Below are 66373 nucleotides of genomic sequence, written 5' to 3'. Positions count from 1 at the left end.
CACCCTTACCCTTTATGTTGGTGTCCCAGGAGGTGTGTTCTCAACCGTCTCTTTGGCACTGTCCATGTCGGGGATGGCATTTACTCCCGCACTTCCCCGCACCACTAACAGAGCTGACCAACCTGCCCCTTTGGTCAGCTCTGCTGACTCACACCCCTTGTCCCCAGCTGCCTGTGCGGCTCCATTTGGATGTCGACAACAGCAATTCTCAGACCATATTCCCCACAAAAGTCTCCCTTAAGAAATTTTAAAACGTATTTCAACACCAAACACATTTACATAATAATTATGCAATCATTTATTGCATTTAATAAGGCTCTTTTGGTTAGAAGCAATAAAAACCAATTCTGGCTAACTTAATTTTTTAAAAATATATTTTATTGATTTTTTACAGAGAGGAAGGAAGAGAGCTAGAGAGCTAGAAACGTCGATGAGAGAGAAACATCGACCAGCTGCCTCTTGCACACCCGCCACTGGGGATGTGCCTGCAACCAAGGTACATGCCCTTGACTGGAATCGAACCTGGTACCTTTCAGTCCGCAGACCGATGCTCTACCACTGAGCCAAACCAGTTTCGGCCTAACTTAAATTTTTTTAAATATGTTTTTATTGATCTCAAAGAGGAAGGGAGGGAGAGCTAGAAACATCAACGATGAGAGAGAATCATTGATTGGCTGCCTCTTGCACACCCCACGCTAGGGGCTGAGCCTGCAACCCAGGCATGTGCACTGACCAGAATCCTACCATGACCTCCTGGTTCACAAGTTGATGCTCAACCACTGAGCCATGCTGGCCAGGCCTAACTTAATTTTTTTTAAATAAGAGAATTGTATATTTTATATATTTTTAAATTTTGTTTTAATTGATTTTTTAGAGAGAAAGGGAGAGGGATAGTTAGAAACATCAATGATGAGAATCATTGATTGGCTGTAGTCCGCAGGCCGATGTTCTATCCACTGAACCAAACTAGCTAGGGCCTAACTTAGATTAAATTTATAAGTGGCAATTTATTAGAAGGACATTGAGTGAGCTCAGGAAATCAAGAGTGGAATAAGCTAGCCCCAGAGAGGGAGCCCTGGGCCAGCAGCAGGGTACTTGCCATGAAGATGCCTCACCTTCAAAGGCCTCCAGACTCCAGCTTTCAAGTTGCACACCGCTGGGCGAGACAACAGACTGGGCCAGCCTGTACAGGTGGTGCCTCCAGATCAGTGAGCTGTGGGCACAGCGCCTCCGTGCAGCAGAGCCATCTCCAAAGCAGGAGAGATCAGCACGAACCAAACAAGCACCCAACACCACTCTCTTGAACGTACAGCACCCCAGTGGCACAAACGGGGTGCCAGGAGCTGCTGGGGAGAGATGGCTTCTACTGGGGCTCTAGTCTGTCACCAGCCTTGTCACAAACTCAAAATGTACTTATGATTCTATATTGATTAATAAAATATTTATATTCCACTAACAGACTTCCTTTGGATCTATAACTAAAACGCTTTTTTTTAAATTCTACTAGAAAAAAATTCAAACATACACAAGAGAATCTAATAAACTCCTATGTACTCTCATAAGTTTCAACGATCTTCAGCATTCTGAGTCTTCCATTCATGCTTAATTTATTGTCCTGTTCTACACACTTTTCCCCTGTATTTTACAGAAATTCTGTCATTATAGTCCATGAGGAATATTTCTAAGGGAATCTAAAATAGATGATAATTTTCTTTACAATAACTATAATACTCTCACCAAAAACATTAAAAACACTTAATTCATTTAACGTAATGTGTTCTCACCGCCCCCCTCCATTATCTAAAAAATGCCTAAAAGATGTTTTAAATGAAAAGCAGTGTCTTATGGTTTTTAAATTGTGCTTTCATTTTTTAAAAAATGGGTGAGTTTTCTATTTTCTATTGTCTCATAAACCCATATGGCTCAATAATGAATTCTAATAGACAAATTAAGTTGAATAATTACTACTCTGAATGCATCTCCATCTCAAAATTTACAAAACCAAATTCATCACCTTCTCTTCTCAATAAGTTCCCACTTTTATATTCAAGACCTGAATAGCTTAACTATCCAGCCAATTATCTGAGCTACAATGTGAGCCAACCTCATTTTCCTCACATCTTCTCAGCCGGTTGTTTGCCAAGTCCTATCCCCTCTTCCACAGCTCTTAAACCTGCCCTCCCTTCTCTTCCCATTCCCACTGGCTCAGGCCACCACTGGTTTGATCCCTGGATTACGACAACTTGCTTATAATTGGTTTCTGTCTCCAATCTCACTGTTATTTCCCAATACTACTAAAGGGATATTTTATTATGCATATTCAGTCACATCATACTTGTGATCTGGACCCTACTGAACCTACTTCTGCATCCCTACGGGATGAAACCTCAGGAAGTCTTTGGAGCACTGAACAGAGATCAGTGCACAGCGTCTTCGGTGTGCTCCCAGCACCCTGCGCCTGCCATCGCTTTTATTACTGTATTCTCTTCTATTCTTGTCTGCTGCACCTGACCCCACTGCAAGGTCCTTAAAGCAGTGGTGGGCAAACTCATTCAACAGAGCCAAATACAATAGTACGATTGAAATTTCTTTTGAGAGCCAAATTTTTTCTAACGCCACTTCTTCAAAATAGACTCGCCCAGGCTATGGTATTTTGTGGAAGAGCCACACTCAAGGAGCCAAAGAGCCGCATGTGGCTCGAGAGCTGCAGTTTGCCGACCACAGCCTTAAGGGATCATGTCATATTCTTTTTTACCTTCTCAGCATCTACCAAGAAGGCCCACCAAGTGACTGCTCATTGGAGGAATAAATAGGCTGCTAGTGCCTGGCTGGTGTGACTCAGTGATTGAGTGCCATCCTATGCACTAAAGGGTCCCGGATTTGACTCCCAACCAGGGCACAGGCCCACGTTGCTGGCTTGATCTCCGGTAGACATGTATGTGGAAGGCAGCCAGTCAATGCTTCCCTCCCACATCGATGTTTCTTTTGCTCTCTAAAATCAATTTAAAATTTTTTTAAAATAAATTCAAATGGGCTGCTAGTTTGTTACTGAAGATGTTGAATCTGAGACTGGAATCCTTCTAACTTTAAAATAGATCGTCCCTTCTAACAGAGATCTCAACCAGCAATGTCTCTACTCTATGAGCACCTTCACCCCCCACTGCCTTCCCTATGCACCCACCACTCTTCCCAACGGCCACTTTCTTCCTGGTCCCCGCCACCTCCTACTTCAAAGATCAAACCTAGCTCCCACTTTCCCTTCATGTCTAGCTCTGTGTCTCTTCACATCCATACTCATCCTCTCCTTTAGCTACATTACTAAAGGAGTAGTAACCCTCTCAACACTCTACAAGGTTGAGATTTACTATGCTCACTATATAAACAAGAACTGTGGCTCAAAGACCTCCATTCATTTATTTATTTAACAAATATCTATTGACCATCCTCTACGCACCTGGAAGTATGCTGGATACCAGACACCTACCATCTAATCCTATATAGTAAAAGGCTAATATGCAAATTGTTCACATGGGCGAGAGTTCGACCAACTGGGAGTTAGACGTGCACTGACCACCAGAAGGGCAGCACAAAACATGGTGTGTGCTGCCGGCCCCTATGGGCCCTGACAAGAGCAGGACCAGAGCTGGATGGTGGAGCAGATGAGAGGGCAGCACCAGGCCAAGATGGGTGCGAGTGGGGACCTCAATTGCCCCACCAGTTGCCCCAAAGATTGGCCCTGATCGCCAGCCAGGCCTGAGGACCCTACCTGTGCATGAATTTCATACACCAGTCCTCTAGTTATAATATAAAGGGACATTAAGTAAACAAATCTATAAGAGCAAATTGTAAACGATACTCTGAAGAAAAAGAATTCTGATTCCCTAAGAGAGACTAACTGGAGTGGGGGACCTCCTGATATTGAGATGGGATCTGAAGGTAAGAATTAGGTAGGTGGGAAGAGTGCACCGATGGAGGGAGCAGCATATGAAGGCCCAGAGGCAGGAAAGGGCTGGCTCCTTCTAGGAAGTGAGGAAGGACCCATGTGGCTGGAGCAGTCAGAGCCGGCAGATGAGGCCAGAGGCAGGCAGAGGCAAAGCCACGTGGGACCATGGGACCACAGAGTGTTAGTTCTAGTGCCACAACTACTTTACCCTCCTCATCTCATGAGTGAACATGCTAAGGTGGCTGACCCACCTCCAGTCTCTCCAAAGCTAATCACGGTGCACACTGTTGCCAAGTAAATCTTCCTACCAAGGTAGCTTTTATTCCCCCAATCAAAATAGCCCCTTCCTTTGCACTGCATTCGGTCTGCATCACGTGGCCTGGGTCCTCTGCACTCTTGAGTTCTAGGCCCGGATGACGGAAACTGCTCTCCAATATCAGCAGTGAGCCCCATACCAACTAGTGATTGTTTCCCTTTCTTTATCCTGTCACTTCCTCATCAGTCAGAACAGGGTGCTTAGCCTGCAGCCCACGTCATAAATTCCAGGGGTCCATGAACCTGGATGGAATAAATAAGTCACCTTATTTTCAGTAACCTCTAACTAAAATTTAGTTTTATGAATGTAGAAAATAAATATTTGTAATAATAGCAGTATGTTAATGTTGTCATCAATAGAAATCATCATCAATTAATATTTTCATACCACAAATACAGACATCTCAAAATCTCTCTACTTTATAATTATGGGAGTTGTTAGACCTGCCAATAAGTCATTTTATTTAATGTATGAGTGAAGAAACATATGTGTGTTATTAAGAAAACACATATTACCCTGATCAATGTGGCTCAGCTGGAGCATCATCCCGTGCACCGAAGGGTCACAGGTTCAATTCCACACACACCCAGGTTGTGGGTTCAATCCCTGGCCGATGTTTCTCACATCCATGTTTCTCTCTCCCCCTTTAAAATAATTTTTTTTTAATTTTACAAAACATACATATATTGCTAGACTACCACACATTTTAAAGATATCTTCATAATTGTTTATTTACATATTTACAAATATTATTGTTGGGTAAAGTCCAAAGGTGCCACCAAACTGCCAAAGAGGTCCACACCACAAACTTAAAAACTCATTTGAGCCCTAGCTGGTTTGGCTCAGCGGATAGAGCGTCGGCCTGCGGACTGAAGAGTCTGGGGTTCGTTTCTGGTCAAAGGCACATGCCCGGGTTGCAGGCTCGATCCCTAGTTGGGGGCATGCAAGAGGCAGCCAGTCAATGATTCTATCTCTCCCTCTCCCTTCCTCTCTAAAATAAATAAAAATATACTTTTAGAGAACTCATTTGAGAAACATAGTGTCCTCACTGGAGGACATCTTACTCAGAGGGCAGCACAAAACATTCCCTTGTTCTGCTTTTCCTCCCTTTTTGATGCCCTTCCCTTGGTTCCATTTCCTACTCTTTCTCCCTAAGGAGGGAACCCAAAGCTCAATCCTTGTCCATAACTAAATTCTGTTTCCTACTTCCTCATAAACCTCACCTACCTTATAAATCAAACCCTGCCTCAAAGATGATTCCCAAATCTACCTCTCCTAATGTTTTTCTCCAACTCCAATCCTGGATCTTAAACTTCCTGCTATGCTTAGCAACCAGAATAACATACCATCCAGGGGCAAAACGCCTGTGTTCAAATCCCAGCTTTGGTCACTTACTAAGTGTGACCATGGGCAAATTATTTAATATCTCTTTCCTCAGTTACTTCACATGAAAAATGAGACTGATGTCTACAGTATCTACGTTATCTATATATATACTGAGTGGTCAGATTATTATGATCTCTGAATGCATAATAATCTGGCCACTTGGTGTATATATATTAGAGGCCCATTGAATGAATTCATCTATGGGTGGGGTCTGGCCAGCCTGGCCAGGGAGAGGGGATATGGGCGGCTGGTCAGCCTGCCTGCTGGTTGAACTCCTGGTTGAGGGGTTAATTTGCATATTAGCCTTTTATTATATAGGCTATACACTGAGTTGCCATATTATTATGCATTCAGAGATTATACTAATCTGGCCACTCAGTGTGTAAAAGCCTAATATGCAAAGTGTCCCCTTGGGAATTAGACCTCCCGGGAGTTTGATCACTTGGCAGCTGGAGAAGGGAAGCCCTTGCCAGCAGCCGGCAGCCACGACGGACCCTACCCACGCACAAATTTTGTGCACTGGGCCTCTAGTAGGATTATAATGATTAAGAGCGTTAATACATGTAAAGGACTTTTAACAGGGCCTGATATGTGTCAGGTACTCAGTAAATGTTAGCTATCACCAGTCTCATCTCATTCCAACCTGATAATTTCATTTTGTAGGTTTTAAAATTTTTTATTGAATTTATTGCTGACATTAGTCAATAGAAGTACAATTCCATAATACATTATCTGTGTATTGTATTGTGTTTACCACCCAAAATCAAGCCTTTTTCCATCACCACTTATCCTCTCCTTTACCCTCTTCATTTTGTGTTTATTAACAAGTATTGCATTAGCTACTAGGGATATGAAGATAGAGTTCCTATCCTATTACATAACCCTGATCAAGTCACTGCTCAAAAACTTCCAGCGGCTCCCAGCTGAGTTCAAACCTAGCAGCACTAGAAACCCTTCACAACATCCCCTCAAATTAATGTACCTTCGGGGCCTCCCTCCTACCGCTTCACTGCTTGTAGTTTATACTCTTCTGGCCAGGCTGGACTGCCCTGCTGTATAAAGATGACGGATGCCACAATGCTCTGTCTTCCCTCACACCACCCCATGTCTCAAATGTGTACATGGCGGCAATGACTGTGTCTTACTATGATTATTTTCCAATACTATGCATGGTACCCCATAAACAAATACATTACATTCTTACCTAAGTTGTATACTTACTTAAGCATTCATTTTCTTCATTTGCTCTCTTTGTGAGCACCTCATACTAGCCAGGTACACCAGAAGCTGGGGATTTATACCGGGGGGTTAGAATACAACATGGCCCTGTTCTCAAGATCAAAGTCTACTGAGGGAGAGGCACATGTAATCATGCAAATGCCATTCACTGTGAAAGGTGCAATCATCAGGACACCAAGGACTGTGCAGCCAGCCAGCTGAATTTGGGAGGCAAGTATAGGCTTTTCAGATGCTCTGGGGACTCAAATGGATTGGAGAAAAGCCTATTGCATGTTAGACTGCAATATGTGTAAAACACAAAAGCATAAAACAATGGTGTGTCCTGGGAATAGTTCATTATGGCTGGAGTACAGGGCACAAGAGCAAGTGGCTAGACACAGGCCAAAGAGGAAGGCAGGCCTTTCTGTCAATGCAGGAATGTGGGTTTTACCTCCCAGGCCATGAGGAACTAACACAGGGTTTGCGCATGGCCAGAGTTGTACTCATTCCTCACAGGGCAGAGGCAGAGAGAAAAATCTAGAGCAACATTGTCAACAGAGCTTCCTGCAATGTGGAAATGTCCCATAATCTGTGCTGTCCAGTAGTCAGCCATTAGCCACCTAATGAGACCTTGATATGTGGCCAGTGTAACTGAGTCACTAAATTTAAAATTGTATTTAATGTTAACTTAAATAGCCACAGGTAGCTAGTGGTTTCTGTACTGAACAGTGCAGCTTTAGTGATAAGAAAAATCAGTTAGGAAGCTACTGATGTAGTTCAGGTGATAGAAGGACAGTGTGATTCGATAGATATTTTAGAGGCAAAATGGTAAGGATAGTGGGTAGAAAGTTGTGAGTAAAAGTAATCAAGAATGCACTCCCAGATTCCAGGCTTTGTGACAGGATAGCGACCATCAGCCAGGATAACACAGGAGCAGGGCTCCCGGGTGTACAGATGGAATCCATTCTGGCCAGGCTGAAACATCTGGAGGTTATCCAGGCGGTAATATTTAGTAGCAGGTTAAGCTCCGGAGGGTACAGATCTGAGCTTTGTGTCATTGAGTGAAATTATTTGGAGAAGATGAACAGAACTATAATAGAAGCAAACTGAAGCAAAATCCTGACAAACATCAGCTGGCAGGAATAAGAATTCATGAGGAGACTGGAGAGGAACCGCTGGACAAGTAGGGAGAGAAACCAGCAAGGCTGGTCACAGAAATCAAGGGTGAGAATTTCAGGAAGGAAGCATGATCAAGTGTCAAATGCTTCAGAGAGGTCACTTAAGGCAAGAACTGAAAAGTGCTTCCTGCCTTTGCCAACGAGGAGGGCCTTGGTGCCCTCTGCCAGCAGTCCCAGTAGTGGGAGAGAGGGGCAGAGAGAACTTAGGTAATTTCAGGTCCTGACTGTGCAGGGGAGATGAGGTAAGAGTCTAAAGGGGTACAATAGTGATAAGGTTATTTTCTTTCCTTTTTGGGAGCTTGTAGAATGGAGATTTTAAAATGCCAATTTGTAGAAAACAGAGGCTAGCTTCAGAGTGATAAGGTCAACCAGGTCAAAAGAAAACGCATTTTCTTCAGCAGAAGAGAGGACTTCGAGCACAGTGGTGAGTCACGTGTGCAGCCGGCGAGGGAAAGCTGCGCCTTCTCTGAGGGCCTGTTCTTGGTGGGAGAATGGGGTATGGACTACAGAGCGAACATTCAACCATACTGAGGGGCAAGGAAGAGAGTATTGTGAACGAGTAAAAGGTCTGCTTTAGGTGGCAGCTCAATCTCTGTATTTTTATGGGATTGACTCAAGATTTAAAGAGTAGGGGGCAGAGCCTTAAGAAAGAACTATCCGTTTTAATTTCAGTGGTCCAGCATGAGGTGAGTAAAAAGGTGAAAGTGAGCAGAAGGCCGGTAAGTTCTGCAGAAGGCGGGGAGCCCAGGACCAGCAGGTCTCCATTACCAAGTTTTGTTAGGCCCTGACCGGTGTGGCTCAGTGGACGGAGCCTTCGAGGGTCCCAGGTTCCATTCCGGTCAAGGGCAGGTACCTTGGTGGTGGGCACATCCCCAAAGGGGGTGTGAGGGAGGCAGCTGATCAGTGTTTCTGACTCTGTCCTTATCCCTTCCTCTCTGTAAAAAAATCAAAAAAGTATATATATTTTTTTTAAACGCAGAAGTTTAGTTAGGTTCAGGGCAAGCGAGAGGCTGCAAAACTGCCTAAGACATCTCATGCCCCCGCGGCAGACACCACGGGTGACCGTGTCCTTGTCCCGAGGCCCAAGCACACCGCTAGCGGGGAAGAACCCCGCCCCCCTCCCACAGCCCGGGGGGACCGGGGCCCGCTCTCCTCCCAGGACTTCCGAGGCGCCTTTCCGGGGGCTCCGCTCAGGGCGGCCGAGCTGCACCCTCAGCCGCGGGAGAGGAAGCGAGTGCGGCCGCCCGCGGGGCGCGGGGCAGGGCGGGGCAGGGCGGGGCAGGGCGGGGGAGGGCCGGGGAGGGGGCAGGGGAGCCGGAGGCCGCGCGGCCGCTCCCGCCCCCGCCCCCGCCCCACCCACCGCGCGCCCCGCCGCGCCGCCGCGGGCGCCTGCGCTGTGCCGCGGCCCGCGCCCCGGGCCTGCCCCTCCCCCGCCCGGGCGCCCCTTGCGCCGGCGCAGTGCCACGTTCCCGGCTGCGGCGGCCATGCTGGACCCGTGAGGAGAGGCGTGGGGGGGACAGGCCGGCGACAGCGGCCGGGAAGCCGGGTCTAGAGGAGCGGCGGCGTTGGGGCGCGCGGAGACGCTAGACGTAGGCCTGGGCCGGGCACTGCCCCAGGCCCCTCGTGCGACCCCCGGAACCTTCGGGAAGCTGGCCCCGGGAGGGGGGCGGGCACGTGACTCGGGCCAGCCAATCCGGGCGTTGCTGACGTGTCCGCGCGGCCCCGATGATCTCCCCACCCCCCTACTTGACCGGGAAGGGAGGGGCGGGGGGCTACGCCCCCTCCCCCCACACAGCTTCAGTTTCCGGGGTGGGGGGTGACACCCCGGATTGCATCTTCCCCCCACTCCAAGCCGAGGGGAACACTGGATCCCCCCTGGAAGGTTCCAGGATCCAGGTAAGAAGGGGCCCTGGAGCGGGGTTGTTGCCAGTCATATACGTGCTTAACCAGAGTTGGGGAGTCCGGGAGGGAGATTCTTGGGGTTCAGAGCACCATCCTGAGGGTGGGTTTGCCCTTCAGCTATTTCACAGCCAATGGGAGTGAGAAGGGGGGCCGGCAGGAGAGGCCACCTCGGGTGGGGGAGGGGAATGGCCAACCTCATGCCTCCATACCTACGGTATTGGAGGGCGGAGGGGAGTGCGCCCCCATTCCCCTCGTCCCCTGGGGGTACACAGCCCGGAGGCCTTGGGCGGGCGGGGTGGGGGAAGGCTTAGAGGCCAGTCCGCGTGAGCCAGGCGGCCCGCTCCCCGCAGACCCGAGCGCGCCCTGCGCCTTTGTGTGGCGCGCCGCTCGCGTGGTCACATGGCGCCATCCGGTGTGCGCTTCGAGCTCTTATCGAGGCTGCGCTCACGTGGGCACGGCCTGGGGAGCCTCCTGCACAGACTGCTGTGCGCCGCTGGTCTTACTGAGCATGTGCTTACCCCCGGCCGGAGGCCCGGGCCTGTGGGGAGCAGAGAGCAGGCCCAGGGTGGCTGCAGGGAGGCGGGCGGCGGCGTGGCCCGGAGCGGGGGAGGGAGGCTGGGGACCGCCGAGATGTCACCGCTCCCAGGTCTCAGGTTTCTCCAGGGTGGCGTCTTCCGCCTCCCTCCTCTCCCCCTCCCGAACAGTTCGCTCCCTGTGCTGCGGGGGAGGGAGCGGAAAGGAGGGAAGAGCTGCTTTTCCAAATCACTGAGGAGCTGTGGCCTCCGGGGTGACTCACGGGGGGAAGGGAGGCTTGAGGGGGAGGGGAGCGGTGATGTTGCGGAATGCAGCCGCAGTAATGCCTGGCTGCCCTTTCGCTTTCCAAGCCCCAGCACTTCCCCGCCTGAACGTTCCTCTCCGGGCCGCCTCCGCAGGCCTGCCAGGCCGGCGGCGAGCACGGGGGCTGGGCCCCGGGGGCGGGGGGGCGGCTCCGCAAAGTTGCTGTGTCATTGCCCTCCCGCCGCCGCGGCGGCCCGCGTGCTCTTTGGGGGCCGAGGCCCGGCCTCCGGCGGAAGGGGGGCCGGCAGGTCTTCCTCCCCGGGGCGCACTCCCCCGCAGGGTCTGCCCGCCGGGGAGGTGGTGAAGACAGGAGATGGACGGCCATTTTAGACGCAGTAACGAGGTCAAGGCTCAGAACTGCTGCCGAGGACGGGCGACGGGGTTGGAATTCAGGGATCTAGGCCCTCGGGAGCCCTTCCGATGGGAGGGGGCCCATGTACTCGTGGGCTTGCATTAATTTCCTTCCTGATATGCAGTCTTTTTCTTGGGTGTCCAGAAAAGGGGAAACGGGAGGGGCGGGATTTCCTCTCCCGTAAGGGGACGGGGAGCCCAGGAGATCTTGGCTTCAGAGAGCCTGACCTTGCTGTGCTCTTCATTCAGTCCATCCGTTGCCCAGCCCTATTCAGACAACCAGATTGTGGGAAGACTTAAATGCGTGGATTGGGGGAGGGGGCGAGACTGAGCTCCCAAAATGGCTCCTGCCCCTCCTCGGAGGCGGACGGCCCGGGGGGAGGGGGAAGGGGAGAGGAGGAGGGGGAGGGCTGCTGAGCCGCAGCGGCCGCCGCCTCCGCGCGCCCTCCTCCCTGGCGCTGACCGAAGGACCGCCGCTCCGTGGGGAGGACTGCGGACCCCGGTGGGGGATGGGGCCGTTCCGCCCGCTCGGCGGAGGGGCCCTGACGGGGTGCGGCTTTCCCTGGGCGGGGGCAGTCCGAGCGCTCGGCCCGGGAAAGGTGTTCTCCGAGACTCGCCCCTCGCAGGACTGGTTTTTTCCGCTCTGAGCCAGACGTCGGAATGAAGTTTGGGGAGGAGGTGGGTTTCATGTATAGGTGTGTTTCCAGATTTTGGCCCCACTTTGGGGCTGCTGAGATTTGGTCGAGCCCGCAGGTATTTGTATTCATAAAGTATGAGTGGGTAGTGATCGGAGATGTGCTTGGGGTGCAAGTTTTTGGAACGAATTCTAGGTTTTACCTTGTTGGTAGAAGCGTGGGGGCGTTTTTTGCCTTTGTCTTTATGTTGCTTGACCTGGGGGAGGGCAGGGACTATTTTAAGACTCTGATATGCCTGTGTTTGTTTTTTATTGTGGGACATGCGAGACTTTGGATCCCGTCTCCGCTACTTTGGGGACCCTTAGCAGTTTGCCAGAGCACCAGGCCGTGGCTTTAAGATGGCGTCTTCTTCCTCATTTCAGATTCTCCACTGCCGCGGCCTCCCTGTCGAGAACAATCAGCGGGCGGCGCCCTGCGGCCACACCCAGCCGCCGAGGTTGGCTACGCCCCCGCGGCCCCCCCAGTCCTGCGGCTCTGGCCTATGGAGGAGCTACGAATGGCCCGGCCCGCCCGAGCTTGGCAGTCGCCGGTCGCACCGGGCCCGGAGGCCTGGGAAGACTTCGTTGGAGAGGGAGGTGGGGAGGGGCTGCTGCACCCCGCCATCGTCCTTCCCCCTGGAGTCGCCGACCCTCAGCGCAGCCAATTGGCTCAGCGACATGACCGCCGCTTCCCTGAGGGCGTATGCGGCACTCTTCTGCCCGGTGACCGGCGCGCTGGGAATCAGGTTTATGACGTAACCGCTCCGGCGGGCCAATAGAAGATGCTCCCGCGGAGAGGCGTTCCTCCCCCTGCGCCTGGACTGCTTCCCGGGCGTGCGCGCGCGCCGGGGGTGGGGGAAGTCTCGAGCGCGGTGGCGCGCATGAGCGGCGAAGCTCCGCCCCCCCGCCTATATATAAAGGGCTGGCGCGGGGCTCGGCGGCGCCATTTCGCGCTGGAGTGGAGCAACCTCTAGAACGAGCTGGAGGATTCTGCCTACCGATACAGAGCTTTCCAGTCGTCGGGGCCCGCCATTGCAATCCACATCCATCCGCTTGGAAATGGCCTTCGTCTCGGCCTATGACCGTTCCCGGCGGACAGTGCAGACCCCATAGAAGCCCCCGGAGCTCCCCTTTTTCGGGCCCCGCCCAGTCCTCGGAATCTGTCCACCCCCTCTACTCCGCCCTCAAGAGGATTTCAAAGATGGAGGCGGCGGCTCCTTAAACCACTTTCTGTGTTCATCCGCCTCCATCGAGATTGAAACGGGACCTCGTCCGGCCCGGACAGTCCCCGCAGGAAGAGGGGATTCTTGCAGACCAACAGCGGGCAATATTGACGACGGTGTCTGGGACCGGGGGCCTTCCTAGGGTTGGAAGAGTCTCCCCCCTCGCTCGCCTGCCTCTGCTGAGGCCGCCGCCATTTTCTCGCTGTCCGCCTCCTGCAGAGCGCGCCAAGCTACCGGGAGCTTTCGTTGAAACAGCGGAGGAGATTTTCTCACCTGCCCGGTGGGGGGGTTGTCGCCTGGAAGGCAAGGGCAGCGGCCCCCCCTACTTGCCGGGTTATGCTGGACCGGGCGGCGAGGGGAAGCGAGGCCACCCGGACTTGCCGCGGCTGAGTGCAGCGCCGGTTCCCCGCGGTCAAGATGCTGCAAAACGTAACTCCCCACAAGTACGTGGTCGCGAGCGGGACGGGCGTTGGGGGGCTGCGGCACGGGGTGAGGGATCGGGAACACGGAACTGACTTGGGCGCGTTGCTCTTCCTTGGCGCGACTGTTGACTCGGGGCGCGCGGAGGGGCTTGAGCGACGGTTTTGGAACTGGTCGTGCCCCGGCCGCTGCGTATGGAGGGAGGACAGGTTGTCAATGTCTCTGCCACTTTCTCGGCGGTGGACCAGTCTTAACCGAGTCGGTTCCAGCTAGGTTGGCGGCGGAATGTAATGGGGAAGGACCACATTGATGGGGCTGCGGGCAGTGGGCCTTGTGTTTAGCGACGGTTTTTCCGTCCTTTTGAGGTGTTCCCGGCCACAGCGAGTGCCTTACAGGGTTGCCATGGTGACAGCTTCAGGCACTGGCTACGGGAATTCCCAGAGTGGGGTAGAGGGATTATTGTTTAGCCTGTGGGTTTTTGTATCTGGGCTAGGTCATTAAACCCCTGCTTGTCTTACAGTGACTGGGTCGGTTTTGTGTGGGGGTGTGGAGGAGTGTTTTGTTCGGTGGAGGGGACGTTTTGAATATCCTTGAGTTTCATTCAAGGTGGGAGGTGGAACTAAGGACTCCTGTCTTCGGGTGTCAATAAGATCTCAGGGTAGTGATCTAATCTTGGGCCTGAAACACCTGGTCCAGAGGAGCACCAAGGAGAATGTAAAGCTGAACCGCTGTTGGCCTTGAGTCTCCAGAGTTGATGCTTCAGTAGGAACTGTTGGAATCTTGTTTTTTGGCAAGGTGGGGGCGATGGTCTAACCCTCTCGTGACCTTGACTGGACAGCTCTATTTTTTGAGGCCCTTGGAGCGAGGAAACTTGATTTGCCAAAAATTCTGGGGGCTGGCAGATGGATTATTCCCCTCTGTGAAGTCCGACAAATAACGTTCCTTGTCCAGTTTTCTTTTTTAAGTTGGTATGGTTTTCCGTTAGATTTCCGGGGTCTGTTTTCTACTTTGAAGTTAACTATGCAGAGCATGTGAAAGATGCTGATCTCTTCTGCCCTCATGGATTCTTAGCTGTCTCATCAGCATTTATGAAATTCTCCCTTTTTCATTCCCTTCCTCTTTTCACCTGCTTTCCCCCAGGCTCGACCACCATGGCAACCATTAGGCCCCTAGTGGATGAGGTCCTCAGGCTTGGAGCTTGAGTTTCTAGGCTCCACCCATTTTACTTAGGTCTCTTCCCCATAAGCCTGTGGTTCTCAAGTTATGTCCTAAAAGAAACAATTTGTTTGTGTGTTTTTCCTGAGTAATTTTTAAAAACCAGATGATAGAACCTATCAGACTCCAGAAGGTAGAATCTAAGTACGTGTGCTAGAAAAACGGAAACAAAAACATGGGGATGGGGGACGAGAACAAAATCTCTGAGGATGTTTGAGGTACTGGTTGTAGTTAAGCTTGCCTACCTCTCACTAGTTCCCAAGCCTGGATTTATTGGGCGTGTAGTGTAAATGACACTCTTCCCTGGTTTCTATAGCTTGCCACATCTAATTTTGTTTCCCATTTTCACAGGCTCCCTGGGGAGGGGAATGCAGGGTTACTGGGGCTGGGCCCAGAAGCTGCAGCGCCTGGGAAAAGGATTCGGAAGCCCTCCCTGTTGTATGAGGGGTTCGAAAGCCCCACAATGGCTTCAGTGCCAGCTTTACAACTGACCCCTGCCAACCCACCGCCCCCGGAGGTATCCAATCCCAAAAAGCCGGGCCGAGTTACCAACCAGCTGCAGTACCTGCACAAGGTGGTGATGAAGGCTCTGTGGAAACACCAGTTTGCGTGGCCCTTTCGGCAGCCTGTGGATGCTGTCAAACTGGGTCTGCCGGTGAGTTGAGGAGTTGAAGCGGGGAGGTGTGGGGATGGACAAGGATGTGTGTGAGTGGGGGTGGGCTGTCTAGTATAGTTACTGCGGCCCCTAGGGATTTCCCGTCTCCCCCCATTGAGCAGATAGCCACCAAATTTCTGAATTTTTGGTCCTTTGCCATTGATCCAACAGTTTGCTCTCTTGGCATTTATCTTTGTGCCCTCCGTGTGTCCTTCCTTAACTTTTGTGCCCTGGCTCCATTTTACAGATTCCCACCCCTGGTTGGGAGAGGACCACGGTGGCCAAAATTCTTAGCTTCTTCCTCTCCCTCATGCAGCCCATGGATAGCCAGCCCCAGAGGTAATGTCACAGGATGGGAAACCTTGCCGAGTGGGTGGGAGGTATGGGTGGTTAGAGAAAGACAGTAGGGGCCTCCTGCTGGGTGTTAATCCTATTCATTTTTTTTTTTTTTTTTCCTGTCCTGTAGTTTAAACCGGGGCCGCAGTTTAGGGGACCCTGTACTCCTATGACACAGGGTATGCGCGTATGTGTGTGTGTTGGAGGATCAGTAATTTGCTTAAGAGAACGGGGTGTGCATTTTTTGATGGCTCTGACCTTTTTGTTTTGGTTTTTTTTTTTTTGTTTTGGGTTTTTTTTTTAGGATTACCACAAAATTATAAAGCAGCCTATGGACATGGGTACTATTAAGAGGAGACTTGAAAACAATTATTATTGGGCTGCTTCAGAGTGTATGCAGGATTTTAATACCATGTTCACCAACTGTTACATCTACAACAAGGTGAGTTTTTCTTGTGTGTTCATTAATAGACAGGAGAGATGGTGTTTTCGTTGCTGGAGTTTTGTCTACACAATTCCATTACCATAGTAGTTAGTAGTCAGGATCTAGAGAATATGATTCCCTAGGGTACCACTACCCCGTGATGTGGCTTCCGAAATCCAGGGTTAAAGGTCAAGTAGAAGACACTCTTCATAGTTGGGGGTGGTGGCCCTGTTAGAAATTCCTAGAGATCTGAAAAGAGCAGGATCTGCTTTCCTTGTCAGATCTCCTTCCCTTATTTCTGAATTTTCTTTCTTGGTTGCATTTGAGGGACAGGGTTGAGAGAGAAATTGAGAATTAGTGTCCCGTGTAGGTGATTTTTAGTTCTTCGTGACAAACTTAATCTACAGGATCTACAGGTGATGATGCCTGAAGCTAGGAATTCCTTTGAGGAAAGTAATCTATTTTTCGCTAATATTTGAACCTTTTTGTCTGTTCTCTGTAGCCCACTGATGATATTGTCCTGATGGCACAAACGCTGGAAAAGATCTTCCTACAGAAAGTGGCATCGATGCCACAGGAGGAGCAAGAGCTTGTGGTGACTATCCCTAAGAACAGCCACAAGAAGGGGGCCAAGTTGGCAGGTAGGAAGAGTCGGAGTTTTGCTCATGGGGGACCAAAAGATGGGGAAGATGATCAAACTAACCTCTTTTTCTCTTTTAGCACTCCAGGGCAGTATCACCAGTGCCCACCAGGTGCCTGCTATCTCTTCTGTATCTCACACAGCCCTGTATACTCCACCTCCTGAGATACCTACCACTGTCCTCAACATTCCCCACCCGTCAGTCATCTCTTCTCCCCTTCTCAAGTCCTTGCACTCCGCCGGACCCCCGCTCCTTGCTGTCTCTGCAGCTCCCCCAGCCCAGCCCCTTGCCAAGGTATACACCCATGGGTTTCTTTCGGACAACCGGGAGGGAAAGCTTGATTGAGGTGGACTGAGGTAAAAGGCTCCTGTCTTGTTTTTCTTTGCAGAAAAAGGGGGTAAAACGGAAAGCAGATACTACTACCCCGACACCTACAGCCATCCTGGCTCCTGGTTCCCCAGCTAGTCCCCCTGGGGGTCTTGAGCCAAAGGCAGCACGGCTTCCCCCTATGCGCAGAGAGAGTGGCCGCCCCATCAAGCCCCCACGCAAAGACTTGCCGGACTCTCAGCAACAACACCAGAGCTCCAAGAAAGGAAAGCTGTCGGAACAGTTGAAACATTGCAATGGCATTTTGAAGGAGTTACTCTCGAAGAAGCATGCTGCCTATGCATGGCCTTTCTATAAGCCGGTGGATGCTTCTGCTCTTGGCCTGCATGATTACCATGACATCATTAAGCACCCCATGGACCTCAGCACTGTAAAGGTACCCACTGCATGGGGCAGATGGGACACGCAGGCAGTGATCGGAGCCAGGGAATCAATAAAAACTCAGTCACCTCCTATGGGAACAGCAATCTGTGTTTTTTAGGATTTTACTTTTACAAAATAGTAACGTGGCAATCAGTCAAGTGCTTGCTAAGAGTCCCTATTTTCTGGAGCTTGAAATTGTATGGTGGGTCTTCAGAGCACTATATACATTTAAGTCCTGCTTACTGGGGTATTGGGTTAGGGTAGTTACGGGGTGAAGGATAGCCAGGGGTCACCGACCCCTGTTACTTCAGAAGGATTTTTTCCCCCTAAACATGGATATTTCTTCAACCCACCCAAATTCCTTTGACTTCAAACTTGAACCCCAGGGCACAGGTCCTTATCACCCCCACTGTGCTCTCAAGAGGGCTGCTCTTGCGGTGTCGGGTTGGCAGGGAAAGGTGAGTCTCCCTGCCTGTGCAGCTTCTGATGCTGCCTCCTTCTGCAGCGGAAGATGGAGAATCGGGATTACCGGGATGCCCAGGAGTTTGCTGCTGATGTGCGGCTTATGTTCTCCAACTGCTATAAGTACAATCCCCCAGACCACGATGTTGTGGCCATGGCACGAAAGCTACAGGTGAGTGTCAAGATTGCAGTCGAGAAGGACTAGGTCTGGGGAGAGAATTTTGTCATCTGCATGGTCAGTCTTAACATGAGGGTCTCTTAATCCTTCCAGTTGTAAATTGGAGCCGTGTCACCAGGTGGCTGGGTGCAGTCAGGGCATTATCCCCAGCCTGATTTTGAGTCGGCCTCTCTTTCTAGGACGTATTTGAGTTCCGTTATGCCAAGATGCCAGATGAACCACTGGAGCCAGGGCCTCTGCCAATCTCTACTGCCTTGCCTGCCAGCCTGGCCAAATCATCTTCAGAATCCTCTAGTGAGGAGAGTAGCAGTGAGAGCTCTTCCGAGGAGGAGGAGGAGGAAGAGGAAGAAGAGAGTGAGAGCTCTGACTCCGAGGAGGAACGGGCTCATCGCCTGGCTGAGCTGCAGGAACAGGTACTTCTCTCTGTTCAGCTCATTAAGACGTTATTGCCTTTCTTTGCCCTTTTTTTCTTCGAATTGTTCTACTTGATGTATATTTCACATCTTGATTTTTTTTTTTTTTCCTTTCTAGCTTCGGGCAGTACATGAACAACTGGCTGCCCTGTCCCAAGGCCCAATATCCAAGCCCAAGCGGAAGAGAGAGAAAAAAGAGAAAAAGAAGAAACGCAAGGCAGAGAAGCATCGAGGCCGAGCTGGGGTAGATGAAGATGACAGGGTGTCTCGGGCACCCCGCCTCTCTCAGTCCAAAAAGTCCAAGAAGGCCAGCGGCAGTGGGGTTGGCAGCGTTGCTACACTAGGTCCCCCTGGCTTTGGACCTTCTGGAGGAAGTGGCACCAAGTGAGTTGTAACAGGAGGATGCATCCTTCATTCCTTAATGTTTTCTCCTGTGAGCGGCCAGGTGACAGACCGACTCTGAGGAGCACAGGGTCTCTCAAAGCTATTCAACTCTTGACAGTGCGAAAGTAGCCATAGGCAATAAAGATATGAACATGAATATATGTTCCAATAAAACTTTATTTACAAAAACAAATGGCACAGGCTATAGTTTGACTACCCCCTTCTCTAAACCAGTAAATGCATACTTTTTCTTGTTTTCCATGGTAAAGGTTGGTTAATAGTGATTTGGGGAAGAAAGATGTGCTTACACAAGCCAGCATACCTATATCTAGTTCACAAAGCCCAGAATAAAATGGTTGGCATTCCCTAATGCAGTGTCCCAGTAGCCCACCTCTGACTTGACTCATATGCCTTAATGGAAAACCAAGCTGCATCCTAGGCAGGAAATCTAAAGAGCATGGTGTCCAACAAGAGTAAGATACCAAAAAAAAACTTTGCGAGTATAAACATAATTTGTGACAAAACCATAAAAGGGAAGGCGGTAATGGTCTGAACGGGCAAAGGAGGAAGGAGATCAGATGTACTCAAGCCACTGTATATGCAGCTTCGGGTTTTTTTACAAATCTAATGGTAACCGTACACAAAAATCCCCAAACCAGGACACAAGCTTAAAAAACGAAACCTAACACAAAACAAAGAGACATTATTGGATTGAACAGTAGGAGCCTGATCAGAGGTTAAAGGATGCTTCTCTAATTGAGAATTTTCTTTTGCTTGTAGACTACCCAAAAAGGCCACAAAGACAGCCCCGCCTACCCTTCCTGCTGGCTATGATTCGGAGGAAGAGGAGGAAAGTCGGCCCATGAGTTACGATGAGAAGCGGCAGTTGAGCCTGGACATCAATAAATTACCTGGGGAGAAGCTGGGCCGAGTTGTGCACATAATCCAAGCCAGGGAGCCCTCGTTACGTGACTCAAACCCGGAAGAGATTGAGATTGATTTTGAAACTCTCAAGCCATCCACGCTTCGAGAGCTTGAGCGTTACGTCCTATCCTGCCTTAGAAAGAAACCACGGAAGCCCTACAGTGAGTATGGGCGGGCCCACTGTCTTTGTGCGAGTCCCAGGACGGTTTAGAAAGGCGATAGTGGAGTGCATACTTTGTGTACTCCTGTCAGCTATCAGGATGGAAGGCTCTTGGCAACACGAGGGTGCCGTGTCTTAGGCCTGATCTTCTCTTTTCCAGCCATTAAAAAGCCTGTGGGAAAGACAAAGGAGGAGCTGGCTTTGGAGAAGAAGCGGGAACTAGAAAAGCGGTTACAAGATGTTAGTGGGCAGCTCAATTCCACCAAAAAGCCCCCCAAGAAAGGTGAGTATCCCGTTCACCACTGCAAGCTCACTGTTCTGCTAACTTGACTGTCCCTTCTTCACAAACGGAGACCCGACTTACATATCTTTAACTTTGTCCTGCAGCGAGTGAGAAAACAGAGTCGTCATCTGCTCAGCAAGTAGCAGTGTCACGCCTCAGCGCTTCCAGCTCCAGCTCAGATTCCAGCTCCTCCTCTTCATCTTCCTCCTCTTCGGACACCAGTGATTCAGATTCAGGCTAAGGGCCCAGCCAGATGGGGCAGGAGGCTCCGCAGGACCGGACCCTTAGACCACCCTGCCCCCACCCCTTCCCCCGTGCTGTGACACTTGCTCATCTCACCCACTCCCCCCACTGTAGGAGAGCTGGCTCTGCAGGGGGGAGGGATGCAGGGACATTTGCCGAAGGAGGAGCATAATGGACAAAATAAGGTTGCGTTCCCAGCCCCATTGAAAGTGACCTCTTGGGCATAGGGCCCCATTCAAAACGATTGGGACCGGACGGTGGGAGTGGGCAAAGACCCCAATGGGGGTTGCCTTGAGGCCGTAGCGGCCCTGTTGTGAGGTTGGTTGTTCTAATTTATTTAAGCTAGGTAAGGCTCAGGCTCGTGGGGCCGTGGTCCCTTTGGCCTCCGTGGGGAAGGAAGAAGGGGGAGCTCATTTTTTACGTTGACATTTTTCTACTCTGTTTTCCCTTTTTTCTTCTGCTCCATTTGGGGGCCTTGGGGGTTTCTGTCATCTCCCCATTTGGTCCCCTGGATTGTCTTTGTCTGTTGATTCTAACTTGTAAATAAAGAAAGTATTATTCAAGTTCTGCACTATCTTAACATTTGTTTCTGGGGTGCTTCAAAAGGAACATGGTAAATTATCTTGAGAATTTTGAGAAAAGTGTGTTTGAGGTGAGAAGGTAGAAGTCATCCTGTGGTTGGATAGTGTCTTGGTTTTTATACAAACCTGTAGGCAGTTGCTGTCAGGCTAAAAGGAAGTGCCTCTGCCCATGGTAAAGTGAGTCCGAAAGAGTGACCTTCGGGCTCATGGCTCCTGCCAGGTTAGGAGAGCAAAGCAAGCCCTTTGGCTCCTGCAGCAGACGGGTTTTCCGCGGCGCCGTGTGGGAGGAATGGGAATTTGCTACCTTGGCTTCCGATTATAGATTGACAGGGCCTGGCGTAGTTTACTAACATGACAACTGAGCATTCCAGTCACGGAAGCACCTCCACAAGTCTAACCCCTTGTCTTGCTCTAAGGGGAGGGGCTGGTATAGTTCAGGAATCTGGGACTTAACAGACTAAAAGGAAGACTTCTAGCTTAATGTAATGGGCCATGTAAGAACCTAGATATTGTAATAAAAACTGAATTGGGAATTTAAAGCAAATGGCTTCCCCCATAAGTATGCTGGAAGAAAGAAGATGGAGATGGTAGTGAAGACTTTAAAAGCGATTTTTCAACCCTGCTTACGTATTTTAACTAAGCTTATTAAAACAATGCAATTTCTGTATTCTATGGTTATGAATTCTCAGCAAATTGGGTCCTGCGCAACACATTTCAAAAGCTTAGGAGATAGTGATGTGCAGCAGGATTGAAAACTACTTAGTAGTGTTGTTCAAAGTCCTTCACTTGGTTTTCATGGGGAGGAGACCCCCCGAGTGGCTTTTTGGCCAGCCTAAGGGGTGCTTTGAGTACCCTCAGCTAGCCCCCTTTGAGTTCTCGTGTTAGGAAAGATTTTGAGAACTCGAGGTACTTTACCAAGGTTTGTGTTAGTGGGCTAGGATTTAAAAGTCTTACAAATAAACGTGGAGGTGACAGGTTTATTTAGATTCTTGTCTAGGATTTCAGGCTGATGACAAGGCAAGGCTTTGGAAGAGAAGGCCGAGTTCTAGGAAGAATAAAACAGGAAAGGGCCCAGGTATGAGCTGGATTGACTCCAAGGAAGAAGCCATTGGCCTGAGTCCAGGAACTGAGCAGCTTTGTGGACAGGACAGTGGGTGTGGTTCACAGGTCACCAGGAGTCAGCTGACATTTCAGAAGGAATTTCATGTTTGAGTTGGACTAGTTTGGGGAGGAGACTAGTTACAAAATCTTAATGCAGACTGTAGTTCTATGCCTTGTGTTCATAAACTCAAGATGCTTTTTATTATAGTTTGGAAAAATAAAAAAATGTCAACTATCAAATGTTAGGTATGTTTCTAACATTGTACCTTTGGAGGCACCTTAGTCTGGGGTCCTGTAGACGGAGTTTCCTGAACCCGGACTTGAGGAACGCTGTAAGTGCTGTGAGAAGAGCCTGGCTTGTCCTCTAGAAAAGGCTGAGACGGGACCTGGCCTGGCCCTGTGGCTCACCCCCACCCTGCCACATGAGGCAGTTTCCATAGCATGTGGATTTCCTCACTAGCAGCCTATCTGTCCAGTCTGTCCTTGATTCACTTTCTCTGTTAGTCCAAGCCCCAGCTCTACTCTCTCCCACCATTTGGACACTGTAGTGGTTACAGGAGACAGACTGAGTGCTATACTGTTGGGATAAGGCCTCCTACAGTAGCTGGTCTGCCCAGCTGGCACTGGGGGCTGGGATTGGAGGGATCCTTCCCAGAGCAGCCCAGCTCTTGTGGTCCTGACCACTGCTGCTGCTTTTTATTTCTTCCTCTCATGCCATCTGCTCCCCTTAAATCCTATATAATAAAAGGCTAATATGCAAATAGACCGAACTGCCAAACAAATGAACAACCGGTCGCTATGACATGTGCTAACTACCAGGGGGGGGGTCATGCAGAACGTGGTCTTCAGCTGCAGCAGGACAATGGAGCAGGTGAGCAGGGGCACCAGACCAAGGCAAAGCACTGGTCACTGTCAATCGGGATGAACCTCTGGTGGTTACTGAAAGTTCTTTGCTCCCACATGCCGAGGTCCACCAGGCACTCGCACCTGCTGCCAGCATCGGAGCCGTCGCTTTCACCCACAGCCGGCACCAGCGTTGGCCTCAATTGGCCGGCAGGTGCAAGCTACAGCTGTGGTCCTAATCGCCCCTCAGGCCTCTCCGCCTCCCCCTCCTGAGGGGCATTAGCAGCAGCTGCCACTTAACTGGCGCTGGCTCTCATCCACTGCTGTCGCATGAGAAGGGTGGCGCTGTCAGTGCATGGGAGCAGAGGCAGTGGGAGGGGCCAGACGGTTGCGGAGGAGGAGCTGAGACCCGCCCCTGTGCCTACAGCAGCCTCCAGGCCCACAGTTCCTTTCAAGGTGCATGAACTCGTACACTGGGCCCCTAGTGTTTCCATAGAAAGTATTTATTCAGTTGACATCTTTTGTTGAGTTTCCTTGCCTGCTTTTTATTTCCCAAGAAGCTCTACTAAGTTGGGGGGTAGGGATGTAAATGGAAGACGGGGCCCTGTCTTTAAGAAGCTTGCTCTAAAAAAAAAAAAAAGAAGAAGCTTGCTCTATCATAGGGTTCGATTATTAATCATGGAAACTGGTTTTACTGGTTGGCTTCCATGTGTGACCCCAGTCCCGCCCTGCAAACCTTTCTCTTAAGTCCGTTCAGGACTGTCCTCATTGGGCTCCCAGGACGAGACCAAAGATTCGGGGGGTGAGGGGGTGTGTCCAAATAGCTAAGGGAGGTTTCCCTGAGCAACGAGAGGGACTGATAGCAAGCGGGAAGATGTTGGAATGGTAGGTGGGAACTGAGCTGACATTTCCATGATCTCACATCCTTACTGATTGCCTTTCCAGATCGCCTTGGTGCAAGCTCTTTCCAAATTCCCACTAGCTGGCCTCCAGTCCCGAATGAGACAGCTTTCTGCCCCATGGTTGGCGTGCTGGGAGTGAGGAAAGGGGCAACATCAGGTAGCTGCAGGGTGGTTTTGTGTGTTTTGTAATTATAAATGGTCTTAGCAGCACAGTATGCAAAGATCTAAGACGAATTCATAGGAGGGGGTTCTGATCTGAGAGATGGCTAATCAGAGATGAGAGCTCGCAGTTGACGTGTGAGTGATGGCGGCTGGGAGGAGGCGGGGCATAAACTGTCCGCAGAGGAAAGGAGATGGGAAATGGCCAGAACGCAGGTGGCACTGAAGCAGCAAGAATGAAGGGAGTGCTTTCAGAAAAGTGGGCGAGCCACAATAAGGACTTGAATTTTTATCCCAAAAATCTATGCCAAGCACACGACTTACGAAAAGATAGAAACTGTAAGCTCATTTCGTCCTCATTTTGACTCTGTGAGGTAAGTCATTCTCTCATTTAACAGATGAGGACATGAGGCACAGAGAGAGGGTACGGAACTTGCCCAACGTGGCCCCAGTGAGTGCTGGAGGGGGGACTTGAACCCCAATACCGTGGGCTGGTGGGCAGCGAGGAGACATACTTGGAAGCAACTGCTGTCAGGAGCCGTGGGTTTGTGGGTGGCGGGATGATGCAGAGTGCTCATTTAAAGCTGTCAGGCTTGGTCCACCAGTGAGGAGGTTTGGCATGGAGAGCAGCGATGGAGACGCAGGGACAGGCACAGGCCCGGAGCTTGCAGTGTGGGCATCTGACTGAGTGACTGAGGAGTGTTAGTGCCACCTGGACTCTGCAAGGCTGGCGGCTGGGAAGACACGTTGTAAAACAGACACAGGTCTCTGGCGCCACCTGGTGAGCATGACTTCCTCCTGAATCTAGTTATTTTGTGCCACCCTCCCCTCTGGGTTCTTTCCTTCCCTTTTCCTGTTACTTCAAGTTTGAAGCACGGGAGTTTCCATGAGTTTCCATGAGTTTCAGTCTCGTTTCCATGAGTTTCTCTGAAGTGCCTCCTGGGCTTCCCCGGCTCCTTTGACACCACTCCTCCCCTCACACGGCCCTCCTCCTCGGTGTGGCCACGGTCAGGCTCAGCCTCCCAGGAGATGCTGTGCTCCCTTTGGTTCTCCTCTCGCTCGCACCTTGTTGCTAAGCAATTTGACTCATTTGTCTGGAGGCAACGCCCATCCATGAGCTCCTCCAAAGTCGTAAGTCTGTTTCTCAGCTGCCTGATGGCGATGTCCCACGGGCGCCGGCACTCAGCACGTGTCCGGAAACAGCCCGATTTCCCCCCTCAATGTGTCCCTCTGTGACTTCTCCGTTCCTGCACAAGCACTCGGAGAGAACTTGCAGTGTGCCAGACACTTCTTTCTGTTGTTGTTCTTTTTACAAACCCTGTGTCGAGGGCTGACTTTCAATAGATCGCAGTGAGGGAGCTGCTCTGCCCACATACGAAGCCCAACCCCAAAGCAGGTCTTCTCGAACGGTTTAGCTCCAGGTTCTCCAGGAGCGTGCATTGCGTGAAGGGCGAGGGGGTGTCCCAGACACTTCTGACGCCTTTACAGTTCAAGTCCTCAGTAACACCATGAGGTAGTCACCACCCTCTACAGGTGAGGAAACGGAGGCTCAGAGCGGTTCAGTGACAGCTCTACCAGGAGGAGCAGAGCCAGGATTACTAATGTGCCGTATTCTAGGCACTTGAGCCAGAGCTTGGTACTCTGCCCGGACTTCTGCCCGTTGCTCTCTCGCCCCCCTCACACCTGCTGAGCTTTCCTCTGTCATTTCTGTCAGCGCCCATTGGGCTGGGCCATCGGGACTCTTCAGACCACTAGTCTGGTCTTGTATCCACAGTCTCGTTTCCATCTGATGAGTCCAGCCCTGACTCTGTAGCTGCCAGAGAGATGCTTTAGAGAACAAGTCTGACCATGTTGCTTATTACCCTTAAAGGGGAAAGCTCTCTGCAAGCCTCTCTATAGCCCTATTGCCTCTTCAAGAAACGACCCTCATTCGCCCTCCCTTGAACTCCATGCTCAACTCGGGGCAAAGATGAGCCTTCTCTTGTCTGGCTGGTGTGGCTCTGTGGTTGAGCATTGACCTAATCAAACCAGAACATCATGGTTTGATTCCCAGCCAGGGCACATCATTGATGTTTCTATCTCTCTCCCTCTCTGAAATTCATAAAAATAAATACATATTTATATAAAGACTAGAGGCCCAGTGCATGAAAATTCATGCACTGGAGAGGGAATCCCTCAGCCCGGCCTGCCCCCTCATAGTCCGGGAGGCGGGAGGCAACCTGGTCATCAGGGGAAGGCTTCGCCCCATCACACCTCTGCTGCTGCCACTGCTGGCAGCTCAAGCCTCAGCCAGCCCTGGTTACCTGAGCCTCAGGAGGCCCTGGGCAGCTGGGCAGCCACCATCCAAGGTTTGCCTGCGCCTCAGGCCGGCCCTGGGCAGCTGGGGGGGGCTGAGAGGACTGGGGGACTCCAGAGATGGGCGGGCCCAGCCTTGTCATGCGCCTGCCACCCCGGTGGGGCTGAGTGGACTGGGCACCGCCATCTTTGAGGGTGTGGCAGTCAATTAGCATATTCCCTCATTGGCTGTGGGCACCACCATCTTTGCGACAGCATGAGGGTCAATTAGCGTATTCCCTCTTTATTAGATAGGATGGGCCTGCTTGGGTTCTCCCACGCTGCTTATTGCCACTGGGCCTTGGCACATGCTGTTCTCTCTGCCCAGAATATCCTCTCCCATCAGCAAATCCTACAGAATTTCCAAGAACAACTTGCTTCCTCCACTGTAAAGACTTTTCTAACTATCCTATCTTCCATCACATGCACGTGCACACATACATGCATATGCGCACACACATGCACACACATGCACACACATGCACACACAGACAAGCCTACAAGGAACCTCACTGAGCACACGGGCCCTCTCCATTCAACCACTGCCTTGTCTCCTGACTCCAGCAGGAGTGCCCTGCATTGCGTTAACATGGCCTCTCCATCGTGGCTGTTCGCAGCCTTGGACGACTCTCCCAGCGAACAGACTGGTGACTTCCACTTTTAGTTCACACGTAAGACTTCCTTCCTCCTAAGCTTTGCCCCTTTGTGCGTTCATGGCTCCCACGGCTCCCTTGTGATGTGTGGGCTGTCTTTTCGTCACATGCTTACCCCGCCGGTGCCACTTAAACGTAAGCATCTACGATGGTTACACCACCTCCTGGCATTTGTGTTCATCCAGGGCCTCTGCACAGGAGCTCCCCAGCCCTGCCCAGGCCCTGCAGGCCCGGAGCTGAGGCTTGGACAGGTGTATCATCAAGGTGTGCTAAATGGAGGGCAACCAACTGCCTCTGGTTTGCCCCAGACACGGGACTTGCAGCAATAAAACTGGGGAAGTCCTGGGCAAATTGGGGTGAGTGTTCACCTCATGAAAGGGAGACATTACATCACCTTGGTGGTGGAGAGGGACAGTGAGCGCTAACATACACCAGGCATTTACCGTTTCCCAGACCCCGTGCTCACTACTTCCGTACCATCATCTTGTGCTTCTCAAGCCATCCAATTGCTGGTCATTAGATTCTATTGCCCCACTTAATGGAAGAGAAAACAAAGGCTCACAGAGATCTATTGACTTGGCCTAAATCACTGCTTCCAAACTCCACGCCTCTCTGCTGTGCCATGTGGTGGCAGGGCCATCAGCCGCCTTGCCCAGGCTCCGCCTTACTGCCCTTGCCAGGAGTCCTCCCTCCCTGAGGACCAGGCCTGCCCCCTCAATCTAAGGTGGTCACGATAAGAATCACTCCTTGCGCAAATAAGAGGGACCAATCTTCCTGCTAAGTTTGATGTATGTTTGTGTTCTTGTGTAACAAGTAAATATTTATACCTGATGTCTCGAGTGTGCTTGCCGAATGAGGGTATTGATAGTCTTGTCAGTGAAGCAAAAGTTTGATTTGAAGTTGGAGGAGAAAAGGGATTCTCCAGGGATAAGGATTTTTGTCAGGTGTTCATTTGAGAAAAAAGCAGTGGCATGTTTCTAAAGTGATCCTCAGCCCTGGCCAGGTAGAGTGTTGCCCCATATGCCAAGGTTGTCAGTTCCATCCCTGATCAGGGCACATATATGAATCAACCAGTGAATGCATAAATAAATGGAGCAACAAATCAATGTCTCTCTATCTCTCTCTCTCTTTCTCCTCTCTCCCAAATTTTTTTAATTTGTTAAAGGTTGGTTTAAAACACACACACACACACACACACACACACACACACACACTGAAACCTGTATAATTTTGATAACCAGTGGTCATGCCAATAAATTCATCTTTTAAACAATCTTACCAAATAATAAAGAAACATGCAAATTGGCCGTACCTTCACTATGCCCACAGCCAATTAGAGCGAGTATGCAAATTAACACAACAAAGATGGCAGTTAATTTGCATACATACTGGGTCCAGGGAACCTCCTTGGCACCCAGGTTACTCCAGGCCGGCCATCAGGCAGAGGCCTTAGGCTTGGGAAGGGGCCAAGCCTGTAATTGGAGGGGCGGGTGTCCCCTTCCCAAGCCTAACGCCTGAGGCGGAGTCTACAATCGGAGGTGTGGAGGGGGAGGAACCCCTTCCCAAGACTAAACCTGGGCAAAGGCTTTAGGCTTAGGTAGGGGTTGAGCCTGTGATCAGAGGGAAGGGGAGCAGGGGGAAGGGGGACCTCTTCCCAAGCCTAAACCTGGGGGGGGTGCCCTTCCCAAGCCTACAGCCTGGAACGGAGGCTTTAGGTTTGGGGAGGGGCCGAGCCTGCAATCTCGGAGGGAAGGGAAAAATATCAATGGAAACATATCCTCGGGAGAGAATAAAAAGAAAAATAAAGAAAGGAATGTCATATCCTATGAAAGACACATCTTAGAAAGTTGTCATTGTTTCATAGTAAAGGGACTGGACTCTGTTGATGAAAACACCTTGGCAGCTGTGGTGACTGGCAGTGGCTGCAGCAGTGGGGTGATGGGGCTGGCACCTTCCCCTGATCAGCCCAGTCGCCTCAAGCAAAGGGAGGCCAGACTGCGGCTTAGGTCCGCTCCCAATGGGGATCAGACTTACGCCATCATAGGACATCCCTGAGGGCTCCCAGTATAGGGGAAGGGGCAGGCTGGGCTGAGGGACCCCTCTTCAGTGCATGAATACTGTGCACCAGGACCTGATAAATTCAACTTTTAAACAATTTTAAAATAAAAAAATAAAGTGATCCTCAACGAACTGCAACTGTCAGGCCTCAGAGAGTCCGTGGCTGTTGCAATCCCTGCGACTAGAAGAACGTGTCAATCGAGAAATACTTCCTCTTCTGCTCCTGCAGCACAGACAGTATACTGGCACTGGCTTCCCTCAAAGGCAGGTGATAGAGACGCAGGATTCTTCCGGTGGTGACCACCGGTCCTGCCTTGTCTGTACCGCCCGCCAGAGCTGCTGCGAGGAGCCAGTTTCATGGTTTCCATCATCCTTTTTCCTCTCCAACAAACCATTTTTCCTGGTTGCTAGTCTGTTCTTACACATTTAACCCTAAGTAACCCCAGGGGAATGGAAGCTGGTGTTACTAACTGTGATGGTGAAAGGGCTGGCCCGCCCTGAGGCCCACAGTGCTTCTGGGCAGGAAGGGCAGTGATGGTGGTTCTGGACAAAGAGCAGAGTGGCCCCAGTCCCCTCGGGTTCCTGGGTTAGATTTCCCGTCGCACCACTGCCTTTCCTGGGGAGCACTCCTTACGAGGCCCCAGTTTCCCGGGGTGCTGGACTGGCATGCGTGGACTTCCCCTTAAACTCTGCATGGTTCCAAGCAGAGGGGGACCCAGACCACTTAGTCCCTCTCCTGCTCCAGCTGAGCCCCAGCATCCTGTCTTCCATCACGAGCTCTGACCTCAGAACTAGACTCCCCAGTGCCCTGGTGATTTAACCAGTGATTTGGCCAGGAAACAGCTGTGAGGAGCAGATGAGCCGGGAGCTGGGGGCCTAGAGGCCGGTTCAAAGAGCAGTCTGTGAGGGGGCTGTGGCGAAGGGCTCAGTCCAGAGCAAGGGGGGCATTTGTCACCTTCCCCCCACTTGTACAACATCACAGAGAGACGCTGTTTCCCCAAGCCCGGAGCTGGAGAGGAGCCAGGGAAGAGGACTGACACCGAGCTCTTGCTGACTGCCAGCTATTTTGATGGGCACTCTCTTAAAAAACACACACAGCAATTCAAACTTTTTGGGTTTCCTGAAGAAACCAAGATGGCGGCACAGGTAAACGCTTAACTACAGCCTCACACAACAATTTCAAAAAAGTACAACTAAAATACAAAATTGACATTATCCAGAACTACAGGAAAATTGACTGACTGGAAATTCTACACGGAGAAGGAAAGAGAAAACCAGAAGGAAAATCAGAGGAGCTGTAAAAGCCTAAGGTATGGAGGAGACAGTGTGCACGGGGAGAGGACAGAGCCAGAGAGGAAGGGCGGCTGAGTGCCTGGCTGGCGATCCCTAGTAGGAAGGAGATAAAAGCTCCGGACTGTGCTGAGCCTCAGTTCGGACTGCACTGAACCCCACTTCTAGGCCAGACCCTGGAGACCCAGGCTCAAATGGAGGGAGTCTGGGCTATAAAGCGGAAACTCAGGAGAGCAATGAAAGGAAGTCACGGAGGCGCGCACTTTGTGCACAGAGATTGGACTATTGACTGTGCTGCTGGATTGCCCTAGCGGGAAGGAGACAAAAGCTCCAGACACTCTGAACCCCACTTCCAACCCCACTTCCAACTGCACTTACCCCCAGTTCTGGGCTCATTGGGGGAGAGCCTAGACTGTTTGGTAGCAGGCGAAACTCGAGGGCACTTTTCTCTCAGAGGTGCTTGCAGTGAGTACTGAAGGACACTGAGGAACACTGAGACTCAGGAACCTCATAGGGCGGGGCTGACAGTAAGCCAAGGCTGTAAGCTCCACCCTGAAACTCCGCCCATCCAAGCTGAGGACAGAGGCTTTTGCAGTTTTCCAAGTTTAGTCGAATAAGGCTGTCTCCTGGCATAGACACAGCTGATCCTCACAGCCAATTGGCCTGGAGATCAGTTCCTCCCAGTGATACCAACAACAATCAAGACTTAACTACAAGGCTGTACACACAGTCCACAAAAGGGTGCACCAAGAGTGTCCACCTCAGGTAACTGGGAGGCTGACCCACTGAACCATATATGACACCTTAGCACACAAAGCCATCCTACCAACTCAGGGAAGCAGTGAAAATGCCGAGACAAAGAAACAGATCACAAACGAAAGAAATGGAGAACAAAAAGCAACTGGATAGAGTTCAAAACCACATATAAGGTTTTTCAATAATTTCCTAGAAAAGGCCGATAAAATAAACAAGACCTATGAGGATATGAAAAGGGATCAACTAGAAATAAAAAATACATTGTCTGAAATAAAAAATATTATACAGAGTCCTAAAAACAGAATGGAAAATCGCAAGAATCAAGTCAAAGATTTGGAACATAAAGAGCCAAAGGACACACCTCTGCAGGATTAAGAAGAAAAGAGAATTCAGAAAGTTGAAGATAATGTAAGAAGCCTCTGGGACAACTTCAAGTAAACCAACATCAGAATTATGGGAGTCCCAGAAGAAGAGAGTGAGCAAGATACCAAAAACATACTGGAAGAAATAGTGACAGAAAACTTCTCCCACCTGGTGAAAGAATTAGACTTACAAGTCCAGGAAGCGCACAGAACTCCAAACAAAAGGAATCTAAAGAGGACCACACCAAGACACATCATAATTAAAATTCCAAGAGCAAAAGACAAAGAGAGAATATTAAAAGCAGCAAGAGCAAAGCAGGTAGTTACCTATAAAGAAGCACCCATACGATTGTCAGCTGACTTCTCAACAGAAACCATGCAGGCCAGACGGGAATGGCAAGAAATATTCAAGGTGATGAATAGCAAGAACCTACAGCCAAAAATACTCTACTCAGCAAAGCTGTCACTCAGAATCGAAGGCCAGATAAAGAGCTTCACAAATAAAAAAAGCTAAAGGAGTTCATCACCACCAAACCAGAATTATATGAACTGCTGAAAGGGGTTCTTTAGGAAGAGGAAGAAAATAAAGATAAAAATTATGAACAACAAATACGTAACCATCAACAAGTGAATCTAAAAACCAAGGGAATTAAAAAATCTGATGAACAATATTAACTGGTGAATATAATAGAATCAGAGGTATGAAAGGGGAGTGAGCTGACGATTCTAGGGGAAAAGACTGAACAAAAACTGTGCACCTATGGATAAGGACAATGGGGGGTGGGGAAACGGCAGAGGGTGGGGTGGGAACCTGGTGGAGGGGAGCAATAGGGGGGGGAGGAACATTTGTAATAATATGAACAATAAAAATTTATTTAAAAAAAAAACAATTCAAACTTTTATTGCAGTCTCTTGAAAATTTTCAAATTTGAATTATATTTCTAACACCAAGAAAAATGATTTAAAAGTCTTTTAAACTATCTTTTTTCCCTAAAATCTCACACTAGAATTTCTTTTCTTTTTTTCCTTTTTATTGATTAAACTATTACATATGTGTCCTTTTTCTCCCATTGTTGACATCTCCCCGGCTGCTCCCACCCCTCAGCACATGCCCTCACCCCCCTAGTGTCTGTGTCCATTGGTTATGCTCATATGCATGCATAGAAGTCCTTTAGTTGATCTCTTACCATCGCCCCCCCACACCCCCTTACCCTCACCCCACACCCCCGCCTTCCCTCTAAAGTTTGACATTCAATGCTTCTCTGTCTCTGGATCTATTTTTGTTCATCAGTTTGTTGTTCATTATATCCCACAAATGAGTGAGGTCATGTGATATTTATCTTTCACAGACTTGCTTATTTCACTTAGCATAATGCTCTCCAGGTCCATCCATGCTATTGTGAATGATAAGAGTTCCTTCTTTTTTACAGCAGCGTAGTATTCCATTGTGTAGATGTGCCACAGTTTTTTATCCACTCATCTGCTGATGGGCACTTAGGCTGTTTCCAAATCTTAGCTATGGTGAATTGTGCTGCTATGAACAAAGGGGTGCATATATCCTTTCTGGTTGGTGTTTCTGGTTTCTTGGGGTATATTCCTAGAAGTGGGATTATTGGGTCAAATGGGAGTTCTATTTTCAGTTTTTTGAAACTGGTTGCACCAGTCTGCATTCCCCCCAGCAGTGCACAAGGGTTCCTTTTTCTCCGCATTCTGGACAGCACTTGTCATTTGTTGATTTATTGATGATTGCCATTCTGACAGGTGTGAGATGTTGCCTCATTGTTGTTTTGATCTCTCAGATGCTTAGTGACTTTGAGCATGTTTTCATATGTCTCTTGGCCTTCTTTCAAAAGGTGTCTATTTTAGGTTCTTTGCCCATTTTTTGATTGGATTGTTTACCTTCCTTTTGTTAAGTTGTATGAGTGCCCTGCAAATTTTGGAGACTAAACCCTTATCGGGTATAGCATTGGCAAATATGTTCTCCCGTGCAGTGGGCTTTCTTGTTGTTTGGTGGGCAGTCTTTACACTTATTTCTTTCAGTCCACACCACACCCCTATCACGTGTGCATTGCTATTTCTGTTGTAGAGAAGAGGAAACTAACTTGAGGTGCATATGATCACAGAGCTAGCGAGACAGGACAAGGCAAATTGCAGAGTTTATCTTTCTTCTTCTATACCGAAAGTTTTTGGCTGTGTTCTAGATAATAAGCAAGAAAAGAAATCAGAAATGAAACTTAGAAAAAACATCCAGATATGGTTGACTCCATCTACTTGAATCAAAGAATGAGACTACAAACACATACACTTTCTCTCTCTCTCTCTCTCTCTCTCTCTCTCTCTCTCTCTCTCTCTCTCTCTCTCCCTCTCCTTCTCCCTCTCCCTCTAGAGTAGGGGTGTTGAACTCAATCAGAGAAGGGGCCAAAATCTAAAATCCAGCCTAAATTGCGGGCCGAATGGTTTACTGAACAGTCATAAACTGTCATTGTGATGGAAACGCAGCGGAGTGCAGTGATGACAGCGCGTTGCGGGCCACATTGCAAGGCCTGGCGGGACTGATTTGGCCCTCGGGACTTGTGTTTGACACATGTGCTCTAGAGATAGAGATAGATAGAGATAGAGATAGAGATAGAGATGATAGAGATAGAGATAGAGATAGAGATAGAGATAGAGATAGAGATAGAGATAGATATAGATATATCCCTTTTTAAGTGTAGCTTGCTGCCCAAGATTCCTCCATGCTGTAGGAAATCGTATTTTCCCCACCAAGGCCAATTAACTGAGCTGAGCTGAAGAACTATTAGAAAGTGTGAAGAAATGAAGCAACCTCATTCCCCAAGTACAAGTCCAATAGTTCCCAGTGATTGCTTTTGCAGTGTGAGGAGGAAACAGGCTGAGTGGGAACTGTTCATACCCACCATCCTTCCTAACCCTCCTTCAGGCTTGGGCTTAGACATGGGACCTTTATGAGGGGCCAGGCCAGTGGGAACCAGGGTGTAGGAGGGGAAGGTGGACAAGACCATGAGAGGAAAGTGAGGTGAGGGCAATATCTGTGTTTGTATTGACCATGTGAGAGGACAGAAAAAGGATGACAAAAACTATAGATCAGGAATAAATAATAACTTTGCAAGATTTTGGAAACTATGTGTCTTCTGAATTTTGCTATTTTTTTATTAACCTTGTCTGTTTTCTGATTAGGGTTGACAAGAAAATTTCAAACATGGAGAAAAGTACAAAATCACAAACCATCTTAATATTTTTACAGTTGAATTTATTCTTTTATTTTTAATTTATTTTTTTGTTTTGTTTTGTTAATGCTCCCCAGAGATTTTTCCATTGACTTTTAGAGAGAGTGGAAGAAAGAGGGGAAGACAGAGAGAAACACATCGATTCGTTGCCTCCTGCAAGAGCCCTGACCAGGGCCCAGGCCAGAGAGGAGCCTGCAACCAGCTATGTGACCAAAGGGTCCCTAGAATCAAACCCGTGGCCCTTTGGTCCAAAAGCTAATGCTCTACCTACTGAGCCAAACTGGCTAGGCAGATTTATTCTTGATGTTCATGAGATGTATATAGACAGTATTTTAGTAATTTTTGACTGCAAAACATTTTTATCAAAGGATAAAATTTAATGAGGCAATTGTCTCCAAGATAAAATGAGACTGTGCTCTGAACCCATGGTTGAAAAAGTTCTAAAAGAAGTGGTTACATTTTATGTATATACTAGAGGCCCTGTGCACAAAATTCGTGCAAGAGTAGGCCGTCTTTCCCCTGGCTGCTGGCACTGACTTCTCTCTGGCACCCAGGACCCAGGCTTCCCTCACAGCCCTATATTCATCCAGAAGGTTGTCCAGAAGGACATCTGGTCTAATTAGCATATTATGCTTTTATTATTACAGATTTAATAACCAGGTAATTAACCAAAATGTTAAAGGCATTACATCATGCTTATTTATTTTAGTTAAAATAAAAGAACAAAATATTTAAAATATCTGTTATGGAGGAGCAATTCAATTATTCAATAGGAGGCACACATCAACTTATGGGTTCAGATTCCAGTAATCTCTCTTTTCAAGTATAGCTCAGCATCACACACTATGAAAATTCTAAACATGGAGGAAAGCTGGAAAAAGTGCAACTGTCAATATTTTGCCTGTTTTTTTCAACTGTGTGAATTTGTGTATCTGAATCCATTTCAAAATAAAGGCATCATGGAATTTTATCTCTAAACTAGAGGCCTGGTGCATGAAATGTGTGCATGGGAGGGGGCCCCTCAGCCCGGCCTGTGACCTCTCACAACCCAGGACCCTCGGATAGAGTCTCTAGGCCTGGCTGGCAATCAGGGCTTATTGAGGCTTTCCTTCCCCTGGCTGCCAGCAGATGGCCCCGCCCCCACTGCTGCCACTGTTTGCCATCTGTGCGGCGCAGTACCCCTCCCCACCACCAGTCGCCTCCCTCTGCAGGTGGCAGGCATAGGGTGTGATTGCTTGGCTGGCCTGGGCCTCACTCTGCAGGGTAATCGCTGGCAGGCCCTGCACACCCACTACAGTGCCGCTGGCTGGTGACCAGGGCCTCCCTCTGTGAGGTGATCCTGGGGGATGGCAGGGCCCCCTGACCAATCCCATAGTACCTGCCTTGGCTGGTCTGGCACCAGTGCATGTCATAGGTGGTTGTCCGGAAGGTTGTCCAGATGGTTGTTCTGCTGTTCAGTCATTTGGACGATTTGCATATTACTCTTTTATTATTATAGACTAGGGGCCCAGTGCACAAATTCCTGCACCTTGAAAGGAACTGTGGGCCACAAGGCTGCGATAGGCACAGGGGCAGTTCTTGGCCCATCCTCTGTAGCCCCACCCAGCCCCTCCCACCATGGCCCCAGTCCCCTGTGTGCTGTCAGTGGGTGTGAGTGGTGGTTGCTGCCCTGATCGCCCTCAGGAGCAGGGGGAGGTGGAGAAGCCCTCAGGGGCAATTAAGACCGGCTGCTGCAGCTTGCACCTGCTGATGGCACCGAGTGATCAGGACCAGCACCGGGCACTGGTAGCAGGTGCAAGTGGCAGCTCTGGCACCAGCAGTGGGTGCAAGCACTGGGCAGGACTGCAGTGCACGGGAGCAAAGAATTTTCAGTAACCACCAGAGGCTCTCCCCAATGGCAGCAACTGGTGCCCCGCCTTGGTCTGGTGCCCCCACTCACCTGCTCCACCATCCCACTGCAGCCAACATCTGCCATATTCCGCATACGCCCCCTGGTGGTCAGCGCACATCATAGTGACCTGTTGTTTGGTTATTCCAGTTGTTCCACCATTCGGTCAATTTGCATATTATCCTTTTATTATACAGAATACTTTAGCATGAAGGTGTCTTGCTATGTAACCAGAGTACCATAATCATACTGAACAAAACAGAAAATAATTTCCTAATTCATTGATTACCCATATTTAAATGCTCCAATTTGTCTCAAAAAGTGCTTTTATATCTATTTTCCCCCAAAGATGTTAAGAATCACCCATTAAATTTGATTGTAATGTCTCTTGAGTCCCTTTTAATCCCTCCCCACCCCACGATTTATTGCACTGCCTTTTTAAAGAGACCTGGCCAACTATCTTGTAGAATAGCTCACATTCTGAATGTGTATGATGTTCCTCAGTGGTTTAATTTTACTTATTCCTCTACCAACAAACTTTCAACCAAAGGCTTGATTAGATTCAGGTGAGAGGTGTTAGCGATAGCCTAACAGGTGATGCTGTATGCTTCACTGTTCCTCTCTGGGAGCAATGATTACTGCTTGTCCTTTGTTGGTGGGCCTGTGCGGATCACCGAGATGGTGGTGACAGCCTGCTCTGTAAAGATAGTTCCTCCCTTCATCGATAGCAAACGATCTATGGGCGTGAGCCTTTGGTTCGAAGTAACTCTCCAGCTCCCTGTCATCTGTTCTAACGACTCTAATTACAATGCCTTCCCTGAGCCAGTGGTCACATTGGTGGGCACAATGCTGACATTCTGATTCCATTATTCCGTCTGCATTGACCAGCTGGCAGGCCTCTAAAGCACATGTGTCAAACACAAGGCCCGAGGGCCAAATCCGTCCCGCCAGGCCTTGCAATGTGGCCCGCACCGCGCTGTCATCACTGCACTCCGCTGCGTTTCCATCACAATGACAGTTTATGACTGTTCAGTAAACCATTCGGCCCGTGATTTAGGCTGGATTTTAGATTTTGGCCCCTTCTCTGATTGAGTTCGACACCCCTACTCTAAAGGGAGAGCTGTTCTCACCCAGGGAACTACCAGTGTGCAATTCCTCCTGCAAGGCCGGGATACAAAGCTTGTTTTCTCTTAGGACCAGCTTTCTGTGTTAAAAGTTCAAACATCACATCTGGGTGACAAAGTGTTGGTGTTGCTTGTTCGTTTTATCTTCATTTGATCTCCAGAGGTCCAATGCACGAAGATTCATGCAAGAATGGGCCTTCCTTCCCCTGGTTGCCAGCAGCATTGGCTCTGGCCAGAGCCACCTTTCCACCTTTCCACACTGCCCAGAAGCCCAGAGTGGCTGGGGTAGTGCAGAACGATGCAAGCATCCCGTCCCATCCCCTGTGGTTCTCTGCTCTCTTAACACCTGTGTGTGCAAATTAACACGACATCTTTGTTGGGTTAATTTGCGTGCTCATTCCTGATTGGATGGTGGATGTCTCGAAGGTACGGTCAATTAGCATGTTACTCTTTTATTAGGTAGAATAGAGGCACCTAATTCATGCACAGGAGTCCCTCAGCCCAACCTGCACCCTCTACAATCCAGGACCTCTCAGGGGATGTCCTACTGATGCCTTAGGCCCATTCCCTGTGGTTCTCTGCTCTCTGTGGGCCTGGAGGTTTTGCTACAGCCATGGAGATGAAGCCCCATGCCCTGCTCTCTGTTCTCTGCCTGCCTTGCCATGCGCCATGGGAAGGAAGCCCCAGTGCCCTGCAGTGTGCTCTGTCTACCAGGCCTGGGGGCTTTGCTGACACTGACACACGAAGGAAGCCCCTATGCCCTGCTGTCCTGGCTCTGTCTGTGGGGTCTGGGGGTGTTCCCGCTGCCACCTTGCTAAGAAAGCCCCAAGCTCTGCTGTTTGGGCTCTGTTTGCCAGGCCTGGGGCTTCCCTGCAGTCTATGCCATGCTAACTGCTGTCGGTGCTCTGCCCATGCTCTCTGCCCCTACACCCAAGGCCCTTCCATTCCCTCCTAAACAAAGAGGCCAGGAGTAAACTAGGCACTCTGATCACTCACACCTCCTCCTCATTCCAAAGTCCTTGCTGCTATCACGTCCTTCCCTCCCTGGCCCTGACCTCCCTCCTCTCTGCCCTCCAGTGGGAGGACTGGCTCTCCTCTCACTGGGCAGGGGCTCTCAGTAGAGGCTGGGCAATAGCTGAGGTGAGAGAGGGAAAGGCTCCTGGGCAGGGGTGGGGGTGGGGAAGGAGATGGGAGTGGCCAGAGGGAAAGCCCAGGGTTGGGGATGTGATGGAGAAAGGTGTTCTCACATCATCATTTTTTCTCATGGCCCAAGGGAGCCATCCTTCCCGCAGGCCCGGGCCCACACAAGGAGCAGCAGGAACAGAGAAAATCCCACCTGAAAAGAAAGTGTGAGGGACTCCTTCCTCTCCCTCTTGCCTGGTCTGGTCAATTTTATAAGTGAAACTTGTTACTGAAATGTAAAATTAGTGTTTCTAGGAAAATCTCCAAATATTAGGGAATACAATTATTAATGTGTGAGCCCTGCAGAGTGGAACAAGAGAAGCTTTACGAAATAAAGGTGCGCATGGAGGACTGGCCCTGAGTGCTGGCCATGCAAAGCTGCTCCGACAAGTGCTGAGGCGGTGCTAGCATGACAGCCAGCTGTGGAGCATGTGGGAGCCCTCAGGATCTGTGTCCTCTTTGGAAAGTGAAATGAGCACAGACCTGGTCTCTGCCAGAGACCACCGCACAGCAGCATTAGCATGAAAGTGCAAAAGAGACACAAAGACCGATGGACCTCAATCTCAGCAGGGCTGAATCAGCGTAGATTGCTCCTGCTGTGATGGCGATGGCTCATGGCAATTTCCTGGCCTGATCATCTTTACATTGTTTACCAGACTTTACCTTTGATCTGCCTACATGCATTGCTAAAGGGAAAATGTGTAACCAAACTGAATAAAAGCAGGCAGGACCCAGACTCCTGGGTTCCTCTTCTTGCAAGAGGCTCCACCTGGCCTCCCAATGCCTTAAAAATTCATATTTCTTATGTAGTATCTTCATTGTGCATCAGCCCTCCTACAGGTCATCCTGAAACCCGCTGTGTAGGTTGAGGCAGGTCTCAAAATGTCATCCTCTAATAAAAGGAACCAGAGCTCTTCAGAAAAATAGCTGATTCCAGGGTAAGACATAAGCAGATGCGAGATGAGCCAGGAACACCTTGGAATGTGGGAAGGGGACTGTACCTCCCCAAGGGGGAGTGCATGGCTGGGCCACCTGAGCCCCAGCACCGCTGGCTATGAACGTGGCTGGGACAGTGTGAGCAACAATGTGCTGGATTATAACCCAAAACACTCCCGTGGGGTCTCCTCTCCCTCTAACCTTGTGCCTTGGGGCCTGGAAGTGGGTGGGGTCCCTATTTCTCAGCTGCTTTGGCCCTCCCTCTTGCCTAACACCCCTAATCCGTCATCAGATTAGAGCCCCCACCCCCTCATTGCAGGTACCCCCATTCCTTTTAGCTCCCAGCTGGCTGTCACTCTCCCCAGACTCTCCCTCCTCGATCCTGATGCTTCCAGCACAATCAGACTGTGTCTAGGCCAGTCCTTGGAGCCGTGGGCTGCGTCCTCACAGGCAGACCTGGGTGCTGCACTGCGGTTCAGGACCTTGGACAGGGAGACACGGGTTAGTGGGCCGCCCATCACCTCTGCAAACCGGGAGGCAGAGCAGTTTCTGGGCTGGAGCAGGAGCTGCTGCAGGAGAGATGGGGGCAGGTCAGAGAGGTTCCACGGGTGTGTGTGGGGGGGGGGGGGGTCGGTGCTGCAGGGGCCACGTCCAGGGCCCAAGTCGTCCTCTAGGAGCTCAGGGGGCTCCAGCTGACAGCCAGCAAGGAAAGGGGGCCTCAGTGCTCCTCTGCAGGAATCTGCATTCAGACCACCAAGAGGACGGTTCCGTGAGGAGCAGAGACCTGCCCATGCCTGGCTCTGGCCCCGTGAGGACAGGGCTGTGCAGCCCCCACACGGCTGGTGGTGACTGTGCCACAGGACAGAGCACGCCCCTGAAAGGGGCTCAGCCTGCTGCTCAGCCCCGAGCTCCTCCCTCCTGCCCTCCCGCTCGGCTCTCCCTGGTCCCCTCGACCTTGTCGTCCCCTCGACCTTGTCATTGTCAACAGCCCTCCTTCCACAGTGGCACTGCCTGCTCCCGCTCTGCCAGCGCCTCCCCACCACCCCACAGGGCAGGGCGGGGCGGGGCAGGGCGGGGCGGCCTAAGTCTGGAAACCGGTGCCATGACTGGGTTGCGTCTGGTAATGAAGCATCAGCACCCCAGGCCTGGCTCTCAGGGGCTCAGCCGAGGGAGAGGGCACAGTCTGAGGGGGGGAAGCTCAGTGTTGGGAGCCCCATCTCCCTGGGGTTTCACTTCTCCTTCTCACAACCTGTGTGCGGTCCTCCTTCCTGGATACTCAGGGCCCAGCCCCAGCTCTCACTCCCATGAGGTGTCCGGTTTCTAAAGAAGCCAATCAGCTTCTCCGTCTCCTCCAGGGGGGCTCAGAGTCTCCTCAGACCTGTAGAATGTGAGCCCCCAATTCCCAAACCCTCCCCCTGCTGCTCTGGGGCCCTGGTCCTGACTCAGGCCTGGAAGAGTGAGTGCGAGGTCAGGGGGGAGTGACCAGGGAAGGCCACCTGCCACCACCCAGGCCCCAGATACCCACTTCTCTCCCCTCCACAGCCCCCACATCCCCCTCTCACAGAGGGTCAGGCTGGCCTGCCGGGCGCACAGCTTAATGACACGACATTTGAGTGAAATGATCACTGTCATAAGTAGTTAACACCTTCACCATACTAGTTACCAATATTATTCTTGTAATGAGAACTCTTGAGACTTACTCTTTTAGCAATACCTGAAATTAATATAATGTTGTATGTCAATTAAACCTCAAAAGAAAAAAAAAGAAAACAAGAACAAACAAATGTAAACACACACACAAAACAAACAAACAAACAAACAAAACCCTCACACCGTTTCAACATCAAAGATCCGAACCGGGAACCACGGTTGCCCTGCAGGGCCTGGGCCCCAGGGTCAGGCAGTACAGCCCGTGTGGGAAGTGGGTGGTGGCTCCTCCTCAAGCAAAGCTGGGCTCCTGTATCCCCCTCACGCTCCCTACTCTGCGCCAGGCACCCCGAGACCACGCAGCGGACGGTGGAGTAGTTTATGTCCGAATTCCCCCACTGAAACTGCTCGTGCACATCTCCATACTTTGCTTGGGGGGTGGGGGGTGGAGAGGGAGAGGGAGAGCTAGGACCTTAACCACAATTGGGGCTTAGACATGAGTAAACCAGCTAGCACATGGGACCTCCATGGTGGGCACGGCGCCCTTGAAAGAAGATGGGGGAGAAGTGAGGCTGGAAGGGTGGGTGGGGTAGCAGTGGGCACAGTACAGACAGCTCCCCGCCTGTCCTGGCCCAGCCCAGCACCCACTGTCTTCTCTCCCGGAGGGGCTGTGCGGGAGAAGACACGGAGGCACTAAGGGGAGCACCTCGCTGGAGGAGCAGTGGGTCTGGTGGAGATGGGTCTTCCTGCTGCCGGGGGAGAGGGCCAGGAGGTCAGAGGCCAGAGGGGGCTGACTCCGGGTGACATAGGAGAGGGTGGAGGGGAGAGCGCAGAGAGGAAGTGAGGAATCGTCCGAGTGAGCCAGCCCCATGGTGAGCTCGTGAGCGCCCACCTGCCTGCTCCTGTGCCCACGCTGAGACCGGGAAGTGCCGGGGGCGGCCAGCGTTCTCTAGACCCACCTCCTGGCAGGGCCACAGAGTGCCGCAGGGCACCGCGTCCCGGCCAGGACGTGTGCCCAGGGGGCCGCAGTGTGGAGCCCGGGAGAGGCCCTGGGCTGCGGCCCGCCTGCCGCACGGGCAGCCTGGCAGGGAGACACCGGGCAGCCGGGCTCGGAGACTCCGAGACCATGCGGCGTCACCACACTTCAAACCTCATCTTTTATTGACATCTGTCTACAGGGGGCCTCGGCAGGCTGCCAAGGGCCAGAGGTCACAGACAGGCCTCAGTCACTGATGTGAACACAGAGGCTCAAAGGGCCTGAGCTTTAAAGCAGGCCTGACCCTGCTGTCTCCCCTCAGCCCTCTTCTGCCACCGACAGCCTGTCACCTGCGGTAGGACAAACAGTGGGGTTAGGGCACCCCATGGGCACTGACCCTCTTCCTCTCTCACCCCCTTCCCTGCCTCCCCCCCTTCCCTGCCTCCCCTGCTTCCCTGCCTCCCGCTCCCTTCCCTGCCTCCCCCCCTTCCCTGCCTCCCGCTCCCTTCCCTGCCTCCCCTGCTTCCCTGCCTCCCCCCCTTCCCTGCCTCCTGCCCAGGCTGGCGGTGGGGGTCCCAGCAGGTGTTGCTGCCGCAGGGCAGGCGGGTGAGAAGCCAGGCGCCCAGGGAGAGCCCTTCCCCCTCTCCAGCTCTCCCCAGACGGTGACGCCCACCAGTGAGACCAGTGGACGGAGGCGGGTGGAGAGGGAGGAGGGCGGGGCAGTGAGAGGCTGCCCTTAGGGGCTCCAAGGACCGTCTACACTGCGGCCAGCGGGCACCGTGCTGCTGCCTCCTCCCGAAGCCGCTCCCTCTGGGATGAAAGCTCTCACCGCTCCTGCCTCTGCGGCCTGGGCCCACGCTGCGCAGCGAGGAGGTGCCTGGCCCCGGCGCCTGCTCCCGCCGCGTGTCCCGCCGCTGGTCTGGGCCGCTGGGCGCCCGCACAGACCCTTCCCAGCACCTGCCCCAGCACCCCAGGGGGCCTGGCCGATCACACGCCGCCTCTCAGTGGTCCCCCTGGAAGCCACATCACTGCCTACACTTCCCCAAGCACACCGCGTGGCTGCACCAGCTCCAGATGAGGTGCCATCTTCGAGGTAGAAAGTGTCCAGTGGGTACCTACTGCTTACGTAATAAGTTACTCTTCTATAAGAGACAGGTGCTGAGCACCCACTGTGTGCCAGGAGCTGTGCATTATGGGAAAAAGGAGCCCCACTTCCTGAAAAGCTTTAAGTGTGTGCTGCTCAAACCAGAGCCTCTGGGGTGCTGCAGCGTTTGCTCTCCTGGCGAGAACTTACTGGTCACGGCCGTGCTGACACTCACGGGTGCACATCCATGTCGCGTGTTTCCTACGTGTCTGACACCCAGAACCAAAGTGGCTCCGTCACCTGCCAGGAGCCCTTGCCAAACTTCACTCACGAGCAACTCCTGTGAGCCCTGAGCTGCCCAGCCCAGGCGACCGGCTGGCGCCTCTGCCGCAGTCCGGCCGGCAGCCCGCAGACACAGCCGTTTCTCCTCTCCAGAGCCCACCGCGGGGCTGGCTCCTACGTGCCTGGGGCAGCGGGCCCTGGTGAGGACACAGCCCCCCAGCGCCCGCCTCCCCTTTCCACTGAGCCCCTGCCCGCCCCCGGGGACTCACAGGGGCCCCTGCACCCCGGGGACTGTCAGGCCGCCTGCTCCTCAGGGCGATGGAGACGGCCACGATCCCCGCCAGGCCCACCAGCAGGCCCAGGGCACACACCACCGTCTCTGCTGTCTCGGGCACCTGGATGGGCTCCTGGGCCTCTGGGCACAGAGGAAAGATGAAGTCAGAGGTGTGGAGAGCAGGAGCAGGCCTTGGGTGTGGGCTTTAAGGGGCCCTGGCAGTGTGCCCAGCGGTTAGAGTGCCGTCCGGCGCACCGAAGCGCCTCAGGTTCCATGCCTGGTCACGGCACACGCCTGGGTGGCGGCTTCATTCCCGCCCACCCCCCGTCGGGTGCGTGCAGGAGGCAGCCAGGCTGTGTCTGTCTCACATCAATGTTTCTCTCTCCCCCTCCCTCCCATGCTCTCTGAAAAGCAATGGAAAAAAATACCCTCATGTGAGAATTGAAAAAAAAAAAAAAGTTAGAACCCATGAGATGGTGGCTGGGCAGAGTGACGATACACCACGGGATAAGGAAAGCCAGAGAGCAGGTGTGGAGGCGAGGGGTGCTGGGCCAGAGACGGTGCAGGGACGGTGTTGCGGGTGCGGCCCCGTACCCCAGTGCCCGGGGAGCGGCCGGCCAGGCCCCAGTGCTCCACCTGGCAGGCGTAGAGGTCCTCGGCCGAGGGCACGAAGGTCAGGTAGTGGAACCTGTGGAAGCTGAACTCCGCGCTGGGCAGGAAGATGGTCTCGGCCATGCCCTCCGTCACCGCCCGCCCATTGCGCAGCCAGGTCACATTGAGCGCGGGCGGGAAGAATTTGTCCACGTGGCAGTTGAGGGTGTTGGGCTGGCCCAGCTCCACAGCTCCTTGGTAAACACCGTCACCTCGGGGGGCTCTGAGGGGGACAGCCCTGGTGAGCCTGGGCCTCCGGCTGCCTCTAAGGGTCCACCTGGGGCCCAGTGTTCTCCAATTAGGGGTCATCCCTCTCAGGGCCCCCCCCCCTTCTACCCCCAGGGCGCCCAGATCAGAGTCACGGCTTCTTGTGCCCCTGACCCGGCCGCCCTCAGCCCGGCCTCTTCCTCGAATAGGAGGGCAGTGCCTCCTCTGACCCTCACGGGGCCACCACAAGTGGGCTCCGGGCCCCCACCTGCCAGGCTGAGGGATGAGCAAGGGTAAGAGAACCATTCATGGTGCTGGTGTGGTTGGCCCGCTGGCTCAGGTGTCCAGGTTCTTTCTTGCCATGGCGATGTCAGCAAGCCCCTCCGAGCATCGTAGTCGAAGGTGTGGATAAACCCCGGCAGCCGCCAGACCGTCTCCTTCCTGTCCAGGTCCACGTAGAACTGCTCATCCCCGTCAAACTGGAACATGTACTCCCCAGACAGGCTGTGCGTCTGCACAAACTCCGCATACGTTGACACGTGGTCGGCTGCAGGCAGCGCAAGGAGGGAGGTTGGCGGACGAGTGAATAAGCAGGAAAAGTAAACCGAGCACAGAAAGCCAGCAGATAAAGGAACATTACTGGGAACATGAAGGAGTAACACAGAACACGAGAAGTGCACAATGAAAGAAGAGAACTGGGGAAAACAATGAGAGAAACTACTATCTAAAATTCGGGTTGTTGCCCTAACCGGTTTGATTCAGTGGATAGAGCGTCGGCCTGCGGACTCAAGGGTCCCAGGTTCAATTCTGGTCAAGGGCACGTACCTTGGTTGCGAGCACATTTCCGATGGGGAGTGTGCAAGAGGCAGCTGGTTGATGTTTCTCTCTCATCGATATTTCTAATTCTCTATTCCTTTCCCTTCCTCTCTGTAAAAAATCAATAAAATAGCCAAAACTGGTTTGGCTTAGTGGATAGAGCGTCGGTCTGCAGACTGAAAGGTCCCAGGTTCGATTCCGGTCAAGGGCATGTACATTAGTTGCAGACACATCCCCGGTAGGGTGTGTGCAGGAGGCAGCTGATCGATGTTTCTCTCTCATCGATGTTTCTAGCTTTCTATCCCTCTCCCTTCCTCTCTGTTAAAAATCAATAAAATATATTTTTAAATCAATAAAATATATTTTATTTTATTTTTTTTAAATATATTTTATTGATTTTTTACAGAGAGGAAGGGAGAGAGATAGAGAGCTAGAAACGTCGATGAGAGAGAAACATCGACCAGCTGCCTCTTGCACACCCCTACCGGGAATATGCCCGCAACCAAGGTACATGCCCTTGACCGGAATCGAACCCGGGACCCTTCAGTCCACAGACCGACGCTCTACCACTGAGCCAAACCGGTTTCGGCGAATAAAATATATTTTAAAAAATAAAATAAAATTCAGGTTGTTTCTCTTGTTCCTGAAGACTTAAGCATTGCTATGAGAGAGAAATATCGACCAGCTGCCTCTTGCACACCCCCCCCCCGCTGGGGATGTGCCCGCAACCTACGTATATGCCCCTGACCGGAATCGAACCTGGGACCTTTCAATCCGCAGACCAACGCTCTACCACTGAGCCAAACCGGTTTCGGCGGGTTCTTTTTCTTTTTGCTCTTTTGATTGGGTGTTTGTTTTTTTTTTGCTTCCTCATATTTCAAATTGTTGATTTTATTCTCAGAAACCTCTACTCTACTGTAAGTCCTTCTCGGTTGCCAGTTCAATTCCCAGTCCGGGCACATGCCTGGATGTGGAGCTGATTTCTGGCAGGGGACATGTAGGAGGCAGCTGATCGATGTTTCTCTCTCTCTCTCTACAGGACACCTACTACACAAGGCCACTCTACCAACTCAAGAGGACATAGCAACTCTACCCAATACATAGAAACAAACACAGGGAGGCAGCCAAAATGCAGAGGCAAAGAAACAGGTCACAAATGAAAGAAATGGAAGCAAGCAAACTACTGAATACAGAGTACAAAACAATGCTTATAAAGTTACTCAGTGATTTTTTTAAATATATTTTTTATTGATTTTACACAGAGAGGAATTGAGAGGGATGGAGAGTTAGAAATGTTGATGAGAGAGAAACATCGACCAGCTGCCTCTTGCCCACCCCCGACTGGGGATGTGCCAGCAACCAACGTACATGCCCTTGACCAGAATCGAACCCGGGACCTTTCAGTCCACAGGCCGACGCTCTATCCACTGAGCCAAACCGGTTTCGGCAAGTTATTCAGTGATCTTAATGTGAGCTTCAAGGGAAATGTGAGCTTCAAGGGACTTAGTGAGACTTTTAGGATCTTAGTGAGAATTTCAGACATGAAAAGTGACCAGTTAGAAATTAAGCATACACTAACTGAAATAAAGAATAATTTACAGTAGAGTAGAGGTTTCTGAAAATCAAATCAATTTGAAATATGAGGAAGCAAAAAAAAACAAAAAAAAACACCCAATCAAAAGAGCAAAAAGAAAAAATAATCCAAAAATATGAAGATAGTGTAAGGAGCCTCTGGGACAACTTCAAGCATACCAAAATTCACATTATGGGGGGAGTGGCAGAAAATATCCAAAGTGATGAATAGCAAGAAGCTATAACCAAGATTACTCTACCCAGCCAAACTATCATTCAGAACTGAAGGTCAGATAAAGAACTTCACAGACAAGAAAAAGCTAAAGAAGTTCATCACCACCAAACCAGTATTACATGAAATGTCAAAGGGTGTTCTTTAATAAGAGGAAGAAGAAGAAAAAGAAGAACAAAAATATGAACAATACAATGGCAATAAATACATATCTATCAACAATTGAATCTAAAAATTAAAAAAAAAGGAAATCTAATGAACAGAATACATTGGTGAATAAAATAGAATCAGAGGCATGGAAATGGAACAGACTGGTGAAGGAGGTGGTGTTGGGGGCGGGAAGAGAGTAAACAAAGATCTTATATGCATATATGCATTACCTATGGACACTGACAACAGGGTTGCGAAGACCTGGGGCAGGGCAGGAACCGGGTGGAGGGAGGCAATGGGGAAGAGGGGGGCGAAGGAGGGGAGGGACATCTGTAATACTCTCAACAATAAAGATTTTTAAAAATAAGAAAAAGGCCAAAACCAGTTTGGCTCAGTGGATAGAGTGTCAGCCTGCGGACTCAAAGGTCCCAGGTTCGATTCCGGCCAAAGGCATGTACCCAGTAGGGGGTGTGCAGGAGGCAGCTGATTGATGTTTCTCTCTCATTGATGTTTCTAGCTCTCTATCCCTCTCCCTTCCTCTCTGTAAAATAAATTAATAAAATATATTTTAAAAATAAAAATTTAAAAAATTTAAAAAGGTAGGTTATGTAATTTTGTTCATAATAAGGCAGAATAGTAAGGAGCTAGAAAAATTCCCAGGCAAATGGAATGGGGAAACTGAGATAAGATAATTAAATGAGACCAAACAATTTGAACAACTTATAGCCAGCTAGTGAATCGGAGGACCTTACCTTCCCCAACCAAGAACACTTGAGAGAAAACGGTGTATACCTCTCCTCCCTAACCAGAGAATACATAGCTTGTCACCCCGGTCACGGAGATAGAGGACAGAGACCTAATTAACGCCATCTGTGCCAGCCAAACCCAAGGACAGATGAAGTCAGGAAACAAATGATAAAAGCCTGATTAGAGCCAGACAAACCCAAGATAAAAGTAAAACAGTAAAACAAACCAAAGAATAATCCCAGACTCCTTATCAGCTCATTTTGATGCATCAGCATATTAAAAACGCACATGGAAAGCTGATGAATATTCTGCTGAAACCCTCCCTCAGATTCTCACCTGCAGAAGAGAGAGAAAAAGGGTGCCCAGAGTATGCCCATGTCCTTTCTTGGGCATGAACTTTTTACTTTCTTTCTCCTAAAATCTAAGGGTCCCCAGGAGACTTGCAACCAGGGGAGAAATGGGCAGCAGCAGCTTGTCCTGGACTAACCCCTGATCCTGTCTCCAAGGCCCCTTTTCTCTGATTTTCTTTTAAATGAATTAATTATTTTAAAATATTTATTGTTGAGAGTATTACAGATCTTTTTTCACCCCATTGTCCCCCTCCACCTGTCCACCCCACCTGAGACCTTCACGACCCTGTTCTCTGTTCCCATAGGTAAGGCCTATATGCATATAAGACCTTTGGTTTATCTTTCCCACCCACCTCCAATTTCCCCTCCCTCTGAGATTCAGCAGTCTATTCCATTTCCATGCCTCTGATTCTATTTTATTCATCAGTTTAATTTGTTCATTAGATTTCTTGTTCATTCTTTTGATTTTTAGGTATGTATTTATTGCTATTTTATTGTTCATGTTTTGTTTTGTTTTTCTTCTCTTCCTCCTTTTTTTTTTTTTTTTTTTTTTTTTTAAGAGAATTTGAATCACAGTTGCACATTCTAAGGCAAAAAATCCAGTGGAGTATTTTAATTTGTTTATTTCTTGTTGTTAATCCTCACCTGAGGATATTATTCCATTAATTTTTAGGGAGGGTGGAAGAGAAACAATGTGAGATAAACTCATCGATTGGTTGCCTCCTGCATGTGCCTTGACCAGGGCCCGAGCTGTGAAGGAGCCTGCAACCCAGGTATGTGCCCTTGACTAGAATCGAACCCGGGACCCTTCTTTCTCTTCTTAAAGAATACCCTTCAACATTTCTTATATTATTGGTTTGATGGTGGTGAAATCCTTTAGCTTTTTCTTGTCTGTGAAGCTCTTTATCTGACCTTCAGTTCTAAATGATAGCTTTGCTGAGTAGAGTAATCTTGGTTGTAGGTCCTTGCTATTCATCACTTTGCCTATTTTTTGCCATTCCCACATTTTTTTTAATATATTTTATTAATTTTCCACAGAGAGGAAGGGAGAGGGATAGAGAGCTAGAAATGTCGATGAGAGAGAAACATTGACCAGCTGCCTCCTGCACACCTCCTTGAACCTGGGACCTTTCAGTCTGCAGACCGACGCTCTGTCCACTGAGCCAAACCAGTTTTGGCCATTCCCACATTTCTATTGCAAAATCAGCTGACAGTCCTATCGGTGCTCTCTTGAAATAACTAACATCTTCCCTCTTTCTGCTTTTAAGATTCTCTCTTTGTCTTTAACTCTTAGTATTTTAATTATGATGAGTCTTGGTATGGTCCTCTTTGAGTTCCTCTTGTTTGGGACTCTCTGTGCTTCCTAGACTTGTAAGTCTATTTCTTTCACCAGGAAGGGGAAGTTTCCTGTCATTATTTCATCAAATAAGTTTTCAATATCTTGCTCTCTCTCTTCTCTTTATGACACCCCATAATGCAAATGTTGATACATTTGAAGTTATCCCAGAGGGTCCTTACACTATCTTCATGTTTTTGGATTCTTTGGGGGATTCTTTTTGCTCTTCTGATTGGGTATTTTTTGCTTCCTCATATTCCAAATTTTTTATTTGATTCTCAGAATCCTCTACTGTTGTATTCCTGTAAATTATTCTTTATTTCAGTTAGTGTATGCTTAATTTTTGACAGGTCCTTCTCTGTGTCTTTGACATTCTCACTAAGATCCTGAAAGTCTCACTAAATCCCTTGATGCTCTCTTTAATTCTCTTGAAGGTCTCATTAAATCCCTTGAAACTTTCATTAAGAACCTTGAGCAATCTTTTAAACATTGTTTTTAACTCTGTATCTGTAGTTTGCTTGCTTCCATTTCATTTAGTTCTTTTTCTGGAGATTTCTTCCATTTCTTTAATTTGTGATATGTTTCTTTGTCTCTGCATTCTGGCTGCTTCCCTGTGTTTGTTTCTATGTATTCAATGTAGGGCTGCTATGTCTCCTGGAGTTGATAGAGTGGTCTTGTGCAGTAGGTGTCCTGTAGAGCCCAGTAGCTCGCCTCCCTAGTCACCTGATCTGGCACTTTAGGTGTGCCCTGTGTGGGCTGGGTGCACAGGCTTGTAGTTGAGTCTTTTTTGTTTCGTTTTGTTTTTATTGATTTTAGAAAGGAAGGAAGAGGGAGAGAGAGCTAGAAACATCAATGATGAGAGAGAATCATTGATTGGCTGCCTTCTGTCCACCACCAACTAGGAATCAAGCCCACAACCCAGGCATGTACCCTTGAGTGGAAATGATCCCAGGATCCCTCAGTCCACAGTCTGATGCTCTATCCACTGAGCCAAACCAGTTAGGGTGTAATTGAGTCTTGATTGCTGTTGGCATCGCTGGGAGGAATTGACCTCCTGGCCAATTGGCCGTGAGGACCAGCTGCAGCTACAGTGGAAGAGCTGCTGTGCAGGAGACACCCCTATGGATCAGGACTTGCTTCAGGGGGGCTTTGGTGCTCAATGAGTCTGCCCCTTGTGTGTGTTGCTTGTGGATGTGTAGATTTGTAATCTGGAATGGTCTGAAGCAGGCTGCACTGGCTCTTAGGTCTCCAGGAAGGTGCAAAGTCAGCCAATACCTGGGGCACCTGGCAGGAGCTACAGAGCATCCTGCAGATGGTTGTTACTTGCATTGGGGTAGGACAGTGGTTGGCAAACCGTGACTTGGGAGCCACATGCGGCTCTTTGGCCCTTTGAGTGTTTGCTCTTCCACAAAATACCACGTGCAGACGTGCACATACAGTGCGATTGAAACTTCGTGGCCCATGCGCAGAAGTTGGTTTTTGGCCTGGGCGAGTCTATTTTGAAGAAGTGAAGTTAGAAGACTCAAGGGGACAAAGAGCCGCGTGTGGCTTGCAAGACGCAGTTTGCTGACCACTGGGCTAGGAAATGCCCAAGGGAGACCCAGCTATGAGGCAAGGCTGGTGTTGGGTCCTGGACCTTTTATTGATAGGTTTGGGACATGCTGACTCCAGGTGCTGTTTGTTTAAGAGATTTTAGCAAAGTCTGAAGCCTGAGCTAGAACAGGCCATTCATATGGAAAAGCTGCTGCAAACAGCTTGGGTGGGGCTGCAAATTGGATGGAGTGGGGTCTCAGGGAGTCACCAGGGCAGAGCAAACAGTGTGAGCCATGCTGATGGAAATTCAGATATGGCTGCCTGTGAGCTCAGTGACAGGAGAGGTCCCAGCACAGGAACAATGACTCCTGTGAGCACTCCTCTCTGGGAGAAAGCCGCCCCCAAGTTTCTACCCCAATGCCAGACAGTCCAGTTCCTCCCCGTATGCTCCCAGGTTCCCAGAAAGATGCCACCAGGCTCTGGGGCTCAGAGGAAGCGAGACTGTGTAAGTTCGTATGTGGGCCCCTTAATAGGAACATCTAGGACTTCAGCAGCCTCTATGTTACTCAGCCATAATCCCCTCTGTTTTCAGTCTCCAAAGTTATAGGAACTTCTCTTCCTAGCCCTGGAAGCTTGGGCTGGGGGTCTGGTGTGGGGCTGGAACTTCTGCTTCTCCTGGGAGGCCTTGGAGATATCAGCCCTCCCAATTAAAAACACAAAACAGCCGAAACCGGTTTGGCTCAATGGATAGAGCGTTGGCTTGGGGACTGAAGGGTCCCGGGTTCGATTCCTGTCAAGGGCATGTATCTTGGTTGTGGGCATATCCCCAGTGGGGGGTGTGCAAGGCAGCTGATCGATGACTCTCTCTCATCGATGTTTCTAACTCTGTATCTCTCTCCCTTCCTCTCTGTACAAAATCAATAAAATATATTTTTTTAAAAACAAAACAAAAAAAATCACACAAAACAAACAACTCTGCAAGTGAGTGTTGGACAAGCCCGTTCTGCAGCTCTGCCCCTCCTCCCAGTGTCAGTGTGCTTTCTTCTTTAGTTCTCTAGTTGTAGGACTTCCATTCAGCCAGCTTTAGGGTGGTTCTGAATGACGGTTGTTGTGCATTTTAGTTACAATTTTGATGTGGTTGTGGGAAATACAGGCATTACCTACATCGCCATCTGGGTTCTCCTCTCTGATTTTCCAGTGAGCTGACAGCAGCCCCACCTTGACTTAGCTCTTTCACTGTGACTGTGACTTCCCAGTGAGCCGACAGCAGCCGCTCCTCGGCTCACTGTAACATTTCTAGAAAACCAAAGCAGCCCAGCCTCGGCTCTCTCCGTTGCTTCTCCTACGCCAAGTCCTCCCTTTGTTCCCAGCGTTAATAAGCACACTCTCTGCATCACCTGGATTTGTGTTGTGAAATCTTCCTGCTCAAGTCAAGAACCCACACACACCCAGGGGCATAGCTCAGTGGTTCGTCGTCAACCTATGAACTAGGACAGTGGTCGGCAAACTCATTCGTCAACAGAGCCAAATAGCAACAGTACAACGATTGAAATTTCTTTTGAGAGTAAAATTTTTTAAACTTCTTCTAATGCCACTGCTTCAAAATAGACCCAGGTCGTGGTATTTTATGGAAGAGCCACACTCAATGAGCCAAAGAGCCGCATGTGGCTCAAGAGCCGCAATTTGCCGACCACAGAAGTAGGAGGTCATGGTTCAAATCCCAATCAGGGCACATGCCCGGGTTGTGAGATCGATCCCCAGTGTGGGCATGCAAGAGGCAGCTGATCAATGATTCTCTCTCATCATTGATGTTTCTATCTCTTTCCCACTCCCTTCCTCGCTGAAATCAATAAAAATATATTTTAAATAAAAAAAGAGCCCACACACTACACCCCCATCTGAGGCAGACCCTCTCTGGGCCTGGGCCCTGTTCAGTAATAAAAACACTTTTATATTAGGCATATTAAAATTAAAACTATTAATATTCATACAACATTCACAAATTTTCTTGTTGAATTTGTGGCTAAGTATAGTTTCAATTGGAAATAAAAATTGTTGCATTTAAAATATCTATGGGATATTTTCTGGCAACAGGAAAATCTATTAGTCTTACAGTAAAACAATAAAAGTGACAGCGTTTGGGGTTAAGAGAGACAGAGGGACTCAGGGGAAATGACACTACGGGGTTCAGTGGCTTAGCTCCCTAGTTAAAGATTCCCACCCACCACTCCAATACGTGGGCAACAATTCTCTCTTTCGATGCTCCTGGTGGCAGGACTCATGGTCAGTGAAAGAATTCACTGAATTTAGTGGCTAGAGAACTGCTCACCTACAGAGAAGAGAAACAGCACAGACTGGCCGAATGGATGAGTCTGTCCACCTTAGGATGTTTCATCTTTATCATTTTCACAAATTCTTAAAGCTGAAGTTCTGTGCATTTTAAAGCAAGCATGTTAATTTTCATTCAGTAAAAGAGAGAGAGTGAGAGAGAGAAAACAAAACCTTAGAACATTTGTTGTGCAGCTCCACTCCCCGGGGACTAAGGAGACAACTCAGAAGATGTGGTCCTTGTCCTCTGCTGCTTGGAATCCAAAGAATGAGGAAGACGGAGAAAAGCCATCGCTGGGCACACAGACCAGTGCTGAGGGACACGGGCACACAGCTGCTGCCCGCGAGCAAGCGGGGAGCATCCGCGGCAAATGAGAAATGAGCAGGGCTGCTGGGGCTGGTGTCACCGGGTTAGGGACGCAGAGAACAGGCAATGGCATCGCCCAGCAGAAGACAGGGCTCGGGAGTGGAGAGGTGAAAAAGCCTGGAGAAGTGCAGGGTCGGTGTGAGGGGCGCATGGTGGCCTGGCCTGTGTGCTGAGCAGCATTTGGGCTGATCCCACAGCCCCTGGGAAGTGATGGAAAGCTCTCAATCAAGAGAGTGACGTGGCCCTGGCCGGTTTGCTCAGTGAATAGAGCGTCAATGTGCAGACTGAAGGGTCCCAGGTTCGATGCCGGTCAAGGGCACATGTCCGGGTTGAGGGCTCAATCCCCAGTGTGGAGTGTGCAGGAGGCAACTGAGCAATGATTCTCTCTCATCATTGATGTTTCTATCTCTCTCTCCCCTTCTCACTTCCTCTCTAAAATCAATAAAATATATTTAAAGAGAGAGAGAGAGACATGGTCAGATTTGTACTAGGAGGTGGCAACAGCGGGGAAGATGGACTGGGGGAGGCCATGTGAAAGCAAGACCGGTAGGACTCGGACAATCAGGTGAGAAGTGGCCGGGTGGTGGGGCAGGAACACAGGGGGATGGAGGAGAGCAGGTGGGTCTGAAAGGCAGTAGGAGATGAGAAGCCACGGGGATCAGTAGATGATGGGATGGGAGGAGGGATAGGAAGACCCTTGAGTGGAGAACTGTGGCATCTGACAAGGCAATGAAGGTAAGGACATGATGGAGAGACGAGAAAGTGTTCTGTTTGGGACAGGCTGAGTTTGAATTGCAGGGGACAGTGTGGTGTGGATTTGAGGGAGGCTGAAACAAGCAGGTGGGTCTTGGGTTAGACTGGGTTAGACTGGGCTAGACTGGGCTAGGAGCCTTCTGGCAGGAGAAGTTATACGTTTGGATTGGGTCACCCAAGAAAGGTACAGGAAGTCCTAACAGCAGGGTCTGGGTGTGCAGTCCCATGTCCTGGCAACGTGGACATTTTTAAAAGGCTGAATAGGCTGAAACCGGTTTGGCTCAATGGATAGAGTGTCGGCCTGCAGACTGAAAGGTCCCAGGTTCGATTCCAGTCAGGGGCATGTACATTGGTTACGGGCATGACCAGTGCAGGAGGCAGCTGGTCCATGTTTCTCTCTCATCGATGTTTCTAGCTCTCTATCCCTCTCCCTTCCTCTCTGTGGAAAATCAATAAAATATATATTTTTTAAATTAAATAAATAAAAATAAATAAATAAAAGGCTGAACAGGACAGGCTTAAAGGGCAGGAAGAAAAGAAAAAGTGTGCTCATAAGAGACGGGGATCGAGAGAAAAGTTCTAGGAAGGCGGAAGTGGTCACTGCACACATGACGAACCACACAGGTAAGGTGCACGGAGAAGTGGAGCTGGTTTGTTGTTCGGAGGCCACCAGAGATGGGTGGGCAGTGGGCAGACATGGCAGACTCCTGTTTTAAGAGGTTTTCCTTGGAAATGTGAGAGAGACAGACAGAGACAAAGACAGAGACAGAGACAGAGACAGAGACAGAGACAGACTGTCCGGAGGAGGATGCAGAACTGTGGCTCTTCCGTCACCAATGCTGTGACGTGAGGCTCAGGAGACGTTTATTAATCCCCCTTGAGCCTCTGTTTTTCTAAAATGAGACTAATAAGCACCTTCCTGAAAAGGTGGTCGTGAAAATGAAGTGAGGTTTGGCACTTGGTAGGTGCTCATAGACGGTTATTGCTGTTGTTAGGAGAGCAAGAAAAGATGACCTCACCCGCTCTGCCCACTGAGCACTCACCCCTGATGGCCCCAGTCCCCCAGGGGCTCAGCAGGACAGCCAGGGCGACAGCCGGCAGGAGCATGGCTCTGGTCTGGCTCCTCTGTGCTCAGGTGCCTCTGCAGTGGCCACCTGGGCCAGACAGCGAGGAGAAAGGAGGCGGCAGGCGGGAGGGGCTGGCTCCGGCTGCCCTCCCCCTGCGAGGGAGAGGGTGGGGAGGCAGCCTGAGGGGCTCACCAACCAGACCACCTGGGAAGAGGAAAGAAGACACAGGCCTACTGGGAGAGGCGGTGGGAGAGCTGTCAGGACCAGCATGTGGGATTGGGGCTAAGAGGAGGACTGCTGAAAGGAGACATGAGCACTTTCCTTTTATTTTTTAAATTGCTTTGTTGTTGTTAATCCTCACATGAGGATATTTTTCCCATTGATTTTTTTAATTTTTATTTTATTTTTTTAAATGTATTATTTTATTTATTTATTTTTTAATATATTTTATTGATATTTTACAGACAGGAAGGGAGAGAGATAGAGAGCTAGAAACGTCGATGAGAGAGAAACATCGACCAGCTGCCTCTTGCACACCACCCACTGGGGATGTGCCCGCAACCAAGGTACATGCCCTTGATTGGAATCGAACCCGGGACCCTTCAGTCCCCAAGCTGACGCTCTATCCATTGAGCCAAACCGGTTTCGGCTCCATTGATTCTTTTTTTTTTTAAAGAGAGAAGGGGAGGAAGAAAGAGGGAGAGGGAGAGGGAAAGAGAGAGAGAGATTGAAAGAGAGAGAGAGAGAGAGAAAGAGAGAGAGAGAGAGAGATTGAAAGAGAGAGAGAGAGAGAGAGACATTGATTGGTTGCCTCCCACACAAGGTACATGCCCTTGATGGGGAATCCACCCTTCGGTGTGTGGGCCGATGCTCTAACCACTTAGCAAAGCAGCCGGGGCGTAATCACCTTCCTTTTGGTGGGGTGCCTGGAAATGTCATTGAAGTTTACCATGAGTGTTTTTATTTGTAGTGATGTTTTTTGGCATGGATTTTTTTTTTTTTCAGAATTTTACATTGAAATTAATGTCATGTAAAAATTAATTTGATTGTTATCAAATGATATTATTTTTATCATTTTATACCCTTGATAATTCTAGAAAAAGTCTTTGATTATTCCAAACATAAAGAGAAAGCAATATTTTATTGTTTAATTTCTAGTTATTACTCTTATTTCTTCTTCATACAATACTGTGGTGGTATAAGTCACCTTTTTAAAAATCTTATTTTTAAGAATAATTTCTCTAATCATTTCACATTAAGTCTAATGGTATATCTTTCCTTTATATTCTCTGTTTTATTACAGAGAGGTTTGAAACTATAATAAAGGGGAATGGAGCTTCCATAAATTTCTCTGGTATTTATTGTAAAACTAGAGGCCAGGGCATGAAAATTCATGCACTGGAGGGGGGGTCCCTCAGCCTGGCCTGCCCCCTCTTATAGTCCAGAGCCCTCAGGGGCAAGAGGTGACCAGGGGAAGGCAATGCCCCATCACACCTCTGCTGCTGCCACTGCCGGCAGCACAAGCCTCAGCTGCCCTGGTTACCTCAGCCTCAGGCAGCCCTGGGCGGCTGGGGGACTGAGGGTACTGGGCACTGCCATCTTGTGGCTCTGGGCGCCCCCCATCTTTGAGGGTGTGACAGTCAATTAGCATATTCCCTCCTTATTGGCTATGGGCATTGCCATCTTTGTGATGGTGTGACAGTCAATTTGCACATTCCCTCTTTATTATATGGGATAGTAGAGTTTCTATTATTGGATTAAACAATGTGTTGTATTGATTAAAGAGTTTGTGGGGGTCTGAACTAACCTAGCATTGTAATAATTAACATCGCTTGATACCTTCCCATGGGCAAGGCTCTGCTTTAGAGAGGATCCCAATTAGTCCTCCAATAAACCAGCGGCATAGGCACCACAGTATTCTCTGTCCCAGAGAGAGGAACGGAGTCCTGGTGCTCCAACAGCTTGGCCCTGGCTTTGGCCTGGGGGCAGGAGGCAGCCGGCGGGCTTCCCAGCGGGGAGGTTTCGAGCCGCCCCGAGTCTGACCCTGAGTCTGACCGCTTCACCGGAACGTCCTGGTCCCAGCAGCAAACCTAACTCCAGTTACCAGATGTGCTTTCACTCAGTGTCGGCATTTTAATAAGGTCCTTAGTAAGCTGGTGGGGAATTAGATTCTTTTGTCATTTTCTCTCTGAAGTTTGTGCAGGGGGGAGGGGGGATGTTCACCTCATTTTAAGAACTATATGTAAATTAGTTTTGGGGGGTTATTTGGCATTAAAACTTTACCCCCCAAAATATACTGAATTGCAAGAAAAGGATGGTCCTTAGAACATCATTGGTCTATTCACACTCTCTCAGATCCTCAAGTTTCTCAGGCATTTTACTTGACTGTTCTCACTCACCTGTACAGAGTTACGGAGAAGGCAGCGCTACCATCCCCACCTCAAACGTGAAGAACGTGGCCCAGGAAGGACAAGAAGAGCTGCCCAGAGCTAGGCCTGCCTGGTGCTAGGTCAGAGGCCCCTTCCTGCCCTGTGCGGGAGGCAGGCAGGCCTCTGCGGGGAGGACACAGCCCTCCCATGGCTGCACCGAGCTCTGCGGGACAGTCCAGCCCCCGCCCTGTAACTGCTCAGGCCTGCCCACCCCCAGAACTCGTCATACGGGGGTGGTGGGAGGAGGGGGCCGAGGCAGGACTGGCCTGCTGGTGTCTGCTCCCCAGCAAAGGAAGCACAGAAACAAGCCCAAGACTCACCCAGATCCTCACACGAGGACCTTACCTCACTGTCCTCAGTGGCCCTCACACCCTGATGGGTCCTGTGCTTTCCCCGCCCTCTGCCTGGAGGGACAGGCCTGTTCCTCAGTTCCCTTTCTGGAATCTGGCCACGCCCAGGGGGCAGGGCTGTCCTGGCTCAGGGACTCTGATACTGGAGGAGGGAGGCCCACCCAGTGCGCTCTGCTCCTTCTGCGGATCTCCGGCCAGGCCTTCCCCGGGACCCAGGATGGTGGTCCCGCAGGCTGCTGGGGTCCCCTGCATGGCCGCTCTGATGGTGCTCTTGGTGATGTTGGGCTCCCCTTGGGCTCAGGGCAGTGACACCCCAGGTAAGTGCAGAGCCGCTGCTCATGGGGGGCCTGGCTCAGGGGAGTGACGGGGGCAAGGGGAGGGGGCATCCCAGGTGGGCCCAATCCACAGAGGCTGTGAGGGCCCGACATCATCCAGGGGCCACACTGCCCCCCAGAGGCTCCCTGTTGATCCAACACGAAAGAGCTGAGGGCATGGGTTTGTGGATCTTGCTGGAAACTCCTTGGTTGAGATGGCCAGGAGACACAGAGGTAAATGAAAAACAAGCCAAGGCACTTCAGATCCTCACTCTTTTCATGAGGACATCAGACTGATAGGTCAAAGCAAAGCTGCGGACTGGACACAGTCTGACCATGGTTGTATCTGGAAGGAGTGATCATCCTACTGGACAGACAGGGGTGGAAATTCAGGCCATTTCATAGCTGGTTCACATTTCTGTTCCTGCTGGACACAATGTGCCTGAGGCCAGGAGTGGCTTCGGGGGGCACGGCCCTCAGAGGGTTAGGGTGACATTCCAGCATCGGAGACCAGAACGGGGATCCCAGGTCACACAGCCAAATGCGCTCTGGCAGAGGCCCTTCCGCAGGACCAGGCCAGAGAGGAAGCGGAAGCAGGAAATGGCCCCTTTGGTTCCAGCTCTCCACCGGGCCCAGCCAGCAGAACAGGGAACCACCAACCGAGTGGTGTATGTTAAAATCCCCACCCTCGCCATCCCCACCCATAAGCCAGTCATTCTTCTCCCTAAGAATCAGGTCCCTCAGCGTCTTCCCCAACTTCTAGGGCCAACAGCATTTAGAACTCCCAAAGCCACCTGCTCAAACCCTCCCCACTGCACCCACGTCTCAGACAGAAGGAAAGAGAGATTTCTGTGTGGGAGTCTCTCTCTTTTCCGTGTCAGCACAGAAAAGGAGCGGGTCCAGTTCCTGAGTGAAGGCAGCTGGGGATTAAAAAATAAAAGATAGAGACCAGGTAGAAAGACAGAAGCAAAGCTGGGAGCCAGGCAGGACACCATCCTCTCTGATGGAGGGACAGGGACCCCCAGCCCACGCAGCCCATTTATTTATATAATCCCAAATATCAGGAAGTATCACCAAAATTAGGGTCAAAGGAGCTTATTTGCATTCTTGAGTAGGCCCCAGCATTCCTGGTGCTTGCCTGGATTTACATATCAAAGCCCGCTACAGCTGACACTTGGGCAAAGGTAAAAAGTCAGCACGGACAACATGTCTGCCTTTTGGGGGAAAGCATGTTCCCAGGGCGTGGCTCTGCCTATCGCCTGGAGTTCAGCTGAAATAATTAAAGAAATGCCCATGTGCCTCCCAGGGGGCCCTCACCGTTCTGACATGCGCACTCAGGTGGGCAGAGACTGGCCGGGCCGCTCAGCTGTGGGGCTGTGCCTGCAGGTGAGAGGAGAAGTGGGGCGTGTGGGTCAGAGCAGGGCCCTGGGAGCAGCTGGGAGATGGGACGTGAGAGGGGAGGCGGGCAGGAGGCACAGAAGGCCTCTGGCAGGTGGACAGCGGTGGACGGCGGGCGATGAGTGCACTGCAGTACGGCGGGCTTCTTTGGGGCGAGCAGTGAGCAGCGTGGGAGTGGGGGTGGGGAGGCCAAGGGGTTCGGGTCAGTAAGAGGCAGGAGATGAGTGTGCACCGTGTGAGGGCCGGCTGGGGAGGGGACGGGCCCAGAGCTTTCCCACCAATCGATGCTGAGGAGCTCGCTGCGGGTGAGATGTGGGGTCCGGGCACAGGGCACCAGTGGGGTGGACAGAGCCCTCCGCTTCCTTCTTCTTCCCACTCCCCTGGGTGTCTGCACCTTCCCCCAGAGCCGGGAAAGAGGGGGTGAGACAAACCTCAGCATCCAGCATGAGTTAATAAACTCCTGTGTGAGCGTTCAGCTGGGCCAGGGCAGCCCTTGGAGTCATTCTGCACAGGCCAGGCTTCTCTTGTCTCCAGACCTCACAGCTCAGGGGGGAGGGCTCTCGCCCCCAGTGAGACAGACACTGTGCTCCAGCCTTCCTTTACCTGTCTTATGTCGTCTTAGGGGTAGTCCTTTCAGAGAAGCGGATAGAACATTCCCTTTTCGAGGTGGACAGGTGGGGACGCCAAGAGGGTGCTGTTTGTCCGGGCACACAGCTGGGCTGCCTTCCTCAGACCGGAGTCGTCACTTACTCCTAGCACTGTCTGCTCGGAAGAGATGGGCTACTTTACAGACGCTGTCAGGCTTTACTCTGGAAAGCTCAGATGTTTCCGAGAGTTTCACAAACTCTAATATTTTCACACACAAAAAAACGCAGCTTTGAGAGACCCTTGTGTGACATTCCTGTGCGTTGCAAATTAGATTTTATGAGGGAGGGGAAAGTCAATTGCTTTTAAAAAAAGAAAAAAATTCAAACCACTCTTCAGGACCAACAGAAATGTGTCCTGTCTGGCAAGCAGGTGCGAGCCCTGTTAGTGGGACAGGAAACAGAGTTAGAGGCAGGGAATGGAGCAGGGAGGCAGGTGACGACAGATGCCACAGAGGCCCCACCCTGGATGGGCCAGGGACTCGGGCTGAGGGCAGGCACTGGGCACAGAGACAGGTCGGGAGGTCGGAGAGGAATGAGCGCAGCTGGAACCCCGTGGGCTAAACGTCGTGGGTGTCGCCGAGGCTGGTGTGGCGGCTCCTGACCCCAGCTTTAAGCTGGGGCAAGAGGAACACTGAGGGAAGACGGGGACGCTGACCAGCTCACCCAGATCAATCCTGGCCAGCTCTGCAGTGACAGAGACATGGCAGGCCCCCCACACCCTCCTCCTGCTGCTCCTGGAACCTCAAGGTTCCTTGACAGCCACTCGGGGCAGCTCCTGAGCTCAGCCCTGCCCTGACGTGGTGAGCCTCGGGGTGACATCTTCTGATTCTTTCCTTCCGCCTCTGGGCAGCATTGCCCTCATTTCTGTGGTCTGGGAAGTCCTGTGATAAATTCCACCTGCAGTTTCCATTTATGATACATTTTAAGTCATGTGGAGGAGCTGCACCCTAAGACTCCTTCAGTAGACATCCCCCAACTGGCAGGCAGCCAGCCATTTGTAATCAGTTGTCTCCGGCCATTGTCATGAGCAAGAAGAGCAAAGATGGAGGTATCACACCTCCTATTTCAAAATATATCAAAAGCTACAATAACCAAAACAGTATGGTACCAGCATAAAAACAGACATGTAGAGCCATAGAAAGAAATGGAGAACCCAGAAATAATTTACACATCTACAGTCAGCTGATGTCAACAAGAGTGCCAAGAACACCCTTTGGGGAAAGGTCAGTCTCTGTATCCACCCGCAGAAAATCATGAAATGACCTTCACCTCTCACCATATGCAAAAATCCACTCAGAGTGGGCTAACGACGTAAACATCAGACCTGAAACCATAAAACTCCTAGAAGAAAACATAGAGTTAAAGCTTCTTTTTTTATTTTTATTTTTTATTTTTTTAATATATTTTATTGATTTTGTACAGAGAGGAAGGGAGAGAGATAGAGAGTTAGAAACATCGATGAGGGAGAGTCATCGATCAGCTGCCTCTTACACACCCCCTACTGGGGATATGCCCGCAACCAAGGTACATGCCCTTGACCGGAATCGAACCCGGGACCCCTCAGTCCCCAAGCTGACGCTCTATCCACTGAGCCAAACTGGTTTAGGCAAAGCTTTTTTTTTTTTTTTTTTTTTTAATGTTTTTTATTGATTTTTTACAGAGAGGAAGGGAGAGGGATAGAGCGTTAGAAACATCTATGAGAAACATCGATCAGCTGCCTCCTGCACACCTCCTACTGGGGATGTGCTCCCAACCAAGGCACATGCCCTTGACTGGAATATAACCTGGGACCTTTCAGTCTTCAGGCCGACGCTCTATCCACTGAGCCACACCAGTTAGGGCAGAGTTACAGCTTCTTGACATTGGTCTGGGCAATGATTTTTGGATATGACACTATCTCCATTTTAGATACTATGAGTCTATTTCTATTCCCTGTCTACTAACTTATTAGTGATACCCTCTGCTTAACAGAAGTATTAAATTTTAATGTAATACATTTTATTATATTTTCCCCTTATCTTAAAGAATAAAAAGCTAATACACAAACTGACCAAACAGCAGAACAGCTGGTTACTATGACACACACTGACCACCGGAGGCAGACGCTCAATGCAGGAGCTGCCCCCTGGTGGTCAGTGTGCTCCCACATGGGAGCTCCACTCAGCCAGAAGCAGGCTCACAGCTGGTGAGCACAGCAGCGGCAGCCAGGAGAGCTTTTCCTGCCTCTGCAGCAATGGGACATCCCCCAAGGGCTCCCAGACTGTGAGAGGGCGCAGGCCAGGTTGAGGGCCCTCCCCCGCAAGTGCATGAATTCCATGCACTGGGTCTCTAGAGTTCTTACATTTGCTTAAGAAATGCTTCCTCGCCCCCATGTTCATAACTGTATTCACCTGTGCCTTCTCATATTTACCGTAGAATCTACTATTAATATTTATGTTTAGGTTTTTAATCCTTCCGGGGTCCAGGTTTTGATGTTAAGTACAGATCTAGATTTTTCCCCTTCATAGCTAAGCCAGTTTCCTCAACCCCATCTGCTGAGCGACTCCCTTTGTTGAGTGTTAAATCCCGTATGTTCACAAACTCTGAGCCTCTGTTCTGTTTCAGATCACCGTTGGTAAATTTTGTGATTCTGTAGGATTTCTTTATTTACTTTACTTTTTTTAGAAAGGGAGATAGAAACATCAATGATGAGAGAGAATCACTGATGAGCTGCCTCCTGCACGCCCCCTGCTGGGGATTGAGCCTCAACAGCGAAGGGCGCGGCCGGTGGGCAGCCCACTGAGCCGCCTGGTCCTTCTGGCTCTCAGAGGTCCGCGTGTACCAGCGGAGGAGCGACTGCTAGTTCAACGGGACGCACCGCTTCCTGGAGCGATACGTGTACAACAGAGACGTGTTCGTGCAGTTCGACAGCATCGTGGGCGTGTTCGTGGCTGCGACCGAGCTGGGGCGCACAACGGCCAGGAACTGGAACATACAGAGGGAGTTCCTGGAGCTGCGGCAGGGCGCGGTGGACGCGGTGTGCAGACACAACTTCGAGCTGGACAGGGCCTTCACCCTGGAGCGCAGAGGTGGGGTGCGGGGCGGGCCGGCTGGGTGGGCTGGGGGCAGAGGAGGGCGGCTCTCCTTCCCATCTCCAAGCCCCAGTCCCAGGCCGGCGGCCGGAACCCAAAGGGCTGAGCCGGGCGCAGGGGCCAGAGCACATGGGGAAGGGCAGGCTCCTGGCTGGTCCAACAGGAAAGAGCTGAGGGCATGGGTGTGTGAAGCTTGCCCTGGTGAGATGGCCAGGAGACACAGGTAAGAGAAAAACAAGCCAAGGCACTTCAGTCCCTCACCTCTTTTCATGAGGACATCAGGCTGACAGACCAAAGCAAGGCTGCGGACTGGACAGTCTGACTCCACGGTTGTGTCTGGAAGGAGTGACCATCCTATTGGACAGGCGGGGGTGGAAATTCAAGCCGTTTCATAGCTGGTTCACATTTCCTTTCTCAACATTAGTTACCGCCGCCTACGTTTCTGGAGAAAGGGCCAAATTTGACCCTCTCTTCTCTGCTCTTCCTGATTCGTGTATGACAGGCTGTCCTTGGGACATTGCAACTTTATTGTTTCCCTGCACCGTTCCCCATATTCGGCCTCCAAGTAGCTTAACAGATGAAATCCTTCAGCCTCTAAAGTCCATTTGCCAGAAACCTGCTAAACGCACTGCGTTAACTGTCTGCGTCGTCACAAGATCCTTTTTCCCGCTCCCAGTCCAGCCGAAGGTGAACGTGTCCCCCTCCAAGAGGGGGCCCTGCAGCTCCCCAACCTGCTTGTCTGCCGCGTGACCGACTTCTACCCGGCCACGTTCAAGTCCGCTGGTTCCTGAACGGACAGGAGGAGACAGCGGGCGTCATGTCCACCACCTGATCCACAACGGGGACTGGACCTTCCAGATCCTGGTGATGCTGGAGATGGTGCCCCAGCGGGGGCATGTGTACCCCTGCCGGGTGGAGCACCCCAGCCTGGACGGCGCAGTCACTGTGGAGTGGAGTGAGTCCCTCTGGGCTCCAGGCTCTGGGCTCCTCTCCCTGCCCCCCGGGGTCACGCCCCCATGTGCCCTCACCATCCCCTAGCTGTAGTCTAGGTTGGAGCAGCAGGGATGTGCTGCATTTCTCCCTGCCCTGGGTGGGGACGGGGAGAGAGAGAGAGCTAAAGAACCTGTCCTTGTCAGGAAAGAACCACCTTCACGACCTGGCCCTCAGCCTGGGACCCGGCCTCTCCCTCTGTCTCCCTCCTGTCCCTGTCCTTGGACTTCACGGGTTGACCAAAACACCCGCCTCCTGTGGGTGTCACAGCATGAGGCCCAGAACTTTGGGGTGCTTTCCACATCTACTCCGTCCCCACAGTGGTTCCAGGCTCCACCTGTCCTCCCGCTCCCCTCCACAGCACCAGATCAGGCTCCGGGTGTCGGGGGGCGGGGGGGGCTGTGGCAGGTGGAGGGAGACTGGCCCCGGTCCCTCCTTCCCAGAGGCCCAGTCCGATTCTGCCCGGAGCAAGATGCTGGCTGGAGTCGGGGGCTTCGTGCTGGGGCTCCTCACCGCCGTGGTAAGCATCACTCTCCGCTTCCGAGGCCAGCGAGGTAAGAACCTTCTGGAAAGCAGTTGATATTGCCCTTCCACTGTCTCAGTCAGTGAAGTTGAGGCAGAAAAGCAAATGACAGAGCGCATGAGGCCAGTGGAATCGGATTCGGGTCAGGGACAGCAGCGTGTGGGGGAAAGGCGCTTGGGTTGAGATCCTGGCCCCGCAGCACCCCTGAGGCTGCTGCCCTGCTGCCTGGCCAGCAGGCGCTCCCACTGGGCCAGCTCAAGTCTCCAGATTGTGCTGCTGTCACTCCCAGCGATGTGGGCGTGGGATGCCAATGTCTGTGCCTGTCTAAGATGCTGTTGCTCTTTACTTCT

The 66373-nt window shown here is 50.7% G+C and overlaps 3 protein-coding genes across 9 annotated transcripts; 2 read left to right on the top strand and 1 right to left on the bottom strand.

Annotated features, from left to right (window-relative positions):
- The first annotated feature begins 9639 nt into the window (after positions 1-9639).
- Positions 9640-21078, top strand: BRD2 (bromodomain containing 2). Of its 7 annotated transcripts, none has more exons than XM_045572790.1 (13): positions 9640-9937; positions 12189-13470; positions 15014-15317; positions 15958-16095; positions 16580-16718; positions 16798-17012; positions 17107-17481; positions 17974-18102; positions 18288-18521; positions 18640-18905; positions 19686-19990; positions 20150-20272; positions 20377-21078. In XM_045572790.1, the coding sequence occupies exons 2-13, from the start codon at positions 13445-13447 to the stop codon at positions 20511-20513; spliced, it is 2391 nt and encodes a 796-aa protein (XP_045428746.1). In that variant the 5' UTR covers positions 9640-9937; positions 12189-13444; the 3' UTR covers positions 20514-21078. The 7 variants fall into 7 exon arrangements, with proteins under 7 accessions (XP_045428746.1, XP_045428745.1, XP_036270533.1 ...); XM_045572789.1 differs by lacking the exon at positions 9640-9937 and adding an exon at positions 11602-11809; XM_036414639.2 differs by lacking the exon at positions 9640-9937 and having other exon boundaries at positions 12094-13470.
- Positions 21079-42824: 21746 nt separating this feature from the next.
- LOC118706033 (RLA class II histocompatibility antigen, DP alpha-1 chain) lies at positions 42825-56402 on the bottom strand. Its single transcript, XM_045573164.1, is given in 9 exon segments — positions 42825-42902; positions 44188-44333; positions 44787-44810; positions 44813-45034; positions 45037-45066; positions 45354-45392; positions 45395-45433; positions 45436-45597; positions 56278-56402. Coding segments are annotated over 9 exon segments (804 nt in total). The 5' UTR covers positions 56342-56402.
- Positions 56403-59244: 2842 nt separating this feature from the next.
- Positions 59245-66081, top strand: LOC118705675 (HLA class II histocompatibility antigen, DP beta 1 chain). Its single transcript, XM_036414706.2, is given in 7 exon segments — positions 59245-59397; positions 64247-64507; positions 65187-65219; positions 65222-65275; positions 65278-65334; positions 65337-65465; positions 65944-66081. Coding segments are annotated over 7 exon segments (771 nt in total). The 5' UTR covers positions 59245-59297; the 3' UTR covers position 66081.
- Positions 66082-66373: the final 292 nt, after the last annotated feature.

Source organism: Pipistrellus kuhlii, unplaced genomic scaffold (assembly GCF_014108245.1).
Source record: "Pipistrellus kuhlii isolate mPipKuh1 unplaced genomic scaffold, mPipKuh1.p scaffold_m20_p_5, whole genome shotgun sequence".
In the NCBI taxonomy this organism is placed as follows: Eukaryota; Metazoa; Chordata; class Mammalia; order Chiroptera; family Vespertilionidae; genus Pipistrellus; species Pipistrellus kuhlii.
This window is presented reverse-complemented; position numbering and strand designations above follow the sequence as displayed.

What these genes read in the sequence shown, in the direction of transcription:
- BRD2 (XM_045572790.1), top strand. Translation starts at nt 13,445, where the DNA reads ATGCTGCAAAACGTAACTCCCCACAA. An exon ending in CCATGGCACGAAAGCTACAG is followed by an intron (nt 18,103 to 18,287) that starts GTGAGTGTCAAG and finishes CTCTCTTTCTAG; the next exon opens with GACGTATTTGAGTTCCGTTA. An exon ending in TCTGGAGGAAGTGGCACCAA is followed by an intron (nt 18,906 to 19,685) that starts GTGAGTTGTAAC and finishes TTTTGCTTGTAG; the next exon opens with ACTACCCAAAAAGGCCACAA.